The sequence below is a fragment of the Ochotona princeps genome, chromosome 26 (assembly GCF_030435755.1).
Source record: "Ochotona princeps isolate mOchPri1 chromosome 26, mOchPri1.hap1, whole genome shotgun sequence".
Classification (NCBI taxonomy): Eukaryota; Metazoa; Chordata; class Mammalia; order Lagomorpha; family Ochotonidae; genus Ochotona; species Ochotona princeps.
The window spans coordinates 28,194,277-28,266,365 of NC_080857.1; the positions used below are offsets into that span (position 1 = coordinate 28,194,277).

The 72,089-nt window shown below is 42.1% G+C and overlaps 1 protein-coding gene and 1 non-coding gene across 3 annotated transcripts; both read right to left on the reverse strand.

The window, feature by feature from the left end:
• Window positions 1-9,703: 9,703 nt before the first annotated feature.
• Window positions 9,704-48,863, reverse strand: HIF1A (hypoxia inducible factor 1 subunit alpha). Of its 2 annotated transcripts, none has more exons than XM_004597627.4 (15): window positions 48,617-48,863; window positions 31,838-32,031; window positions 29,855-30,000; window positions 29,686-29,770; window positions 26,920-27,032; window positions 26,134-26,336; window positions 21,693-21,799; window positions 19,940-20,087; window positions 18,138-18,358; window positions 17,327-17,607; window positions 15,888-16,010; window positions 15,355-15,770; window positions 12,150-12,258; window positions 11,490-11,616; window positions 9,704-11,055 (listed from the first exon to the last, which is right to left on the reverse strand). In XM_004597627.4, the coding sequence occupies exons 1-15, from the start codon at window positions 48,649-48,651 to the stop codon at window positions 10,904-10,906; spliced, it is 2,460 nt and encodes an 819-aa protein (XP_004597684.2). In that variant the 5' UTR covers window positions 48,652-48,863; the 3' UTR covers window positions 9,704-10,903. The 2 variants fall into 2 exon arrangements, with proteins under 2 accessions (XP_004597684.2, XP_004597685.2); XM_004597628.3 differs by having other exon boundaries at window positions 31,838-32,028; window positions 48,617-48,762.
• Window positions 28,754-28,935, reverse strand: LOC118759821 (U2 spliceosomal RNA). The gene has a single exon (XR_009244290.1). It is a non-coding gene; the product is annotated as a U2 spliceosomal RNA (small nuclear RNA).
• Window positions 48,864-72,089: the final 23,226 nt, after the last annotated feature.

Here is a 72,089-nt window from a genome sequence, read left to right on the forward strand (position 1 = left end):
TCCATAATACACCTATCCTCGTCCTCAGGAGCACCAGATGGTGCTGGCATCTAGCCCAGTCTGGTACACCCAGCCCCAAGTCCACACTTGTGCTGAGAGATACTGCAGCCATATCCAGACCACAACGCAGCTCCCACTCTGGCCCCTGTGCTCACCAGTGGGAACCCCAACCCAGCCAGGATGTCCCCTTAGCTCCCCAACCAGGCCTGTTCCCAACCATAGATCCCACGCGTGCCAGTGGTTGCTCTGACCCAGCTCGGCATAATCCCTCATCTGCCTTTGGATGCTGTAGCATGGCCTGCCTCTGCCAGCCCCCAGTCCTGACTCTCGCTTGCGGGTGCTGGAACCTGGCCCTGCTCAGTCTTCTCCCAGCCTTGGCTCATACAAACCAGTAGGTGTGGCAGCCTAGGCCAGCATGACCTGTGGTGCAGCCTGGTTTCTGCTCTTGCCGGTGACTCTGCCCACTTGGTGTCCTCCTTTCTTCCTTATCAACAGGCAACATAGAGCCAGTGTAAATGATTTATGATTTTTTTTCCAAAATTTTATCACAGAGTAGACTGACTTTTCAGGTCTGGGGGTAGTTTTCCCACGATAGATGGGTGGGGACAGAATGAGTTCATTACCACAGGTAGTTTGAGGAGCACTAGCGTACCCATTGTACTCCATGTGTCACTGGTCAAAATCCAGTTGCACACACCCACCTGGGAGCAAAGGAGCCTTGGATAGACCCTTCTCCCCAGAAGCAAATGCTGTCCACTCAAGAGGGACACCAGCTTTTACTAGACAGCCAACACCTCTGCCACAATGTTCTCCCCAAAGTATTAAAAGTATCTTAAAATATTTAGTGCTTTCACTTTTGGGCTAATGATACACATCTAAAAATGAGTTCTGTGAAAATCCTGAGCTAAAAATTCCATTTCCAGGCCCAGTGCAGGAGCCTAGTGGCTAAAGTCTTTGTCTTGCGTGTACCAGGAATCCATATGGGCATTGGTTCGTATCCTGGCTGCTCTACTTCCCATCCAGCTCCCTGCTTGTGGTCTGGGAAAGCAGTTGAGGATGGCCCAAAGCCTTGGGACCCTGCACCCATGTGGAGGGAACCTGGAGGAAGCTCCTGGCTCCTGGCTTTGGATCAACACAGCACTGGCTGTTGCGGTCACTTAGGGAGTGAATTATCAGATGGGAGATCTTCCTCTCTGTCTCTCCTCCTCTCTATCTGACTTTGCAATAAAAATATTTTTTTAAAAATGGAGTAGCTGAGACTCAAATCCACACCCATATGGGATGCCATTTGCTATGTCACAATATCGGCCCCAGATTCTTTTTGTATTTTTAAAGATTTATATTTATTTTACTGGAAAGGCAGATATACAGAGAAGGAGAGATAAAGAAGAAGATCTTCCAGCCACTGGTTCAATGCCCAAGTGGCTGTAAAGGCTGGAGCTAAGCCAATCTGAAACCAGGAACCAGAAGCCAGGAGCCTCCTCTGAGTCCCCCCTGTGGGTGTAGGGTTCCAAGGCCTTGGGTCATCCTATACTGCCTTCCTAGGGTGCAAAAGCAGGGAGCCAGCCGGGACACCAACTGGCACCCACATGGGGTCCTGGTACGTGCAAGGTGAGGATTCAGCACCTGGCCCTCTCCTTTTGTATTTTTCACGATAGCTCCGAGGAGCCAGGAGCTCCCTCCAGGTCTCCCATGCAGGTGCAGGGTCCCAAGTCTTTGGGCTATCCTCTATTGCTTTCCCAGGACACAAGTAGGGAGCTTGAGGGGAAGTGAAGCAGCTGGGATACGAACCGGCACCCATATTGGATTTTGGCGTACGCAAGGTGAGGATTTTAGCAGCAGGCTACCGCACCAGGCCCCTTAACAGTCATTTTAGCACAGGCACTGACACAGCTTAAGAAAGTGACAAGGGCTATACAGGTAAGGAATACAGACACCTGTGGGCATTGCTCAGGCAGTGTGGGCCAGAAACAGAAAGGCGAAGGGAGGAAGGTTGCTACCTCAGTGTCTACACAAAGGAGGCAGGAAAGAGATTGAGTGGATGGGAGACCAAGGTGGCAAGCCCCTCCTCCACACGGGCTTTTAAGGGACCAGGGAGGGGAGCATTACACAGCGTGGCTCCCTCGGATTCCAGGTAATTATTTGACATAGAGGTGGGCAGAAAGGATTACGCACGAGGGGGAAGATTGGCTTACCCTAACCCAACTGTCTGCCTAAGTCTGGCTCGTCCCTCCCGGGTAGAGCCTGCTGGTTTTGCTTGCTTGTGCATGTAGTGAGCTGACCGGGTAAGATCCTCTTCCCCAGAACAGTGAGGTCTCGAACACGGCTCCTCCCAGGACTCTCCTGCACGCACGCACTCACCCAGGGATGATAATGATCTCGGAGGAGGCTCCTTATCCTGATTCCTCTCTGAAGCCACTTCCCAGGTTAGAGTCCACGCAGTGCTGGCTTCCCTTAAGTGCTGGCTAATTGCTCTGTTGTTTGTGACAACACCCTGGAGGCACCCAGTGTTTCATAGTCTACTCCAATTCAATTTAGAGGATTCCTCTGAGGTATTTTCCAAATTTAATCGCCTAGAGGTTTCTTCTAATCCCAAAGTGGTTGTTCTAAATTGTTTCTTCCCTGGCAGGTTGATACACTAATAGGCTTGCATTTAGCTAATTATGTAAGCCTTGTCTTACATGTTTTATGACCAAAATACTCATTGTTTTTTTTCCCCCAAGATTTGTTTTTATTGGAAAGGCAGATATACAGATAGGAGAGACAGAAAGGAAGATCTTTGGAACACCGATTCACTCCCCAAGCAACCGCAAAGGCTGGAGCTGTGCCAATCCAGGATTAGAACCTGCGCCCACATGGGGTCCCAGCGCGTGCAAGGTGAGGACTTTAGTCGCTAGGCTACCACGCTGGGCCCTGTTTTTCAAGACCACTTTCATGTTACAATTTTCCCCATAGAATTTCCTCCAGCTGAGCAGGGTTGGGTCAAGGCCCGGGAACCACTGTCTGTTGCCACCAAGAGTTAGCATTTCTGTAAGTGCTGTTCTGCCTGCAGGCGATTTCAAGAAAGCTTTCACTGGTTGTGTTTAAGTTTCCGCCAGTTAGAGCAGTGAGGTTCAGGAGCTCCACCTGCTGCCTTTTTGCTGGGGAAGCTGGAAAAGGCACAATCTGCCCCTCAAATCAATCACACCTAAGGCAGATGAGGCTGCTTCCAATGGATGGGATGGGGAGGTTAGTGCCCCAAACGCTGTGAAAGACAGAATAAGGAGCACCCAGGAGGGTCTGCTACCGCACATTCTAGAGTAGGACTGGTTGTGAAAAAAGAGGAACCGTGACAGTCAGGAAGGTCCAGCAGACTCACAAAGCCAGGACAAACGCACAGAGCCATTCAAAGCGAAGGCAGCCGGCAGCGGATCCCATGAGCTGGCAGTGGATCCCATGAGCCGGCAGCGCACCCCATGAGCTGGCAGCGGATCCCATGAGCTGGCAGCGGATCCCATGAGCTGGCAGCAGATCAAATGAGCTGGCAGTGGACCCCATGAGCTGGCAGCAGATCCCATGAGCCGGCAGCGGATCCCATGAGCCGGCAGCGGACCCCATGAGCTGGTCTGCCTCTTTATGTTTCTCAGTGATCCTGCTCATCCCAAGCCCTCTCCGGAATCATTACTGTCAGGCCTCTGAAGAGAGTTTGTGTCTGCTCCTTGAACATCAATCAAAAACAAATGAAGAGTCCCATCCCCTGTTGCAGAGAGTGAGAAAGGTCACACCAGACACAAGTGTAGGAGTCTCCTTTGTCAAGCTTAGCGACAACAGCTGCTGCTACTCCAGGAACCACTGCATGGCCAGAGTCAGGGGTTTTTAAGCTCTAATCATTAACATGCAGTAGTTGATTTCCAATCAATCCAGGCAGCGCATATTCCAAATCAATCAACTTGCATCTTCGACCAATGAGGTACAGAAGCAGACAGTTGTGGTTAGGCATGTTTGAAAGCTAGTATTACTTCGGGGTGCACCCTACCACATCCCCCTTCCTTGGGGAGACCTGTTCACCTTCCATGGCAATGCTCTGTAGCGTAGAATGGCCGGAGGTCCTCATGGCTAGCTACAAGCTTCATTCTCCTGCTTCGTGGTTTTTCTGCTGGAGTGCAAACCCCAGGCATGTACAGGGCTAGTATAGCCCCTGGGAAACCAGGACATGGAGAACAGGTGCAGAGTTAGAGAGGGAGGAGAGAGATGAGACAGGGACAATGGGACCTTTCACTGCTGGTTCATCTTCCATTGGCAGGAAGCTGGATTGGAAGTGGAGGCGGCCAGGACACAAAGTGGAGCCCATCCAAGATGCTGGTGTCCGTGATGTGCCACAGTGCCACAGTGCTAGCCCCCTGCGTGTGCATCTGTTCAAGGCTCAGTTATGAACATTGGTGGAAAGGTGTCGAGCATGTCCTGTGAGATGTGGTGGGTACAGTGGTAGTGAGGGGTGACCTCCAGGGTTTGACTCTCAGAAACCAACGATGCCATGCCTTGAGCTGCTGCAGCAGGGAAACAGGCCCTGGAGAGGCTGAGTTTTACTTTTTTCCTTTTCAATTTCAATTTGAAAGCTAGAGAGAAGCAGAGATCTTGGCTGTTTCATCCCCGCCAAATGCTTACACCAAACAGCCCAGGCACAAGTTTAGATTTCCATCCAGGATTTGCACATGGGTGGGAAGGTGGCAGGGACCAAGTGCCTGTTGCCTCGAGGGTGTGTATTGGGGAGAAGCTGGAATTGGAAGCAGAGTCGGGACTCAGGAGGCAGTTCAGGTCGGAAGCAGGCATTCCAAGAGGCACCTCCATGGGCTGCAGTACATCCCAGCCTGGAGCAGGGAGTTTCTGCCAAGCCAAATGGGAACAACACCTGCAGGCCGCAGTCTGGGACATGGAGTACTAGCCTGGAGACAACGCAGGCAAAGGAACGGCTATAGCAGCTTGGAACAACTGAAATAGCCAATAAAAAGTCTACTGGCCCTTTAACTACGCTTGCGCAGTGACATCTGAATGTGTGCGCACCTCACAGAAGGGGAAGTGACCACAGTCTCAATGAAGTCACCAGGTTCTAGAACACTCACATCATCCAGAAGTCTTTTGAGCATTACCTTGCACTCACTCCGCCTTAATTGTTGGCTGGACGAACTTCTCCAGAGGAGCCAGAGAACGGATGGTCCCCGCTTCTGTCCCTCTGACGGTCATTTTTCTCTGGTCCCTGCGTCACACACAGGATCCCTTCAAACCTTCAGTGAAGCAGAAGGTTGTCAGAACAGCCAAGCTGCATCAGGGAGCAGAGAATGTGCTGTAAAGAGGGGAGGAAGAACTACCCATAAACGATCACAGAAGACCCAAAAAGGGGCTGGTGCTGTAGGGCCACTGTGATGTTGGCAATACCAGCTCTGGTTCCTGCCCCATCTACTCCACTTCCAATCTAGTTCCGCACTCATGGCATTAGAAAGCGGCAGAGGATGGTTCAAGTCCTTGGGCCCCTGCACCCACGTGGGGGATCCCGATGAAGCGCCAGACTCCTGGCTTCTGAACAGCTCAGCTCCAGCCACTGTGGCCATCTGGGGAGTGAACCCAGCAGGTGGACAATCTACCTTTCAAATGAAAATACACAGATCTTGGAAGAAAGAGAGAGAGGAAGGAAGGGAAAAAAAATGAAGAAGTAAAAAGGGAGGAAGTTGCGGTGTTGGGTTCACAGAAGGGACACTGAGGGCTGTGTACACCTGCAGCTGCCGGACCTCGCAGGCCCGTCTGACTTCCGTGCCAAGGCTCACATCGGTTAGCATTTTAGTTCAAATGCACAACCAGCAGCCCGGCAGTGTGGCCACAGCCTGTCAAGCTCTCCCCACAGCCTGTCCAGACTCCAGTCAATGGTCTGGGACTAACAGCTGTGTGTGAGGTTATTCACTCTAAGCAACATCTGGTCACATTTTTACAGTGAAACTATGCAACCTTACACGAATCACAGGCCATTCCATTTATTCTTTTTAAATAAAGCTCTTCTTTATTTCTTAAAACTCACTTCCTGTCTGTCCATCAAGATTCTCTTCCCCAAAAAGACACTCCATAGCTGACACACAACCAATTAAAGAAAAACAAAACAAACCAAAACCAAGCAAAGAAAAAAGAATCGAGAAAAAGAAGGAAGCAAAGAGACGAGACAAGAAAAATCTACCCGTAGCAGATCCGATATGCCCAAGTGGGCAGATTTCAAAATGCTTTTAGAATCAAGAACCGTTTGCAGGCCTCACGGGAATCCATCGGTGTTTCTAGGACCCCTCTGGTTCGGCTGGACAGCTTGGGAACTTTCCAGGAGTAACAGGCCAGCTAACCAAGGCCAGGTCTCTCCGGAAGCTGCTCCTCAAGCAAGGGCGGCGCCCGCACACCTGGCGGCGCCGGGGGTCCCACGTCCGCACGCCTCAGGGCAGGGCTCGCCCAGACTTTGACCCGCCAGGCACTACAGACAAAGGCCACGACGCTGGCCGCCCACGTGCGCTCCCACACGTACGCGGGGGCCGCGGGCAGCCGGCCCCATCCGCGCACCGGCCGGCCCGGGCTGCGGTGCTGCGCCCGAGCACGTACCGGGGCGGGGCCTGGCGCGCGGCGGGCGGGGCGCGAACCCGCGTCTCCCGGAGGCTCGAGTTTCTCCCCTTCTTCTCTGGTGGCAGCCGCCGCGCCGGCCGGCCGCGGGGTGCTCCTCTCTCGGAAGGTCTCACCGCTGCCGCTCGCAGGCACCTGTCTTTCCGTCCCGGAATGGCGCCAAGACATGCGAATAAAGGAAATTCAGTAGTACACGGAGGTCGGTGTCTGGGCAGCGACTGGGATAGGATCACCCATCACAGGTAAGAATACAAATGACGTGCAGCCCCCTGGCAGGTGTGAACACAAGACCCCCGGCAGGTGTTCCCAGGAAGGTCTGTGCTGTAGTGTAGCTTTTTTTCACAGCAGCTTGTGTCCTGTCTGCAGGTTGGGCTAAATTCTCCTGTAAAGTGACCTGGGACAACAGGTTCAGCCCTATCCCAAGGGGAGAAATAGAGCAAAGTAGTGAGTGGCACAGTTAAAAGAAAATAACAGAAAGTGGCTTTTGCCTTCCCATTACTTTTGCTGCCAGCTGATGGTAACCTTAAATCCATCCGTGTCAGAGGTTTGTAGGAAGAAACCCAGATCTGGGTAACCGTGGGGGTGTAGACTTAGAATGAACGGCTCTTACGTCACTGGGAGACCCCTAATCGTAGTGAGAGACGCCTTTGCAATATCATCTCTCTCCGGCACCAGGGAGCTCATGCCGCCGTGCCCGAGAGCTGCTTCCCTGATTCAAAATCCAACCCCCCCAGCAGCCCTTAGTCCATTTCATTCCTTCATGTCCTGCCACTCTCAGGAGGTCCTCTCCGGGTTCCAGGTGATTTCACGACTTTCAAATAATGACTCCTTTCCTCCACGAGCTTCCTTGCTCTGCTGTCCCAGGTTAACGGTGGGGAGAAAAGCGCTCTCTCCCCGCACAGGGCTTCACAGACCAGCCTCTGGAATCACCGATGGCCGCCTCCCAGGCTGTCCCATCTACAAAGCCAGGCACATGCAGGAAGTCACAGGCTGTTTTTTTTTTTTTTTTAAAGAATGTTTGTTGGGAAGACAGATTTGCAGAGAGAAGAGAAAGATTCTCATCTGCTGGTTCACTCCCCAAGTGGCCACAACAGCTAAGCTAGTCCAAAGCCCAGAGCTCCCTCTGGCTATCCCAAGTGGGTGCAGAGTCCCAAAGCTTCGGACCATCCTCCACTGCTTTCCCAGGCCATAAGCAAGGAACTGGATAGGAAGTGGAGCAGCCAAGACATGAACTGGTGCCTATATGGGATCCTGGCGCTTACAGTGGGGAGGGTTAGCCAACTGAGCCATCCCACTGGCCTTTTAAAATTTCCATAGGGCCCAGCGTGGTAGCCTTGAACGTGCCAGGATCCCATATGGGCACCGGTTCTATCCCGGCAGCCCTGCTTTCCATCCAGCCCCATGCTTTGGCCTGGGAAAGCAGTCGAGGATGGCCCAAAGCCTTGGGATCCTGCACCCGCGTGGGAGACCTAGAGGAAGCTCTGGGCTCCTGGCTTCGGATTGGCTCAGCTCAGCTCCAGCCGTTGCAGCCGCTTTGGGGGGGGGGGGTGTGAACCACTGGATAGAAGATCCTCCTGTCTTATCTGACTTTGCAATAAAAATAAATATTTTGAGAGATTTCTAGAGTATGCAAAATGTACTCAGCAAATGGTAGAGTCATATCAACTTAACCTAGCAGCCATTAGCAATCTGGGTAATTAAGTCACCTGCTCTAAGCTTAAATGGGATGCTTAGAGCAATTGAACAAAAATGTTCATCGCATTGGCCATATCTTCTTCAGGTGAAAAGGTAGTCATTTACTCCTAGCAGTAGCGAAGGGGGGAGTGCAGACAGGCCTGGGCTAGGACGGGACTGCTGAGGCGAGAAAGGCTGTCAGGGCATTTCAGTTGCTAGACTCAGGTGAGATGCGCAAGTCAAGGCAGTCTAACGGGGAGGTGCCACGTGCTGGACATGAACAGCCTGTGGTACCCCGCATGGCTGGTTTTCTGATGGCTAAGCAGTGGTTACTTGGTTTCTTCCACCTCCACTGTCCTTTATTATAGTTATAGCTTTCTCTTTAAAATCCTTACTTACTCTTTAAAATTACCTGAATTTGCAGACTCCTGGCCACTGCATAATTTGCTCATTTGCCAATATTTGAAAACTCTGCATAAACTTAATTTTCAATCGAAGCAAATTTTTAAACCAACAAACAATTTTGGATGTGACCTGAGGATTTTAAGCAACTATTTAATTCTAAAGCATCACTATTACTACTCAGTAACTAAATATATTGTAACACTTCTATCTATTTGGGGTGAAGTGTACTTGTGCCACAGGAAGTGTGGAATCTTAAGGCTGGGACCTTTGAAAGCTTCCATGAAGTTGTAATCACGTGCTTGGCTAGTAACCGGCATCTAAGAGGTCTGTCGTGTTCAGGATACACACGTACCAGACCACAAGAGCTAAGGCTCTTGCTCTGCTTCTGTCATTTGTCCAGGCACATCTGTTACTCAGGGGCAGGGATTCATAGGCATTTGTCCATTTACTGTTTTCTGTCTTTTCTAGTTTTCTAGAAATTCTAATTGTAGTCATATTTGCTTTATAACCATAAAAGAAATATAACTGTGTTTTTGAAAGAATAAAACACAGGAGAAAATCTATTTTAAAATGTTTGAGAACTACAAAACCAAAGTTTGTTCTAAAGTTGATGTTTAATCTGAAGACGTTCAGTTAAATCTTTGGTCTGCCGTTTATTAGAACTTGTGCAGGGATGTCATGTATCAGTGGTGGTCCAAGATGATTCATCTGGTAATCAGAGGAACCTCTAGCCCTTACATCACATGACCATGTGTTTTATACATTAGTAGGCTCATCAATTTATGAATGACAAGTTTTTTTCTAAAAACATACTCTTTACAGTGCAAGATTATGGTTTGTTATGACTTCACATGGCACTTAGGAACACAGCACACATCAACGTGATGAGATAAGATAAATGTAGAAACGTACAATGTAATTTTCATAAAGCTTTTAAACAATTTTATAAACTGGAGTTGCTGAAGCAAATAATGGTCAATATAAAAGCTGATCAAAGGGACCTGGTCCACAGAAGATGTTTATTTGACGTAACAAAACAATACAGTTAGTGTTAGACCCAACCACAAAGAGCAAAAGGAATGAAAAATTTGCACAATGTACATAGAAAAACAAGATGTTTACTGTGACAACTATATATCCCTAAAATAATGCTTCTAAAATTACTCAATTATTGAAATCTATATGAAAAAAACAATGTTAATAGCGACAAAGTGCATAAAACCAAACATCATATTTTGAGCAATTTAACATACTAGGCAATTCTGCTAACAATGCATGATTTTTTTGTTGTTGTTGTTGTTGCTTACAGACTGCTCAAAATCATCTTTATACCAACAGAGTGGGCAGAACATTGAGGTTTAATATCAATTACACAATATTAGCATAAAATTTCACAACTACATAGGGTATGGTTTTTTTTTGAGCTGGCAAAGTGACTACAGAAACATCAGATCATTTCTCTGAACTGAGAACTTTATCCAAATAAATGCCACATACCTTCCAGATATATGCATATCGTTCTATATCATGTAAATGGCTTTACCCATTTAAATAATAAACCATACAGCACTTAAGATTCATTGTTACATGATTAACAATGTTATGTTCCAGGTTTAACGATTTCATAGGCCAAAAAAAATTTCTTCTTAAAAACTAGTTTTATAAATGCAGAATATATTGCATGAGTAACTGCTGGTTTTTCTTTTTCTTAAGAAAATATATTGTGCAATTGTGGCTACTATGTACTGCTGGCAAAGCATTACTGTTTACGTAAAACATGGTGTGAAAAACTGAGTAAAAATTTTTCAACCACCTGTGATCATGATGAAAGGTTACTGCCTTCTTTACACAATTATATTGGTTTCTTATTAAAAAATAATTCGATAAGGGACAAACTCCCTAGCCAAAAATAAATAAATAAAAAGGTGCATTTTAAAATGATGCTACTGCAATGCAATGATTAAATTCCAAAGACCTGTGAAAATATGCTGTGATCCGGCAATAAAGAATATACTTTAAAAAAAAAAAAGCATTATTGTAAATTATAAGTAGAAAGGGAGAAAGGGAATCAAAATTGAACTAACTGAGTTTGTGCAGTATTGTAGCCAGGCTTCTAAAATTAGATATAGAAAATATAAATAGACCGCTTTAGGTAATGAGCCACCAATGTCCCAGAGAAGGAATGAGATTACGAAAAAGCTCAGTTGACTTGATCCAAAGCTCTGAGTAATTCTTCACCCTGCAGGAGGTTTCTGCTTCCTTGTACAGGAGCATTAACTTCACAATCGTAACTCGTCAGCTGCGGAAGTCCACTCTCATCCACTGATTGCCCCAGCAGTCTGCATGCTAGATCTGCAACACAAACAAACCGCTAAGTGTCCCACTTACTGCACACTCACTTCTACACGCTAGCTGTTGGCAGAAACAAAGCAAAGCACCTCTGGAAAGGTTTTCGGTCGACCGGGCAGAAAGCACAGCGATGTAAAGAGACACGTACAACGGAATGTCGGATGTGTTTATGGCATCCAGTGGAGGCACATCAAGGTGACATTGCACTCAGAAAAAGGCATAAGGCTTTATGATGAAAAGTTTCATCTTGAAATATCCATTCCTGTCTTATAGCTGTTAGGTAAACCTACTTTACCTTTCAACTTTGCTAAGGAAATGAAACATCACTGTCACTTGGAATAAAGCTCTTAATAATGTTTCATACATTTTCTTCAAATGTTTTTTTAAGTTTCATATATTTTAATCGTGATGCTCAAGAGCAGAAAGAATGTACTAACCAGAGGGTATTAAGATAATTGTCTTTTGCTCCATTCCATTCTGTTCACTAGATTTGCATCCTTTTACACGTTTCCAGGAAAGTGATGTAGCAGTCGCACGATCATCTGGCTGCTGTAATAATGTCCCCTAAAAGCAGTGACGTTATTTCAGTTTTAGTATGTTGAGGTTCTTTTTTTTTTTCAAACAACCAAACACTCTGAAATCAGTTTAAGTTTAATGCCACCATATTAAAAGTTTTCTTAAATTTTAAATCTTGTCTTTGATCACTTAGGTTACACTGTCATTCATGACATCTAATCTGTCTATAGATACTTTCTTCTTAATCTTTCCAGTACGTCTGAATGTATCAGTGTCTGGTACACCAGCCTAACTTCCCCAAAACATAGTGGCTCAGTTAGTAAGGGAAAGTGACCTAAAGGCTAACGATCCTAAGGTGAAATAAAGGGAGAATCCTTGCAACATTCATCTATACTGCTTGGAATTAAGAACGTATTCATTCAATGTCTGTATTTAAAAAAAAATTGTACAATGTAAAAATTCCCACAGTATGACTTCTGAAAATATAACCTGTTCAGAAGAGATAAGAAATCACCCTCATCTAACTCAGAAATAGACTATTTAGGTCGGAGAGAAAAGCAGTCTACTGATGCCACACTCACAATTCCTACTGCTTGAAAAAGCGAGCCATCATTTTCCATTTTTCGCTTTCTTTGAGCATTCTGCAAAGCTATTATCTTTGGATTTAATTCTTCTTCAGGAGCAGCAGTTCTAGGAAAGAAATTAACCATTTTCAGTAAACAAGTTATTTTACTAGCTTTAAAAATATCCAATGAGCTCTTTCAGATATAGTACATAATGGTTTAATTTTCTAACATTAAGGACTGTTATATTACACGTTAAGAGAAATTTTGTGATTACTACAGCTTTATCAATCTTACAGCAAAAGCTCGTTTTTAAAACAGTATTTTCTAGACTATGCAATCCTTACTGTAAAATAAAATTGAACAAAACTAAATCAACATTACTAGACATTGAAAATAGTTATATATCAGCATTTCATTCTACCAATACAATAATGTTCTGACTAAAATGAAAGATTATTCACATTTGAGCATTATTTTGTTATTAAAACATTTCATCTTCATCAGTTAACTTAAACATCATTCAAGCTTCCAAGCTGGAAAGGCAAGTATATCACAACCATTTTATAAAGGAGAAACTCAGGGCTCTTTGCTCAGTTTCGCTGCTAGCTGCTTACATATGCTCATTCTCTAGACGCTCCTTCCACAGACCTTGCCACACTGTTTTACCCTCTGCATCAACTCTGAACTCTTGGTATTTAAAATATTAAATAGTGAAAAACTGTTATAATGAGTCAAAGCAATTATGTTTCGTTTGGCCTTCCTCAAGAATATCCGTCCTATCCCCAACAGGTTGTCATGACCGTGGTCTATTCTAGACAAGGCAGAAAGCCACGAGGGCGCTGGCTGCACTACCCCACTGCCTCCCTGTGTGCAGGTCTGCGTTTTTAAACTAGAAACACACACACATTTATATACATATATGTTTACTATCTATGAGATGTGAGTCAGCCTATCATGTAAATATCATCTTGGTAGTAGTATTTAATGATTCATTTTTAATTCTTGCTCTAAAGCTATGTAAATTATCCAGTTTGTACAACAGTTTGATTTTGCAATAATTATCTAGAGATGTGGGGAAAAAAGCCTGCCTACATTTTTGAAAGTCAATTTCTTGAAACTCTTTAGTGCATGCTATTCTGCAACTGAAAAGAGTCTTTTTGAAAGTTGCTGAAGTGACTTGACATTGGACTTTGATTCTGACCAGTGTAGTATAGGGAACAGCTGTTTAGAAAACTGAATATCCCATCCTCTGAAGCTAATCAACTGTGAGTTACAGGTCACTGCCATTTATGTTACTGTATTGATTGACCTGTCACTCCAACAGTCATTCACTGGGGAAATACTACATGAGTTAAGTTAGCATACCTAAGATGCCCAAGATACTGTGAACTGTGGACTATCAAGTCAGTTGGTGATACAGTAGTTTATGAAGTATTTGTGAAATGATCCTTTCCTAGTTTAGGGAAAAAGCCTCTCATGCCCTAAGTGATGGCAGTACTTCCTATGTGTTGCTGCTGACAGCTGATCCAGTCTAGGCACATTAACGAAGAAGTCATGCCTGTCCCCACACACTAAGACTAGCTCAGTGGCTAACTCCTCGCCTTGCACACACCAGATCCTACATGGGCTCTGGTTTGTATCCTGGCTGTTCCACTTCCCACCCAGCTCCCTGCTGTGGCTTGGGAAAGCAGTAAAGGATAGCTCAATGCCTTGAATGAAGTAGCTTCATTCCATAAAGTCAATGTCATAGATCACGCCCACATTTCTGGTATTTCTTATAGCTATAAATTATTTAATCTACAAAACAGCTAATATTCTATAAACATGCAGTGAAAATAAAAGCAATTTTAAGATACACAGGGCCTGGCATGATAGCTCAATTGGCTAATCTTCCCTACTGCAAGCACCATAATCCATTTGGGCACCTATTTTTGTCCCTGATGCTCCACTTCCCTTCCAGCTCTCTGCTTGTGGCCTGGGAAAGCAGTCGAGGACGGCCCAAAGCCTTGGGACCATATACCTGCATGGGAGACCCGGAGGAGGTTCCTTGCTCCTGGCTTTGGATCGGTTCAGCTCTGGCTGTTGTGGCTATTTGGGGAATGAACCAGCAGACCGAAGGTCTTTCTAACTTCAGCCTTTCCAATAAAAATAATCAAATCTTAAAATTTAAAAACTGCTTGTAAATGTTTATTTTCAGCATTAAGGATTAAAGACCATATTGTACTCAATTTGGGATGGGATGGGTTAAAAGAACTTTTCCTCAGGTGAAAAGGGCTGGGAGCATCTAGGAATTAAGGACAGCTACACTCCGATTAAGACAACTCAGGAGGGCCCGGCGGCGTGGCCTAGTGGCTAAAGTCCTCGCCTTGAATGCCCCGGGATCCCATATGGTCGCTGGTTCTAATCCCAGCAGCTCCACTTCCCATCCAGCTCCCTGCTTGTGGCCTGGGAAAGCAGTCGAGGACGGCCCAATGCATTGGGACCCTGCACCCGCGTGGGAGACCCGGAGGAGGTTCCAGGCTCCTGGCTTCGGATCGGCGCGCACTGGCCCGTTGCGGCTCACTTGGGGAGTGGATCATCGGATGGAAGATCTTCCTCTCTGTCTCTCCTCCTCTCTGTATATCTGGCTTTCCAATAATAATAAATCTTAAAAAAAAAAAAAAGACAACTCAGGAAGTGCATCTGGCCAATGCTTACACATGTGTGAGAAGACCCCCTTCACTTCCTACATTCAGTTATGTGGTGTGTTTGTGAGACAATATATAAAGAAATGTAGAAACAGTTGAATGCCTGTTTCAGATGCAGAATTTAGAGGTTAATTTTATGGGTTTTTTTGGTTTGTTTACAGATTTACTTATTTTTATTAGAAAGGCAGATCAGATTTATGGAGAGGAGAGATAGAAAAAGATCTTCATTCCACTGGTTCACTCCCCAAATAGCCACAACGGCCTGAGCTGTGGTGATCTGAAGCCAGGAGCTCCCTCCAGGTCTCCCACACAGGTGCAGGGTCCCAAGGCTTTGGGTCATCCTCCACTGCTTTCCCAAGCCATAAGCAGGGAGCTGGATGGGAAGTGGAGCAGCCAGGACACGAACCAGCAACCATATGGAACTATGGCGCTTGCATACAGATTAGAGCATTTTATGTGTGTTTAGAAGTCCTTTAGTTTTACATGCATTTCATCTAAAGTTCTTCTATAATTTTAGTGTTACATATACATACCTTTGACTCAGCGTGACAGATAATAAGTTAGGGCTTCTTGGATGCGATTTTTCTGTCTGTTCTATGACTCCCTTTCCTGCCGTGTTTGGTGAGGCTGTCCGACTTTGAGTACCACTGTATGGTGCTGATGTTGTGGCACTAGCAGTTTCTTTAGGTATGTGGGTAGGAGATGGACATGCAATCAGCACTTTAATGTCTTCCAAACTGTCTTTTGTCTCTGTTTTCACTTCCTTGGCGGTGGCGGTGTTAGTGGAAGGTTCCTGCATCGGAGTCTGCTGGAATGCTGTCACTGCGCTCACAGCCTGAGGGCTTGTAGAACTGCTTTCTAAAGGTGACAGCTGATCGAAGGACCGTAACTGGAAGTCATCATCCATCGGGATGTAGGGGGCTAACATCTCCAGGTCTAAATCGGTGTCCTTTAAGACAATACATATATGAGATTTTACAGAGGCTTCATTTAATAAAACGAGCAAGTTAAAGCCATTTCAAATTGAAAACTAACAACAAAACTTAAGATAAAGAAGTTTGTGTACCTGGGTAGAAAATGGATTCTTTGCTTCTGTGTCTTCAGCAAAAAGCTTCTCTACCAATTCCAACTTGAATACATTGACCATGTCACTGTCCACATCAAAGCAATATTCACTGGGACTGGTGGGCTGTAAGAAGAATCATATGTGTTAACTTCTAAGAACTTCCATAGGTTCTGATGGTTCTTAGAATTTTCAACCAGAACTCAGGAAATACAACAAAGTTCATCGCATTTATCAGAATTTATCAAACCTGTAAGAAGTTACGTTTTGGAGCTTACACTTGAAACTATTTGTCAGTACACTATTTTTTAGTATGTGAATCAACATCATTTATAAATTTAAGATTTAAAAGACCTACTTACCTACTTATTCTAAAAAATACAAATTAATTCCACTAGGTACTTCATGGAACCACTTCCTTGGTAACATGGTCGTGGGTCTGCTTCTCAAGCGAGCAGAACGCTGCCCAGTGGCTGACACAGAACACTCAGCTGCTCCCTGAGCGCAGACTTAACTTCTTTAACCTGCATCCCTTTTGAAAGCCATATCATTATTTTAGGAGTGCTGGGAAATAATTTAGCTGTGAACTTTTACTTCCCTCACACATTTTTGGGAGATCAAAACCAAGATGAGCCAAGTATTTTTTTGTGTTGGAAACACCAATTGGAGTCCAGAATATATTCTCTAGAAGTTTATGAGATACCAAGCCTTTTACTCCCCTACTGCCATTTTAACCATAATATATACTATTTACATAATAGATTATGTGCCACTTACTAAGGATTAATTGTGACTAATTTTTCCATGTTTGGATCTAATCTGTGAGCTACCAAGTATATTTCTGGACACAAGAAATTGTAAGAATGAATCACTCTAGATTTAGAAATATGGAGAATAACTAATAATATATCTGGTGTTGACCCAGCTTAGACTTTTAAAAACAGGTTTTACTGTGTTCATAGGACCATTAATATCAACATGGAGCTAGCGCAAAAGACCAATTATTAAGTTCTATGTAATACTCCCCATTTTCTTGCTTGGGTGTTAACCCAGATTTTCAAAACAGGGAGAGAAACTGAACTACATTGGGAGAAGACTTTTCCAATTTAAACCTTGAGGTCCCTTCCCACTTACACCTTGAGAATAAGTCTTTTGACTTGAGGGGTTATCTTGAACACACACAGGTTATCTCTCTATATGCTTATATTGATAAGACAAAAGTCCTTGAATTTAGAATCCAGAGAGAATAAACCTAAGTTTTCCCTTTTGATTACTATTCAACCAGCTGCTTCCCATGTTTGTGTCTTTGAGCTGAAAACATGTGTCTCTCTGCCCACCTCCACACAGTAATATGTTGTCCAAATTAAAATCTGAATGAAATTTACAAATACATTCCTGAATGTTAAGGTCTGAAGGTTATTCTGCTGTATCATGATCCCTACCTCAGGTGAACTTTGTCTGGTGCTTCCATCAGAAGGGCTTGCTGGCTGATCTTGAATCTGGGGCATGGTGAAAGAAAGTTCTAGTGACTCTGGATTTGGTTCTAATTTCAGTACAATTTCTTCATTGAGTACAGGGTCAGCACTACTTCGAAGCGGCTTTGGAGATTCAGAGGCAGGTAATGGAGACATTGCCAAGTTAATGTTCTGCACCTTTTCATTGGATGAGGGGAACATTACGTCATTATATAATGGGACTTCCTCCTGTTGTTCAGTTTCTGTGTCTGTTAATATAAGCACAGAGATCATGACATATGGAGCACTGTGATCTTTTCTACAAAAGCTTTATCTAATCCAAGGTTTCTTTAATCAGACTGCTTACAGACACGACATAAATCTTTACAGTGCACCAGTTTTTAATCTATATGGCAGTAAAAGACCTTGGATTTATCCCCCTATAAAGTTTAACCTAGGCTGAAATTAGACAGTTTTCATTCTCAGTGTGCGAAGGTATGTTACCACGGTTTATGCTTTAGTGCAGCTGTACCTGTAGTGAAGACAATTTGACAGCAGGATATGAAAGTAAAGTAGTTGGGAGAAATGAAAGTGAGAAGAAATACCTCAAGGACATTTTGAGGCATAAAACCCAATAACCCCTAAAGAAAAGGTTGAAACAAATACCTTCAAAATGAGTAAAAGAAATGTGTAATCATGTCCCAATGTTTACCAATAGACAGCACAACCAAGTTCACCTAAAATGGTCTTGCAGCAACATTCACAGTTTAGGTGATAACCAAGTAATTAAAACACCCACCACTGCTGCCAAAATCCAAAGATATGATTGTGTCTCCAGCAGCTGGGGCCAGGAGAGTTAGAGCATCAGGTTCCTTCTTCAGTTTATCAAAGAGGCAGCTTGCATCTGCTGATTCCACTTTGGTGAACAGCTGAGTCATTTTCATATCTGAAGATTCAACTGGTTTGAGGACACATTCTGTTTGTTGAAGGGAGAAAATCAAGTCGTGCTGAATAATACCACTGTCAAAAGAGAGATTAGTAATTCTTAAATGAGCCCTTCACAATGGGGGTGGGGGGACCTAAAGGACTTTGTCTCTTAAATTCTACTTTTATGATTCCTTGAAATGTACGACTTTACATGCACAGTTCGTCATATCTGCTGTTTGAAAATGTCAATGAAATAAAGAGCTACAGTAGGGTAGTCAAGTAGTTGATCAAATTCAACCATAATCTCTGGATGTCCTTTGAAAAGAGTGATGACAGAAAAATCTGCAAACACAAGAAGGACACGAGATTTTCTGAATTTCTCTGCTGACCTACATAATGAAGTTGGCACCAAAAGAACTCTTTGGCACTAATACGAGGCACCAACTCATGATGCTCCCAGAAATTACAAAGATGTTTTTAAGATGGGTGCCATATTTTCTTTAGTGACAGAAAAATGACAATGGTGATGTTACCTTTAGGACAGGGTGGAGGAGGGATATGACAATTCCATTTTTGTGTTTAACATAGTTAACATGGTAAAAATGTTCACTATGTGGGATGAACAAAGGATATACTGATTAAAATATTCAAACTTTGCCGTCTGGTGTTGATTATCCATTGTGAAAGGATATATGCAAACATTACAATATCCTGTGCTTACTGGTCAAATGGAGGAGGTGTGCACAGAGAAGCTAACAAGCTGAAGCCTGAGCTCAAACAGCATTTGTTAGACATGCTGGGGTCGGAGGAACAGAAAGAAGTTCCAAATGGGGGATTCCTAAAAATGGCAAAGTCACTCTTCGGCACTCATATTACAGTACTGAAGGATGTTGTCAAAAGCAAAATAAACGACCCAAATCTGGCTAAGAGGGCTGAGCACAGATTTCAGTGGATCCATCTACAAAAGCATAATCCTGGGAGCAACACAGGGGGCTTAGCAAATGAGCAGATGCACTATCACCACTGGGAGGCCCAGCAAACACGGAGGACCAGATTAGGCTGAGGTAGTGATGGGGAAGGCAGACAGGGCAGGGCAGGAGCCGACTGCATTACATGAAAATAAAGGTGAATTTAAGATGCCCATAAACAAGCCAATGAGCTAAGAGTTCATGAATAAATAAAAGCCATGTGAGATAGCATACAACCTTTCATCGTAATCTTACATAGACTTTCATTCAGGATTCTTTATAACCTTTTGAGGAATGTTTTACCACCTCATGTGTGTAGATGAAACTGAGGTAATTGAGATTTCCCTGAGCTTAGAGCCAGGAGCGGCAGGGCTGTGGTCACAAACCCCACTATTCCTACTACAAAGATGACGTAACTGCCTTGGAAGGAGAACTCTCTGACTAGAGCAAACAAATCCATAAATCTGTTTTTGTCTTTAAACAGGAGTGAAAAAATGTGGCTAGAAAACTACGGATAGTACATAGTGAACTCTGAATGGAATATCTGGCCTGAAAACCTATGATGTACTAAAAGTCAGACGCCCTAAAAATGTGAAGGTAAAATAATATTTAGTTACTATTTAGCCTTTTCTCTTCCTATCAAGGGGCAGATTATCCAAAAAGAGTTATTCTGTGGTCTCCCAAAGTGTTTATTTCCCAAGCTTACCTCACAACGTAATTGACACATACAATGCATTGTGGGTGAGAATTCTTGGTGTTATATATGACAGTTGCTTGAGTCTCAACCCAGACATATCCACCTCTTTTGGCAAGCATCCTGTACTGTCCTGTGGTCACTTGTCCTTTAGTAAACACTAGGAGTTAAAGGGAGAAAAGGGGCACATGGAGAAAAACAGATTTGAACTTGGGATCAAATGAATAGATGCTAATTACTGATCAGTTTTAACAAAGGAAAAATGTTTATCCTTCATGGAATCAGTGTGACTGTTTCTACTGATAGAAATAACAAAATATACCTATGTCCTTCTGAGCCTCTAAATAAAACGCTTCCTGCCAATTAAAGCCAAGACAAGGAACAGCAGTGATTAAAATTCTTTTAATGATTTATTTTTGAAGTGTCAAACTAGAGAATGGCCAACATTTCATTCTACAGGAAATACTAAATGATGTGACATTAGTAGTTTTTTAATCCTTGCTGGTTTCTAGATATTCAAAGATGTTTCACAAGGTTGTGCTTAGCCCATATGGACTTGATTTCATAGTCTTGTGCTAAGACTGTTTAAAACAATATCTTCACAAATGTACTGAATAAATAAAAATATGATGAGTGTCCGGGCCTGCTTTTGTTTTTTTCTTTTAAACTCATTTTTATCTGAAAGACAGATTTGAAAAGACAGAGAGAGGGAGGAGGGGTGGGGGGGAGAGATATTCCATCCGCTTGTTCACTCCCCAAACAGCCTCAGTGGCCAGAGCTAAGATGACCCATAGCCAGGAAGCAGGCGCCTCCTACATTCTGCCAGCGTTGCAGCAGTCCAAGGACTTGGGTTGTTCTCTACTGCTTTATCGGGTAATAAGCAGGGAGCTAGAGGAACAGGGAACAGCTGGGACTCGCATCAATGTTCAAATGGAAAGCCGGTACTGTAAGGCAGAGGATGAGCCTATTATGCCAGTGCCAAGGAGATAGATATATGGATTATATATTTATTTATTTTAAATTTGAAAGGCAGAGCCAGAGTTCCCTTCTGTTAGTTCACTCCCCAAGTATCCGCAACAAACCAAGTCTAGGGCAGGCAAAAAGCCAGAGGTCCTGGAACACAATCCAGGTCTCCCATATAGGTGGCAGGGACCCAATTACTTATGCCATTAACTGCTGCCTCCCCTGGTACATTTTGGTGGGAAGCCGGATCAGAAGCAGGGATTGGAACCAGGCATTCTGATGCGGGATGCAGGTGGGCCGAGTGGCATCTTAACCACAACACCAAACACCAGAAATTATCTGTTATTAAATGACTGTACTCATACAAATGCAAAACAGATGCAACGGTCAGGATTTTTAGTATAGGAGGAGTGGTTAATTTTTAAAGATTATTATTTTTACTTGAGCGGCAGATTTAGAGTGAGATCTTTCATCTACTTGCTTATTACCCAAATGGCCACAATGGCCAGAGTTGAACTGACATGAAGCCAGGAGCTTCTTCCAGGTCCCCCATGTGGGTCCAGGGCCCCGAGGACTTGAGCCATCCTCTGCTGCTCTCCCAGGCCATAAGCAGGGGGCTGAATTGGAAGTGGAGTATATGGGACTCAAAATGACACCCATATGGGACAAAAGTGCTACAGCCAGCGGATCAGCCTGCTGAGCCACTGAGCTGGCCCAGTTGGTTAATTTTAACCATGCAATTAAGGGATTGCAAGAGTTGTTCAAAATCTGAAATATGTGTTAGTTCTCCCATCATACTTACTATCGTGATGAGTTTTGGTCAGATGATCAGAGTCCAAAGCATGGTAATATTCATAAATTGAGCGGCCCAAAAGTTCTTCTGGCTCATATCCCATCAATTCAGTAATTCTGTTATTAAAAATATAAGTTTTAAAAAAGGAGAAAGACTAAATGATAATCTTCTGGCTTCTCCACTGTAAATGACATACAATAATCTTACAGAGAAGTGAGTTCTTAAAAGACAATCATTTACATCTCGCCAGTAGCGACATCATGTATTCCCTCAGTCTTCTGGGTTCACCTTTGCTATCTCCTTCACCCAAATTTGTTACCTATCACATTGATCATATTTCAATGGACAGACTTTAACAAGGTAGGGTGCAAGTTTAATACTAAAAGTTAGTTTTAAAATTGATACTCATTTTGAAAATATCAGAGCCATAATATTTTTCCCATAAAGCCGAACCCTTTACCAATTTTTAAACCCACAGATAAGGTCCCACTTTTAGAGATCAGTACAGTACCCATCACAAAATTCTAGTACTGTCAACCAGTGTCCCCACTAAACACTAATTAAGGAATGACTACTGTGATGGGTTTAGAAGCTGTTCTCTTACTTAGTTTCTGAATTTAGTGAAATTATGGGAAGTTAATTCAGATGAAATCATGGTATCAAACTGAAATTGAATTGGAAAAATAATCCAGCTATCACATCTGGTTTCCTGGCAGCTCCTAGAGAACAGAAACAAGATCTCATTTTCTGTGACCTTCATTTGAAATGGAACCCACTTCCCGACAGAGAGAAAGCCGTCTTGGCACCATTAACAATGATTCTGCTGGTGTCTTGGAATGCAGTGTGACTTAGTAAGCTTTTAGATTGCAAAAGAATTTCTTAATAAGGTGCTGGCAAAAGTTACATACCGTGTTTCATGTTAAAAAACAATCAGCTATAATTTATTCCTAAATAAATCTGATCAAATCAAAGCCTTCACTTCTTTAAACAGATGTTACTAAACATACCAACACTAGGTGGCAGTGTCATAAAGGAAAATATTTAAAAATGAACTTTTTAACTAGGCTATGCTGACTACTTGACACCTATTGCATATTTCAAAACAGCTAGATGAAAGGATTTTAAATGTTATCAATGTCAAAAAAAATTGATAAATGAGATGATGGATGTGTTAATTGCCCTGTCTTGCTGTTTAAGTATTATATACATGTATTGAAACATCACATTTTAATCAGTGTTTGCCAATCAAAATAATACAAGAAAATGTGTTTTACATAAACACGTAGTATAGAACTAGTGGTCTGCTACTGTCCTAGACATGTAAGTGTGAAGATAGAACTAAGCAATATAAGGCTTTCCTTATTTGGTACACTTAATACTTAATTAGATAATGTGGTACAAGCAGTGATGAGAATATATTCTACAAAAAAAAAGAGGAATCGCCTGTATCAATGAGAAGGCAGAGATGAGGGCGAGAAAGTTTCTTGTAGGAGACTTACAAGTCACATATATAAGATCAGGAAGAACACCAAGAACACCCAGTGTATGTAAAGATTATGATGTGGTTGGCAGGGACAGTGGAGAAATAATTGTCACTGAGATATATCTGTTAATAAGGGAGGCCAAGAAGTCAAAAACATAAGTAAGTAATGTGTGTATATATATATATATTTTTTTTTTTTCAAAGATTTATTATTATCGGAAAGCTGGATATACAGAGAGGAGGAGAGACAGAGAGGAAGATCTTCCATCCGATGATTCACTCCCCAAGTGAGCCGCAATGGGCCGGTGCCAATCCAATGCCGGGAACCAGGAACCTCTTCCGGGTCTCCCACGCGGGTGCAGGGTCCCAAAGCCTTGGGCCGTCCTCGACTGCTTTCCCAGGCCACAAGCAGGGAGCTGGATGGGAAGTGGAGCTGCCGGGATTAGAACCAGCGCCCACATGGGATCCCGGGGCGTTCAAGTCGAGGACTTTAGCCTCTAGGCCACCCCGCCGGGCCCAGTAATGTATATTTTTGAGGAGAGTCAATTTTATGTATATTGGAAGTAAAGTTGCAGTGGCCATGCAGGGTTCCATTAGTTCATTAACTCTTCATTTTTAGTTTATTGCTGTGAACATGTAACGAGAAACAAAAGAACGATCCGTCTCCCATCTGCTGTTCACTTCCCAAAGCTTGGAGCTGGGAATCGCACCTGAGTCTCCCATGTGGGTGGCAGGGACCCAACTGCTGAGGCACCATCCACTTCCTCCCAGAGCACGTTACTAGGAAGCTGGCATGGGAGGTGAGGCTGGGACTCAAAACTGGGCACCCTGATGAGGAATTCCAGTGCCCCAAGCAGTTCCCCAAGTGCTGTGCCAGAAGTCTGCCCCTTTTTGGGATAATGTGGATGTTTGGAAGCTTGACAGGCTGAAATGTTCCTAACACTGCACAAAATTTTTCCATCTTTGTTCTCAGGTGTTAGATATCTGAGAGAATACTGGAACCAACTCTAGAAAGTAACAGTTTATTGCTTTAAACCTTTTCTTAATTGCTCTCAGGCTGCTTTGTCTTTTCCTGTCATGTTCAATTTGCTAATTTTCTGCTGATGCAGAAGGAAATGCTTCTTTTTTTCTCCCTCACATTTGGTTCATCACTTTCCTTTCTCAAAATATTTCAAAATTCTGGGATGGGAAGCATAGTCAAGCTTTTGAAAAATGAGAAGTAATTCCTTAAAACAGAATAGTGGCCTCGGTCCCACTGTACTCAAGAATCCTGGCAGCGGATATCATAAGAATCCTAGCTTTTCTGTGTTTCCTCTAAGTTGACACTGGTAGTGAATCATTCACCATATGTAGCAGAGATTCAACACACTCCTTCTATCCTGATGTGAACTTACAAAAATTGTCAACACTACATTATATTATACTAGACTACAAGCTAAGAATGAATCAAGACTGTGATTCCAAATTCAGTGCTCTGAGCTATTCCCTTGTTCAATGGGGTCGGGGGACACATGTCTGACTGAGAGCTTAAAACTGCTTTGCCTATATAGTTGTCAGGTAAACCTTATGACACAGATATTATAAAGGATGAAGAAAGTGATGTTTAAGAGAAGAAATAACATGCCTAAGACAATCTGTATACACACAGATTGTATCCATGCAGAATAAGGATTTAGTAGCCTGGCTATACAATCTATGACTTTATCCACTACATTATTCAACTTTATAAGGCCAAAAAACAGAAAAAACAAAACAAAACCCAAAGCAATGCAATGATACGATAAATGCTGTAACAGGCGTGTCTGAGGAGAAGGAAAGCTTCACAAAGGAGTAGAGAGTAGGTGTTAGAGAGTGAAAGGGAAAAACTGCTACAACAGGAAAGCGTGTAAGACACCAGTGTATTGAAGCAGCCTATAGGCCTCTGGCTAGTGCCGGCTCTACCCCACCCCCCGCCAACCTGGTTCAGCTGAAGATGGCAGGCCGGACCCAAGATCTTTGTTCTGCTAAGAACTCAGATTTTATCATGTAGGTCTATTTTTCTTTCAGCCTTTTAAAAAGCACATCTTTATCTAATAAACAGAAATCATACATAACACAAGTTTCCTGTGTGTGCGGATGAAGGAAACAACAGCCATTTTCAATAGAATGGCAATGCTGATTTTCCCATTAAGAAACCCATTTCCTGGCAATGTGATGAGAGATTTAAAGGGCATAAATATGTTGGAAGAAAGCAGTTCATGACAGGTGACAACAGTTCAAGCGAAAGTCATAATGAAGAATCCAGTGTCAACTGGGAGGATGAGTAGGAAGGACTAAGAGGTGTATCTAAAGCTACAGGATTCAGGAATCAGAGTAGACAACGAAGACAAGAACTGCTAGGAATAGCCTCCCAAGTTTTGTCAGTCCAGCCCAGTGGTGTTCTAACCACCACAGACAGTCAGGAGGAAAAGCAGTTTGTTAGGGCATTCTGAAGGCAGCAGTGGTGCAGCTCAGTTACAGAAATCATAAATTTGTGATTTGGGAATGCATCAGGTACACCATGCTGGCAAGGAACTCAACGTACTATGAAAGGTAAGTTTAGGAGATGGGGTAGAAACCATGGGCAGAGTTGAAGTTGCTCAGAGAAAATACGTAGGAGGAGGTGAACAAGACTCTGCTTACTAGTTTATAACCAAAAGTAACCTGTCTTTGCTCCAAACAAGCTCGGTATGTCCTTGAAGTATGCTCACATTCTCTACCTGAATAGAGCTCCTCAAAGAGAAAGATTCCAGCTTAATTTCTGTACAGTACCTAGTGAAGCAAGCATTCGGAGTACAAAGTATTAATATATGTGGCTGTTCATTTACAAAGTCAACCTACTGGGTTCTAGGGTATATTATGAGAACATACAACCTATCATGGAATCTTTACTATTGTGAGCGTTAGTGAAGAATAAGGTTTTCACGTATGATTTTATGTCTAATTTACCTTTCATCACAGTAAGAAAACTTCATATCCAGGCTGTGTCGACTGAGAAATGTCTTGCTATCTAAAGGAATTTCAATATTTGACGGATGAGGAATGGGTTCACAAATGAGCACCAAGCATGTCATGGGCGGTTTCTTGTAACCACACTGAGACTGGTTACTGTTGGTATCGTACACGTGAATATGGCCTGTACAGTGAAGCACCTATGGATGAAGAAGAAAACAAAGCATTCATTTCCAATTTCAATGCTGGGGGAGAAAAAAAGAGTGAAGCAGCTGAGTGTGACATGGCAAATAAACTTTGAAATAGAAGTCATTAGTGATTGAGCATGCTTTATTCAAATACATAAATGTGTTCTCCATAACACCACCCTGGAGTATAAATCTGAGGTGCTTTTTCATCTGGTCATCTTAGATATTTGATGATTATTTCTAGTTTTGATGATTGTTTCAACATTAAGCAACAACAACAACAACAAAGACACACCACTTGGCAGAAAACTTTCAGGAGCCCAACACTAGGCAGCAGGCAGTCAAATAAGTGTGTTAGGTTGGTATACCAAGGTCACAATTCACACTCCTCAAGTTTGGGACTCAAAGTGGCAACTACTACACTGGTTAAGGTTGGAGCGATGACATACACACTAGATGAAACTGTAAATGTTAAATCTGCAGGCGATCAGGAACAATGGTAAATTCTGCCATAGAATTCCCGAGTGATCTTTGTGTAAACGTCTGAGTATCCACAGATCAAGCATGTTAGAACTCGCACCTCATTTCTCCTTACCTTCCACGTTGCAGATTTTATGTTCATGGTCCTCCCCCGGCTAGTTAGTGTACACTTCATTCTGAGAAAGAAGCTTCGCTGTGTGTTTTGCTCTTTGCCCTTTTTAACAGGACCTAATGAAAACATGAAATAAAGTTCCACAAGGTAATGAAATATGCAGATTTGTTGCACTGAGATAAGGAAGTGTCCAGCATTTAGATGCTGCTCAACTGAAAGTCTCAGCACGAACACAGTGCACAAGGATGTCCCAAAATAGGAACTTTCAGTAAGCTCTTCTATTATTAAATGTTAGTTCAATTATTAATATGTACTCTAGATATTTATAGAGCTTTCAAAATGGCAACCTCCTTTTCAATGTCAACATTGCTATATTTTCCCCCTTAAATCATTCTGTGAAGGCAAGAAATTTTTTCAAAATTAAAAAAATCGAAAAAAATCACACAAACCAGATTGACTGAATTTGTCAAAGGCTATAGGGAAAAAAAAAGAATTCAATAAATTCAAACCTTTTAATTTCTACTCCAAACTTTTCAAAACTAAAAAATGAGATTATACTCTACTGACTAAAGTAAAAAGCACCTTGATCTTAATTAGTTTCACTCAAAACTTGGATCATGTGTTGCGGATGCTACACAGAAGATAATGCAGTGAAGTCAACAAAGCAAACAGTACAGGGTGAATGCTTACGACTTACACAGAGGCAGCAAATCAGCAAGTGTTTAAAGGAATAGTCGACAATGCTATTTATCTGCGGTAAGGTAAAAGGAGAAGGGAAGGTGTGGACGGTGACTACGGAGGATCTTAAATATCCAACTGAATTCAATTTCTTTAGTGACCATGTTTCATGTTTCATGGTCACTGGAAGAAATTCTGGGATGGAAAGCACAGTCAGGAACACAGGGACAGTGAACTCAGCAGCAGTGTACGTGTCAGATGTGGTAATGAGGGGTGACCCAGCACCAGCGGGAGGCATAAAAAGAAGGGTGCTGGCAGCCAGGTGAAAAACACTGCTCTGCAGGGGAAAAATAGGGATTAATTTTGATCTTAATTTTGATTTGAAAACAATCAAGTGGAAATACTGGATTCTTAACATTTAAAGGGAATGGAGAGTTAACATAGTCCTGGTGCTAATGCCAAGTTTTTCAGGCTTATTTAAATAAGGACTGGATTTGTACTCCCTTAAAAAGATGCCACAAGAAGCCTATTGGCTTAGGTGAAAGTGCACCTGTACATGTGGGGAGGGGTACTGGTCGTGACAGTTGTGGAGGTGGCAGAGAGCCACAGGCATGTTCTAAGACATTTTCAGCCCTTTATAACCTAAACTTGAATGAAACTGACTTTTGAAAACACAAGGCCATCGAACGGGAGAGTGCAGATACATTCCATGACCAAAGTAACTGAACAATACTCATTTTCCTAACAGAAAAAATATTTTATGAATGCTAAATTTTCAGCTCTAAAAATAAGTCATAGTTTGTGATTTATTAATCCTAAAGCACTCTTTCAGAATCTAAGTGCAAGAAAAATAGTGCTATTTGTGCAAATACATCTTTACTAACCAAGTACCTGGCTGGCCAATTATTTGCTAATTGTGCCTTTGTTTCCTTGTCAACAGAAACTGTAACAGTATCTTCACAGGACAGCAGAGAAGCATGAAGGATTTAGTGCACATAAAACAGAGAACCAGAGCCTGGGGGGGGGAATATTCTCTCAGTAAAGACTAACTGAAATTATTATAAAGAGGTAAGAGACTTTAACATTATTCAAAAAGGTACTATAATTTGAGAGCTTTTTAACAGAAGAAAACAAATATCACTTAATTCAAAGAGCAGCAAAGAACTCCCACAGAGTACAAAAACAAATTTTTATGGTTATAACTTTTAGTCAGCAAAAAGTCTATTACAGTTGGTATATTCTTAAGACAGCACAAAATATGGGGAAACTTCGTTAGGTTTCGGGCAATTCTGATAAGAACAGATACTACGCTTGATCTTAGCCAAAAGGCCGGGAAGCAATGGTTTTGGTTAATTCAAGAGGTATTTTCCAAAAACTCTTGAAACATTTGATTATTTTTAACAATTTATTCCCAAGTTAGAAACCTTGCTTCTTTTTGTGTTAATATGTGGGCATCTATAATGTAACACTTTGCAATCTAACTACATAGGATCAAATCCTTGGGAGCATCCTGAAAAGAAGCCAGCAGTTATACTATTAAAACTCGTCAGGTTCCCTGGACACTGAGAAAGCTGGGACCCAAACTGGCACCTCCACTTGAAACTGATTCATCCTTGTCATTTTCCTTTCTTTATTTGAAAGGCAGAGTTAGGAAGAGATCATTCACCTGCTGGCCCATTCCCCAAACTGCCTCAATGGCCAGGCCAGCACCAGGGGCCCAAGCACTTAGGCCATTGTCTGCTGCTTTTCCAGGTACACAAGAAAACACTGCATCAGAAATGGAGCAGCTGGGATTTGAACCAGCACCAGTTTGGCGCGTCACTTTCTCTTTGCCTTAAAGCTGTCTTTCAAGTTAGAAATCTCTTGGGTCATATGACCCATTTTATCTCTATAAGTGTAATTATTTAGAATTACGTTGGCTTCATTTTTATGAAATTTCTAAAGTAACAATTAACAAAGAATTGGTAGCAGTTTATTCAATATGAAATAACATTTTACTTTAGATTAAAAACAAAATTAAAAACTTATTAACAATATCTCAGTAAGTAAAACCACCTGCCATATTAAGTCAAACAATAGACTTCTTCTCACCATTTCTGTGTGTAAGCATTTCTCTCATTTCCTCATGGTCACACGGATGAGTAAAATCAAACACACTGTGTCCAGTTAGTTCAAACTGTAAACACATTTTGAAAAATTAGATCTACATCATAAAATCATAAAAACATACAGAAGGGCTCTTACTATGTGAGTATTTTACCTGAGTTAATCCCATGTATTTGTTCACATTATCAGAAATGTAAATCATGTCACCATCATCTGTCAGAACCATAACGAAACCATCCAGGGCTTTCAGATAAAAGCAGTTCATCTGCGCCTTCATCTCATCCTCAACGTCCAGATCACCTGAGCAGGCACAAGAAAAGGAAAGGAGTTAAAAGTTACACTTCATCCAAGTTTTCTCCTAGGTACTTTATTTAATGTATACAGCATCATTTGTTTTATATTTAATTTCCCCCCAACCTCTCTCTTTTCACTCCCATTAACAAAAAAGGGGGCCAGAGGCTAGGAGGACTATGATTAGACCTGCCAGCTGCTTTTCTCGACAATTTGAAATAATGAAGCAAGATGAACACTGACAAAGAAGGATTGTGTTTTAAGAGGAAGGTAAATGAAAATGAAAGCAGGCAACTGTTAGGGAAGAGGAATGGAAGGGGAAAAAGCCAGCATAAACCTTTCTGTATAAAGCTTTAAATAAACAATATCACAAGCAAAGAATAGTGTTTAAAAGGATAAAATACTATGAAGAGCAAAAAGCACAATGGTGGTGGGCATTTGCTCACGAGGTGGGACAACTGCCCCCACATCACAGTGTCTGGTTCAAGTCCCAGCTCCACTTTCAATCCAGCTTCCTGCTGTTGTGCACTCTGGGAGGCAGCAGGTGATGGCTCAAGTATGTGGATTCCTGTTACCCACGTGGGAGTCCCAGAATGGTTTCGTCCTGTCCTGGCTGTTGCAGAATTTGGGGAATCAACTAGTGGACATAATGTGTCTGTGTTCCTTTCTCAGATTCTATGCCTTTCAAGTAACACAGGGAGCAAAGACATTAAGAGTGGTGCCTCCAGTGTGTGTGTAGGATGATGTGGGTGACGAACTGAGCTGGACTCCACATATACACCCCACCTCCCAGACACTAACTGGACCATGGGGAAAATTGCAGGATAAGTGGTCTAAGTAGAGTGCATATGTTGGAAGATGGTGCAGTGGCCAGCATACCAGACCACATGGGCAATATGGCAGTGCACTGGGGCCTGCAGAGGACATCTAACACCACAGCGGAAGATGGAGGGCAGAACAAATTGGACAGCTCTCCCAACCAGGCTTTGACAGCAAGTCTCTGAGCGAGTGGAGACTTTAAGATGAACTATGTCAACCAATAGTCCTGGGAAGGATTTGCTCATCCATGGAGCAACAAATTCAACAGCGTTTCAGAACCATCAAAACCACTTGACCAGAACCCTTGGAGCATGCTCCACATCAGGGACTCTGGGATGACACTGGTGGCTGTCCCCCATTTTTGGGTACTGATGCACTTGGGATGCTGGGTGCAGCTTCTCCCCTTCTCTCTCCCCTTCCCCCAGATGCAGGAAGCGGAAAAAGAAAATTGGAAACAATGGTCTTGTCCACTTTCCCCTATTTCTCAACCCTTCCTGCTCTGGTCATTTATCCACACAGACTTATACCTTTCTTGGCTATGTAAACATCAAAAACAAAATTGAAAGAGATGGTGCCTGTGCAACAGCTCCACCGGCTAATACTCCACCTTGCAGTGCCAAGCTGGTTCATGTCCTAGCTGCTCCACTTTCCATCCAGCTCCTGCTTAACGCCCTGGGAAAGCAGTGCAGAGTGGCCCAAAAGCCTCAACCCTGCACCCACATGGGAACCCCAGAAGAAGCTCCTGGCTCCTAGCTTTGGATCAGCTCAGCTCCGGCTGATGCAGCCATTTGGGGAGTGAACCAGTAGATGCAAAATCTTTCTGTCTGCTTCTCTTGATAAATCTGCCTTTACCAGGAAAACAAAACAAAACAAAACAAAAACCCCTGGAGCCTGGAAAAACAGTAAGAATTGCCAGCATTTTAAAAAATATGATAAGGTTTAAGAAGCGAACACCTTATGACCATTTTAAATGCAATGTCTAATTACTTCTAATTTGTAATTTTCAGACCCTCATGAAACAACTCACCAGCATCCAGAAGTTTCCTCACACGCAGATAGCTGATGGTAAGCCTCATAACAGAAGCCTTGTCAAGATGCGAGCTCACATTATGGGGGAGTGGCAGCTGATGAGCAAGCTCATAGAAAACTTCAGACTCTTTGCTCCGCCGAGATCGGGCTGCATCTCTAGACTTCTCTTTTCGACGTTCAGAACTGATCCTACTTAAAAGGGGGGATGGGAGGAAAAGAAAGCATGTAAGTTAGGCTGCTTTGCTTGGATAGGACTGATTTCATATTTTCCTGTTTGCCACAGGATTAGAAAGTGCCACATACTTAAACTGTGAGAAACTGGCCTAGTACATGAACACCTTTTTAAAGACAACTACATTACAGATATAAGGAACTCTCTCAAGAAGTCCGTTCTCATGCTTTAAACCTGTCCAAAGCAGGCATTTCCTCTCTGACGCATCAAATTGGAAAGGATAGTCTTATAATCAGTTTAAAGCCTAAAGCAGTCTGTACATTTAAGACTGTTTGTTTTAAGCCATTCAAAAAAATTGTCTAAATATAGAAATCATCTAAATCTAGAGAAATCACCTGAAGTTGGACATAACTGGAAAACGTTCATAAAACAGAGGGAATAGTAATTATTTCAGGCTGAGGTTTCACTTGGTTCTTGGATGCCAATACTTCCTCATCCTCTGTATTCAACTACATGAGCCATACTGACTCAAAGCTATGGGAATTTATCCTAGCAGTTAAAATAAACTACTGTTTTCAGGATGCCTAAGCAATCCTTGTCTATTTCCAGTTTAACAAGCACTAAATAAATGCAAAGATACAATACCAAAATTTTACAGGGCCATGCTAACAAACATCAAGACTAAATCTGCCGGGCCACGCAGGAGGCAGGAGCCTCTCAAGTGGGTGCAGGGACCCAGGGACTTGGGCCATCCTCCTCCTCAAGGTAGCAGCACAATGATAAATGTATAGGGAACTATTCCAAGAACAGTCACAAAGGTGGTTCTGAGCCTTAGCAAAGTTGTTTTTCTTAATTGCTTAGCAACATCAACTCCTCCTGACTCACTGCAAAACCTGGGTCTGTCATTAGCTACTATTTTTTCAAATATTTATTTAAGAGTTAGGGCTACAGAGAGTTTTCCATCACTATGGCCACAAAAAGGTTCACCCAGGGCTGGACCAGGCTGAAGCCAGGGAGCTTAGTAAGGTCTTCCACACAGGTGCAGGAACCTGAAGGCACTCGGGCCGTTCTCCCCTGCTTTCCCAGGCACATTAGTAGGGAGCTGGGTCAGAAATCATGTTGTAGGGATTCAAACTGGCACCCATATGGAATGTGAGTGTCACAGGGGATGGCTTTACCCACTTTACTTCAACGCTGGCCCAAGCTACGACTTTGATGGCTATTGTTCATCAAAGCTGCTCTGTGCCAAACACTACCTTGTACTAGGTACACCTAGTGTCACCCAAGAGTTTATAAACAGGCTAAATAATATCCAAATTTTATGTAACAAGGAAATTGATATCTCACAGCATACAAACAGTCATTTTGGAGCAGGTGCTGTGGTGTAGCACTTTGGGCCTCAGCCTGTGATGTCAGCATCCCATCTGGGCACTGATTTGGGTCCAAGCCGCCTCATTTCTGATTCAGCTCCTTGCTAATGGCCCGGCAAGGTAGAGGAGGATGGCCAAAGTCCCTGGGTTCCTGCACCCACTTGGGAGGCTCCTGGCTCCTGCTTGGCCCGGCAGATCCAGCCTTCTGGGGAGTGAACCTATGCATCCCCTTCTCTCCCTGTAAATCTGCATTTCAAATGAAAAACAAGTATTTATAGGATTTGTTCTTGTATTCCAGAGTGAGTTCTTCCGCAGTGTTCCTTCTGTATTATATATTCTGCTGATCTTCCATGGCACTCAACTCAGTCTTCTTAAATACTGGAAGCAGCTATAACGATTTGTTGAGCATTCATCATTATGCTATGTTACCAGCCTCACTCTTTTTTTTTTTACCAGCTTAATTCTAAGGATGTTATTTCACTTAATTATTACATCCCATGAATGAAGCTGATTTTCTTCCCTTCAAAATCTCTCCTCCCTCCAAATGCTCCACAGGCTGGAAGGCAGTTACTGGAACAATGTTCCAAGGAGCAGGCAGGGTGCTCGGTATGTGCTTCTAGCCGCTGTATCATGACAACAGCAATACTCCAGCTTTTGCATTTAATCAATTCATGTGCCTAGTTTTTAATACAGAATGTAAACTGTACAGAGTGTAAACTGCTACACTAACTGAAGTTTAATACAAAAATCTCAAGCATCTGGAACAATTCAACCTCAGTACATTAAGACCTAAGGTAAGCTATTAAAAGCGGCACTTGTAACTATGTGAATCAGGATTTCCAGTACCATAAACAGAGAAGTCAAATAAATTACAGGCTGAGGCTACATGAAAATGCAATAAAATGTCACCTGTGTACAATTTTATTTTCAGCTACATTAGAATTGCCTCAGTACTGACTGAGAATTATTGCTGCTAGACTACAGGGTCTAGGTCCCACAGCGATGCATCCATATGGTCTGTGGGCGCCACAGGTTTAGGATTAACCTGCTGTATACCACCACTCTGGCCCCTTGCCATTAGTATTTTTACAGGACAGATATGCTCTGATGGAAATTTAATGATGTACTCAGTAAGATGTTATTAAATTTTTAAATAATAAACAGTAACTTTACAGAAAAAGTTTATGCCCAGTTTTAACTCTGACAATCCAAGATTTTATACATACATTTTTCTATGCACTCTGCAATATTTTCTATCAGAAACTTTATTATCTTGCCAAACTGTTAAGAACTAAATCATTGGGCCTGGCACAATGATCCAGTGGCTAAACCTTCGCCTTGCACTTGCCAGAATCCCAGTTGGGCGTCGGTGCATGTCCCCGTGGCCCCGCTTCCCATCCAGCTCCCTGCTTGTGGCCTGGGGAAGCAGTCGTGGATGGTCCAAAGCCTTGGGACTCTGCACCTGCGTGGGAGACCCAGAACAGGCTTCCAGCTCCTGGCTTTGGATCGCCTTAGCTCCAGCTGTTGCGGCTGCTTCGGGAGTGAACCATCGGATGGAAGATCTTTCTCTCTGTTTCTCCTTCTCTCTGTGTATCTATCTGCCCTTCCAATAAAAATAAATATATTTTAAAAAAATTAGTTTGTGTGTTAAGAGTAGTTCCTTTCTCATTTCCATCTCTGCATACTGTGTTTTACTGTTTTGTACTAAGGTAAAACTAGGTCTCTAAAACACATGAATTAAAAAAACACAGTGATAGTGTGGGCAAAGTTTATCAATTCTAACATTAAGGCTTTAAGATACTAGTTACAGTTTTGTATTTCAAGAAAAAAACCAAGGCCAGCATTGTGGTGCAGCTCATTAAACTTCTGGTTGCAATCCTGGCATAGCAGAGTGCTGGTTTGATCTTGACTGCTCCATTTCTAATACAGCTCCCCGCTAATGTAGCTGAGAAAGCTGAGGAGGACGGTCGAAGGAATTAGGCCCTCCACACCATGTGCTAGACCCAGATGGAGGTTCTGCCTCCTGGATTCAGCCTATCTAGCCTAGACTGTTATGGCCATTTTGGGGGTGAACCAGCAGATGGAAGATCTCTGTCATATGCTTTTCAAGTAATCTTTTCCTTAATGCCCCAAACTGTTTTTTAAATACCCCCGGTCCCCAAAAGCCAGAACTGAAGAAATAAATATTACCATATATGTAGAAATTAGCAAGGACTAAGGTCTTACTGTGGTTGAGCTCTGATACACTTTATAATCACTAATTAAAATTGGTTTCCTAGAAGTTTTATTATGTTGCAATTTTTTTTCCATATACATCACACTTTTGATGAGTTTTCTGAAGACCCTCTTGTACATGCCCATACTCCTACCTGAAGATTCAAATTACAGGCTTTAAAAAAAGCCACCTCATAGACAAATTCTGGCAAACATTCTTAGCTGGTTAAAGTCTGTGTTTCAGCTATGGGTGTTTACAAAGAAACAAAGATTTCCATCTCCTTATTTTCTCACAAGGGCTGGGCCAGGGTCAGGCCAAGCCATGTGCCCATCACTCCATCCGGGCATCCACGGAGGTGATGAGCATTAAAGAAGCTGGAGCAGAAGCTGGGGAGCCAGGACTTGACCCAGACATTCCAACATGGGACACTGGTGTCGGAAGCAGCATCTTAGCTGCCGTGCCACACATCTGCCCCTGAGGTCATGGTGGGGCTCATCGGCAAGTGTTACAGCAGAAGCTGAACCAGACATTCATGGTCAAAGTCAAAGTCAAGGCCAAGGAATGCCTACTCATTATTCGCTGCTGTCGGCTCACTGGAGGCTCAGCCCAAACGATACTAGTTTGTCAGGTTATGCTGAAGTAGGCCTGCAGGATTCTAAATATTAGTATGTGCTTTCAGAGTGAAACTCCTTCTGAAAACCAACATAAGGACAGTGTATGTGTAATGAAGTCCTTACTTGGTGCCAAGAGCTGTTGTGAGCATTTCTCATGGGTAATGTCTCATTCTACCCTCACAATCCTGTAAGGCAGTTTATTACTGCAAAGCAGAAGGAAACAGAACTGGATATAAGGCCACTTGTGCAAATCACACAGCTGATAGAGCCCGATTTCCTAGTTATTACTATCTATTTCTTAAGATGAAAGGAAGGCCTTGATATCTAGTAGAACAGTCTTTAAACTTCTCAAAAGTCAGGGCAAGAACAGGTCATCACGGATCAAGAGTCCTGTGTCTGAGACGTAATCATTATAATCTACAGTAACATGTTTGATTCACATAATCACAGGACTACAGTGACATGGTTACTAATAGTCGAAACACACAGCAAACTGGGGTTTTCCCAGGAAACTGACACATGGACACTCAAAAAGAGTTTCTTTTCAGCTTTTACCAGAAACATCACTACAGATACCGATTGCTATTTATCATCTTCCGTAATACCCACAGCCTGCCAGCCCGTCAGTGGCAGATTAAGGTCAGCTTACAAATAGAACAAAGTCCATAAGTTAAGTAATGTTCAAGAAAGAGTCAGGAGTTACGGTCCTAGCTGAGATTCTTTGATAAATCAAAGCTAAACTCTAAGCCAGTGACTGCATCTCCACCCTGTAACACCTTACCTAGCGTCATTTTGTCTCCTGGAATAAAAAGAATCCAAATATACTTCTCAAAATGCCAGCGTAGGGCCCGGCGGCATGGCCTAGCGGCTAAAGTCCTCGCCTTGAACGCCCCGGGATCCCATATGGGCGCCGGTTCTAATCCCGGCTGCTCCACTTCCCATCCAGCTCCCTGCTTGTGGCCTGGGAAAGCAGTTGAGGACAGCCCAAAGCTTTGGGACCCTGCACCCACATGGGAGACCTGGAGGAAGTTCCTGGCTCCTGGCTCTGGATCGGCACAGCACTGACTGTTGCACTCACTTGGGGAGTGAATCATCGGATGGAAGATCTTCCTCTCTATCTCTCCTCCTCTCTGTAATAAAATAAATATTAAAAAAATACCAGTGTAACAAAGCAAAAACAAACTTTAATGGTGGTATGGCTCAAGAAAATGACTGACTCAAATACCACACCCGAGTATAGACTAGCTCCAACTGCCCAGCAGCTCAACAGACAGCACTGAGCACTCCCACTTTAGGCTTGTCCCAGTTAGTTCAGCTTAGAATAAAGGCTACTAATCACAATATTTTTTTAACAGGGAAACATTAGATTCAATCCAAGTATCCCAAATAGAGGAATCACAGGACATTTATAAGGCCACATAATCTAACTTTAAAATTATTATATTAAAATTCAATAGCATTCCACTAACAGATGTTTACTAAATACAACAAAGTATACATGTTGATGTAACCATTTTCAAATCCATGAAAGCAATTTCCTTAAGCATATTCTTTATTTCGTCAATAAATTACAAAAATATCTAAGAAAAATATTAGAAATATGCTTAGAACACATCTGTCTCTTCCAACGCATGTATTCATCGCATCCCTCTGAGGCGGGGGAAACGGGTTTTAGTGTAAGAGAAAGGCAAGTTAGACTATTAAAAGCCATCTACTGTGCTAAGCACTCAACACTAATATCAAATTTAATACTCATTACCATCCCACAAAATCCTAACAGCAGTCTGAAAACACAGCAGGTGTATCTAATCCTAAATATAGTAACACACACATGTATACCACATGCCAGACAGAAGCAGTCACACTACAATGCAGACAGTTGTCTCTAGACAGTAAAATGGTGAATAGTACTTGTTTAAGCATGTCTGCAGGCTCTCAATTTTTTTCTGCCAACATTTTTTCTATGATTCTTAAAAAGATTTATTTTATTCTATTTTTATTGGAAAGTCAGATATATGAAGAGGAGGAGAGACAGAGAGGAAGATCTTCTGCCCACTGATTTACTCAAGTGACCACAACGAATGCAGCTGATCCGATCTGAAGCCAGGAGCCAGGAACTTCTTCCAGGCTTCCCACGTGTATGCAGGATCCCAAGGCTCTGAGCCATCCTCGACTGCTTTCCCAGGCCACAGTCAGGGAGCTGGATGGGAAGCTAGATGGGAAGCTAGATGGGATTAGAACCGGTGCCCATGTGGAATCCCAGCATGTGCAAAGTGAGGACTTCAGCCGCTGGCTATTGCGCTGGGCCCCTGCCAACATTTTTAAATTTTCACGATATTTAAAAAATTAGTTTTGCTGAGTCAAATGATTTAGAACATATTCAGGGAACTTCTATTCAAATCCACTGAGTAAACTGAAACAGTTCGAACTGTGGAATGATCAAATTAACAAAAGTTCTCTTAAAAACAGAATTCACATGAATCTGATGTCAACTTTTAAAATATATATTATACATACATATAAATTATTAGTCAGATTTCATTTTCGGACCAATTAAAAGGCTGGTAGAATTGCCTGGATTACTTCATTGAACAAAATCCTAAATTTAAGCATAGTTTCACTGGGAAGATAGCAGTGGCAAGGCTGCTCATGTTCTCAACTCACTAAAGCTTAAGTAAATTTTGTGGAAAAATTATGAAGCAATGGAATTTAAAAATCAATGGAGAAAACCCATAACTTTCTTCTTCGCAATCAGTAAATCTCAGAAAAAGAAGAAAAGACAATGGAATTATTAGCAGATACAAGAGAAGTGAAATACGAAAAAGAGAAAAAAACGAGGAACAAGACTCAGACGCAGGAGTGAGGTGATTCAAGCTAACAGATAGGTGAGCCTCAGCAAGACGACACAGAGGTACCAGAAACACCGAGCTAGGCTCGTGCTCAGAGGGCCCCTACCTCCTGGCGCCTGGCTTCAGATCGGCTCAGCTCCAGACACTGCAACCACTGGGGAGTGAACCAGTGGAGGGAAGACATTTCTGTCTCTCCTTCTATATATCTATATATCTATGTATCTATGTATCTATATATCTATATATCTATATATCTATGCGCCAAGAATCCAATCTCACGCAGTCTGCCTGGTTTCACATGATCAAAAAGCAGTTACTGAGGGCATTCTGTCTCATCTAAAATGACAGTTACCTATATATTAGGTCTGAAAATATATTTCTCATGTTTTCAAGCAATAATATGGCATCTTCATAGCATTTAAAGTAACATTAACATGCACACTTAATAGGTTTTTTTATAAATACATTCCAGAGATTCTTAAGCTTATTACTATCTTGGAGCACCTTCACAAATTGATCCAAAGCCAAGAGCCAGGAGCCCCTCCAGGTCTCCCATACTGGTGCAGGGTCCTAAACTTTGGGCCATCCTTCACTGCTTTCTAAGGTCACAAGCAGGGAGCTGGAAAGGAAATGGGGCAGCTGAGATGCAAACCTGAGCCCATACGGGATCCTGGCACTTAGCCGCCGAGCCACGAGCTGGGCCCACAAATTCTAATTTCCAGTCACTGTCATTAAGGAACTTGATCTCCAGCTAATGATCATCAATTATGCTTCAAGTTACAACTTGAGCAGAATTGCAGGACATGTAAATTCAACATTAAAAAGAACTATAATTCCAAACTATCAAATATATTCAATTGCATTACTTAAAAAAGGACTCACATATCATTCAAAAATATTGAATTTATTCAAGAGAAGGAAGAAGATTCAGTAGATAAAGATACTGAATATTAACAAAGGCAGTGTAAATTTTAGGATAATATATAATACTGATTGCTAAATTAGCTTCTATTAAGTAGTTTATGAGAATGTTTCCAGGGGCTGCTGTGGTGGTTGAACAAGCTAATCTTCTGTTTGAACATGCCAGTGTCCATATGGTTCATGCGGCTCCACTTTACATCCAACTCCCTGCTTATGGCCTGGGAAAGTAGCAAAGAATGGCTCAGGTCCTTGGGCCCCTGAACCCACAGGGGAGACCCATAGGACGCTCCTTGTTCTAGGATTCAGATGGGCTCAGCTCCGGCTGCTGCAACCATTTGTGGAGTGAACCAGTGGATGTAAGATCTTCTGTCAATCTGCCTTTCCAATAAAAATAAATACATAAATCTTAAAGTCAAACGTAGTCACTATACTTCCTTGCTTTTAAACACAAAGAAATACTGCCTCAATGGAATAGTATGTAATTAAAATACTATTTTAAAGCATTTCAATAAGGAAATGTTCCTTAGTTAAAAAAGGAAAAAAAAAATAAGCAGTGTAACTTCAGCTAATGAAGATACATACATGTACACATATGAAAATAATATGTAAGAAAATACATTAAAATGTTATACATAGCTATCTCTAAGTGGTGGAAACATGAGAACTTTTTTTGTATTTTTCTAATGAATAAGCATGATCTTCGAACATGTTTTACATTATGTTTATATACTTAGGAACATTCATTTTGTTTGTCTGTGAAGTACATTAGAAGCATTGGAAATCTCCAACAATTGGGAACTATTAAATAAATTACAGAACATCCATACTAACGAATATTGGACAGCAATTAAAAGAGATAAAGTAGCTCTCACACTAACATTGCAAGATATCCAAGATAGAAAAAGCTAAAGAAAAAAGGAATACATGAAAGAATGTACCTAAAATACTTAGCATCATACTGAACAAATACAGTCCCAACTCTGCCACGGCCGATGCGCGTCTCAGAGGCACAGCGAGCGTTGCGTTAGGATTACTGCAGCAAGCTGGAGCTGGTGCTGTGGTGGCCAAGTAGGGATTTTGGGCTTTTACACTTAATGTACAGTTTACCCTGTACTACTAAGGCAATCTTTAATTCTATGCACATTAAAAACAGGAATTTGCAATTATTATTTCAAAGTTTTTCTTAGCTTTCCATTTTATTTCTAAGAACTTTCTTGCAGTCCTCTACCTAATCACTCATGTGTAAATGACATTCTCTGAAAAGAGCTGGAGGATAGTCAGTCGTTGGACACCTGAAGGCCAAATCTGAAGCGTATCTAAATTCCCCGAGATTCCTGAATGCTTTAGTGCTCTACAACAGATTTAAAGCTCTAGATACCTTTGCTAAGCATGGACAACAGTCAAAACACTCAGGTGGTAAACATATCTGTGCTGAGCAGACCCTGCCCTGTGTGAAGTTTCTGGATTTTGTGAAAGATAAAACAAGGGCAGACACACTTTCCAACAATTTATCTGGCTGATTTTCCACAACCAGACACAGAAGTTTCTTTTAGTAGACTATATTTATAAACAAATATGATTTCTGGTCTGGTTCTAACAGAAACCACAGATTCACTAAAATTCAAAATTCAAGAAAGTTCTAGAGCAGCAAAAGCGAGTCCCAAGTCTAAGAAGCAGGAATAACCGTGATGTTTTCCAAAAAAAAAACCTCCAAATTTTTTGTCTGGATTCTTTTGTCCACCCAACTCTTCATTTATTATTTTTACTCTAGAGCTCTTTGTGTGCCAGTAATCCTTTTTATAACACAAATTTCAATTTCAGTGTATTTGGTTTTATTTTTCCATTGAAACATGTATTGAATTTTATAGTGGCAAAAAGGAAGAAGGATCGCCTTAGAAATTTGTGCTCAGCATCTGAATTTACCAAACAGACTCAGAAGAACCAAAGTACACACTAATCCTCAAAAAATTTCAGCTTTCTGCCTGTAATCCTTATGTTTATTTTTATCACAGTAGTTTTCATTTGGAAAACAAATCCACATACTAGAAGAGGAGACTTGTCACAGGGTGCAAAATTATATTAACAAATAGGTATCTTTTAATTCATTTATGTAAATGCATGGTTATTTTCAAAATAACTATGTGAAGAACTATGGTAAGTATGCTGGGTTCCATTACTAGTTTTCCCATTTAACCAGAAAATATTAAAAATTACACCTTGAATAATTTTTGTTTAGTATCATAACCAAATGAACTTTTTTTTTTTAAAGATTTATTTTTATTACAAAGTCAGATATACAGAGAGGAGGAGAGACAGAGAGGAAGATCTTCCATCCAATGATTCACTTCCCAAGTGACCGCAAAGGCTGGTGCTTTGCCGATCCAATGCCGGGAACCAGGAACCTCTTCCGGGTCTCCCACACGGGTGCAGGGTCCCAAAGCCTTGGGCTGTCCTCGACTGCTTTCCCAGGCCACAAGCAGGGAGCTGGATGGGAGGTGGAGCTGCCGGGATAAGAACCGGCCCCCATATGGGATCCCAGAACATTCAAGGCGAGGACTTTAGCCGCTAGGCCATCCCGCTGGGCCCCCAAATGAACTTTTAAAATGAGGAAGCACTATAAATGACAGTTGAGATCACCAGAACTGCCAAAAGGAAACATCGTGGGGACAATTTTTTAAAATAAAAATATATCATTTATTTATTGTTTAGATGCTTGAGAACCAAGTTACTAATTAGATGGAATCTTATCAATAATAGAACAGGTATGAGTTATCTTACACAATAAATATTTTTTTCTGAAATAGAACTGGCAGACTTCCTAAGTCATTCAAAAATTTCAATTCTCCTTCTAGCAGCGCTTACCCTCATTTCTGTTGAAGCTCCCACTCCGCTTCAACAACCCCATTAGGACAGCACCTATCAAAAACCCAGCAATGGGAGGAGGACGCGGAGATACAGGAAACCTTGGGCTCGGCTGATGGAAATGTTACACGGTACAAATACTATGGAAAACAGTGTGGCAATTTCTGAAAAACAAACCAACAAACAAATAATTTTATTTAAACAGAGAAGGGGCCAGTGCTGTGGCACAGAGGGTTAGCCAGTGCTGTGGCACAGAGGAATATAGCCACATTCCAGACTGGAGTGTAAGTTCCAGTCTCTGCTCCCTGGCTTCTGATCCAGCTCCCTGGTAATGCTCCTGGGAAGTAGCAAAGGATGGATCAACTACTTGAGTTCTGCCACCACTGTGAGTTGGGGCTGGAGTCCCTACCTGCTGGCTTCAGCTCTAGTGGGCACTTGGCCAGCGAGCCAGCAGATGAAGATCCCTGTCACTCAAATAATAAATGAAATCTTACAGAGTTACCAATGATCATCTATGTATACATATCCAAAAGAACTGAATGTACGATCTCAGAGGTATTTTCACACTTTGTTCATAGCAATACAAGAGCAAAGAGATGGAAGCATTCCACAAGATTAGAGAGATGAGCAACATGAGATGTACATAAAATGGAGCATTAATCAGCTTTTAAAAGGAAGGTCTGAAAGATGAAACAGCACGGGAGAACTGTGAGGATAGTATGTTAATTAGAAAAAAGCAAAAACTGATCATTGTATTTATATGAGGTATCTGGAATAGTCAAATTATTAAAACTGAAAAATAACATGGGCCCAGCATGATAGCTCAACGGGTATATCCTCACCTTGCATGCACCAGGATCCCATATGGGTGCCAATTCATATCATGTCTGCTTCACTTCCCTTGCACCTTCCTGCCTGTGGCCTGGGAAAGCAGTCAAGGATGGCCCAAAGCCTTGGAACCCTGTACCAGCATGGAAGACCCGGAGGAGACCCGTTTCCTGGCTCCTGTCTCAGCCACAGCCAATGAGGACACTTGAGGAGTGAGCCAGTAGATGAGAGATCTATCTATGTCTCTCCTTCTCTAAGTCTGATCTGCCTTTTCCATTAAAAAAAGAAAAATAACATGATGTTGCCAGAGTCTGAGCAGAGGAACAAAATGGGAGTGTTTAATACTTCAGTTTTGCAGGCTGAAAACATTCTAGAGTTTGGTCATACAAAAATGTAAGTACATGTAAACCTAATAACTGTATACTCAGAAATGGTTAAGCTGGAAAATTTTACATTAATGTGTCTTCCACAATAATTAAAAAAAAAACACACTTCAAAAGCAATGGGGAGTGAGAAATCATGAGGAAATATTTTCATTTTTATTTTTAAAAACATCCTATATATTAGATTTATCTTTTTAAAAAAATATTTATTTTTATTGGAAAGGCAGATTTACAAAGAGAAGGAGAAACTAGTAAAAGACCTTGCATCCACTGGTTCACTTCCCAAGTAGCCACAAAGGCCAGAGCGAAGCTAATTCAAAGCCAGGAGCCAGGAGCTTCTTCCTGGTCTCCCATGTGGGTGCCGGAGCCCAAGGTTTTGAACCATCCTCCACCACTTTCCCTGGCCACAAGCAGGGAGCTGGAAGGGAACTGGAACAGCCAGGACACGAACCAGCACTTGAAAGGGGAGGATTAGCCAACTTAGCCACTGCACAGGGCTCTGTATAGTAGACTTTCTAAAAGAACTATCTCAAGTAAATAGATAGGGGTTTCTGAATATCTACAGTAGAATACATAAAGTAATACAGTGCATACACACAGTTCATTCTTCATTTATGAAGAGATGGGGGACGTAATTATTTTTTAAATTCTGAGACCTATAATTCAAAAATTTCCACTTTGTTTTTTACCAAAAATACTGAGCACTAAGATTAGCTTGTCTTAGTCCCAAATTCTTTTTCTAGCACTCCAGAGTTAAGCAGAAAGCACACCACACATACACCATAATACACACATAGCAGAAGGCTAAGTAAAATCCACCAACCGCCCAAGAAGTCAAAAAGCAGAATCTTTTCTTGTGAATTCAAATAAACTTCTTGATAGGACTCAACCCAACATACTCAAAATTAGATTATTCTCTCCTGACTAAGGAACAGAACTATGATAAGGATCATAGATAAGAAAGGGACACAGTATTCCAAGGAGCCAAAAATTTTTCAGCTATGGACAAGTTAAAATATTTTAACTGAAATCTTTAACATCTGTTCATGGCAGATTTATTATTGCTAAACATCATATACTATTTTGAGTTCTTCAGAAAGTAAATCATTCAAGAGATCAATTCTCCTCAGCCTTCTACAGAGTATTCTTGACATACAACAACAAAATGTTAGCCTCAAAATCTAAATCCCAAGCCCAGAAACCATCATAGCTGGACACAAGGGAGGTTAGCCAGGTAGGAAGACTGGACCATCTCCAAACTGGACAAGGAACTTTTCAGTGGATTGTAGGAGTGAACCACAACATTTTTATTGTGTAAAACATGTTCAATAAACACATGCTCATGGAAGTGTGCACTAATATACACTTCATACAAATCAAACCACAAAAACAGGATGAAAAAAATACAGCTCTGAAGTCTTGCCTTGAAATGGAGGCCGACAGACTTAACTCCAGAGAAATTCATAAGGACAGTTTCCCACCACATAGGTGCTTTACTGCAGAGTATTTTATTCACTTATCATTTTTAACAAGGATTAATATTTATAAAGAACATATGTTCTAAATGTTGGCATCCAGACAATAATGTTTTTAAGTTTCTGCCAATCCTAAAATTGCAGTGCTTTATGGAAATGAACAGCATGACTTGTTTAATTTGTCTTGACTGCAGAATCCAGAGTAAATTCAAAATGGCGCATTTGGGGAGAATACACAGAGCGAGAAACTGCAGAGTAGGTGAGATGTTCAGGAAAAAGAACTGACACCAAAGGGCAACATGACCCAGGATATAACTGCAACCCTTTGCAAGACCCAAATCCAATGTGGGTCTTTCCATTTTGTAGCAGATATAAGAAATGGCCAAAAAGAAACAAAAAGACATATTCAAAAGGACTTAGGAAAAAAGTTCCTTAAGTGTGGTAGAAGTTCAAACTAGAACCTAAACAGGTACCATCTGCTCTTAAGAACACACAGTTACCAAGACTCCCGCTCCAGAGCTGGCTGGTGTTTTACATGCATCATCTCACTTAACCTTCACAGTCAACCATTAAGACAGTTGCTATTCTTGTCATCTAAAGGAAAAGCTAGGCTTAGAAGCATCTAGTACTTGCCCAGGCTCTCGAGTGGAAAGGCTGGCACGCCGACTCAGGGATTTGGGCCTGGAAGATTCTACAATCTTAACCTTAAGACATGTTGCAGTTTGTGAAGAGTCAAACTGTAGCAACAAGTTCACTAACACATGAGATAGCTTCCCGACTCCCAATGTCCCAAGTGGAAGAAGGACATTTAGAAACGCTTATTCTAAGAGACTTTGCTATAATGTCCCAATAATTGTGTTTTCGAAAACTCTGAAGGATCCTGAAGCCTGAAAGAGAAATCCTTAACATTCCTCGTCAGTCTAAAATCCTGTATCACAGGCTGTGCTTTCAGCAAGTCCGGCCCCTGCATGAGACGCCCAGTTCAATCTATTAGGACCAGGCTATTCTCTACTCTGATTTTGAGCTTCTCCATCATCCCTTAAAATGGAAAAATTCCAAGAAAATCCCCACCTCCACCTCAGCTACCTTTCAAAAAACTTCTAGAAATACTGGTTAGGTAAGGATACTTTAAATGAACAGCCTCTTGGTGTTGCTGAGTAATCACTATTTATTGTTTAGCTTAATTTTTCTGTTATATTAAGAATCCCAATACTATGTATTATGACTATATGTGATCCCAACTGATTAAGTGAATTCAAATGAACTTTTGGTTAGGAGAAAATTCTGGAAATAACAGGTGGGGGTGAGGAAAAGCTAGCAACCCATTTAGTATTGGACCAATGCACAGTAGCTGCCAATTCATTCGTTCATTTTTAGTGGCTTCTGACATTCTTAACTGATGAACAACAAAGAAGAAGTGAGCACAATATTACATATAAAAGGAAGTGACTGGTACATAATTTAATGCATTTGTTAATATGCTTCAGTGTATAATAAGGACGGAAATTGGCACTACACAGAGGTAATCTGTCCTGGGTTTACAATACAGCAGCCTCTTCATTTCATCAAAAGCACTGTAATCACATCTGCAGAATTAATTGCAATTAATTCCTGGTTAACTCTTGGAATTCAGTCTAGACGTGTGCGCTCCTGTTTTGAATTCTGTTAAGTGTTTTCTTTTGGTGTATACAAACTGAAAATTTTGCGTTCACTGAATAGGGACCAAGAAAAGGAGCCTACAAAACAGCAAAAAATATAAGCAAGTTTATCTTCTGCTGATGCTGATTAGAGAAGTTAATCTCTCCCTAAGAGTGGAAAGACTTAACAGTAAAGCCAGTCTATAAACCAGTGCTCACCTACTGTAAATCCTCAATTCCTTAAAATCGTTTCCTCAATGCTTATAACACCAAAGTGGATAAAAAATGAAGGGGTGAAGGAGATAACAGATTATCTATCACTTGGTCCACTGGCCATTCTGAATCATTTGCTAAGGTACCCCCTTACACTCAACGCTAATACACTTGCTTTCAGTTCCAACACATTCTGTATACACGATGATGGTTTCCTTTAAATATGGTTCAATTTCAAGAAAATGGAGCGTTCTAAAAAACTGCAACATTTTGGTGCTGCATTTCCTTCGCTCGCTGAAACTGTATGTCCAAATCGAGTCTGCCGCTACATTGTCACTAAAGATATTTTCGGGAATGAATGAGGCACACATTCCTTTTCAACCGCTGCGCTCTCATAGCCAGCCACGGGAACCCAAGCATCCAATTCCAAAGTTCCCCCTACAAGGTCGCTATTCCCCCCCCCCCCCCGCCCCCGATTCCCGTTACTCCTATTTCTCAAGTCTAGGCAAGTTCTTCTTTTCCAAGGCGATTAAAAGCAAACCCAACAAAACGAAACGAAATCTGCACGTGCAAACTAAAAAAAGTTAACATCCGAAGGCTGCCGTGCCACACAACCCTCCCAAGGCACAAAGGCAAGCGACCCCCGCCGCAGCGGGACTCCCGAAGGACACGATCGCGCGGGCCACGCGAGCCCACCCCGGGACCCGGGCACCCCGTGCCCGCCGGGGAGCCGCTGCCCGACGCGGGGCCGCCCGCTGCCCGGGACTGGGGAGGACGGGGGCGGGAGGGAGCGGAAGCGCTGGGTGCGAGCGGCGGCGCCGAGCTGCGGCTCGCGCCCGTTCCCGGGGCTTTTTTTTTTTTTTTTCCAGGCTGCGGAGTGTCCCCGTGGAATCCGGGCCCGGTGCGAGGCCGGGTCCCCGAGGCCGGCGGGGTGGGCGGTGCAAGGCCTCGCTCCCCGGACGGCCGGGCTGGAGGGCGGCGGGACGCAGACCCCGGCCCCTGCAAGCACTTTCGAGGCGTCTCCCACCCCCCACGACAAGATGGCGACGTGGGCAGCGGGGGAGCACGGCCGGCGAGGTTGGGGGGGGGGTGGGAAGAGAGAGAGAGAGAGGAGAGAGAGAGAGAGAGGAGCAGAGAAGAGGCAGAGACACAAAAAGGCCGACCCTCCGAGAACACCGCGGCCGGCTCCGCGATCCCGAGCGGGCGACGAGGGCGGCCGGCCGAGCCAAGGGGCTTACTTTTTCTTGTCGTTCGCGCCGCCGGCGTCCTCCATGGCGACTCGCTCCCCTCGAAGCCTTCCCGGCCGGCGGCCCCCAGGCTCGCTCTGGCCTAAGCGCTGGCTCCCTCCACACGCGGGTAGAGAGAGAGAGAGAGAGAGAGAGCGCGAGCGAGCAAGTCCAGCCGTGGGGCGGGGACGAGGGCTGCTGGTGCGAGGCGGGAAGCTGCTCGCCAAGAACAGACGTGGGAGCAGCGGGCGACGGTCGCAGGGGGGGGGTCCGTCTCGACCCCCGCCCCCCCTCGGCTAAGCTGCCTGTCACAAGACCCGGCCCGAAGTGCTGGCCCGCTCGGCGGGGAGGACGATCCTTGCGTCCCCTCCGACGAGGCGCCTCTGTGTGCTCGGAGGAGCTGAGGCAGCGGCTGGGGGGACGGGCAAGGGCGGAGGCGCGCCCCGGCGCGCGAGGAGGGGGAGGACGGCGCGGGAGCGCGCGCGCCCGCCCGCTCGCCCGCCAGCCTTGCCCGGCGCGCGCTCGCGGGCCCGCCTCACCTGAGGGGGAGGCAGGCTCTTCGAGAACCAATGGCGAGCGACGCAGGCGGCCAGTCCCCACCCCAGCCCACGTTGCTCTGGGCCAATCGGGAGGCGCTCAGCTGAGGCCCAGCTGGGCCGGGCCGCGGCGCTCACGTGCTCGTCTGTGTGCTGCCGGGGGGCGGGTGGAGAGAAAGGAGTCGGGAGTGGGGGGCGGTGCGGCTGGGCCGGGACTGGGGACCCCGAGCCTTGCCGGCGAGGGAAGGCGGGCGGCTGGCTTTGGGAGGCGCTGCTGAGAGGAGTCGCGGGTTGCCGGGGCCTAAGCTTGCGTCCGGATTTCCTGCTCGCGGTGCAGTCACTCGAGTCTCCTGCTGTAGTGCTGGGCCCCCGCTGAATTCCAAGCTGGAAAAGGAGGACTTGGCGTCGAGGCCGCGAACCCTGGGGCCTCTTGGCCGCGCCGTCCTTCTCTGCCCGGTCACCCCGGCCTCGGGTCGGCCACACGGCGCGAGGGAACGCACGGGGTCCTTCAGTTCTTTCTGTAGCGGAGTTGCATTATTACGTAAACACAAGGAAAAACAAAACAAAAAAAAAAAACCGTCACCAAAGCTGCGCTAACTTCCCGAAGGAAGTCCATGACACATAGGGTAGGCACGGCTTTCTTCTAAGTGAGAATCTAAACTTGAATTTCAGGGCAAGTAGGAAACATGACTTTAGGCTCACGTTTATGGCTGCGTTCTTGACGCTTTTGAGAAAGCCAGCACCAATTTTGGGGGGTGTGGGGCAGGGGAGCAATCAGAAGATCCGTAGTTTGACCGTCTGAAGTTGAGTAGACTTGGGGTGAGGAGGATTCCGCGGCCAGGGCTGCCTGTTGGCAGACAGGACTGCCAGCTATGGAGTGAAGATTGAATCACTTTTTGTCTTTAGAGGCATACGTTTCAAGCCTTGTCAGTCTTTGAAAAGAAAAGCGTATTGTGAGCTCCACAAAGCCGGCACACACCTCTCCAGTGGACGCGGGGCTGTTTCACCGCGTCTGTGCCTGGCGCTGTTGTTTCAGGGCACCTGTCTTAGGCGGGTATCTGCCTGAAGAGGGTTTCAGTTATGTCCCAACAGCAGCCCGCAGAACGGGGCGTCTGATTGCCTACAGCAAGCCGTACTGGCTGGTCAGTGGACCGTAAGGATGTGATTACACGTGGATCTTAATGCTATTTTTGGTTTTCAGATTGGCAACACTAAATGCTACCTATACTCCAGAACAACCATGGGAAACGCCTGGCGGAAGAAAAAAAAAATCATGGCTACTCATGATTTCCTTTTTTAAGTTTTATGGAGAACAACTGTAAATGACAAACATTTTCACATTCTGCAAACTGCAATGTTAAGCACGCTGGCCACAGGATCAAGAACGAATTTGAATACAGCTCTGCCACTGCCTAGCAAGCTATTTAACCTTTTTACCTCAGCTTACTCATTTGCAAGATGGGGTTAATAGCGTCTGTGCTAGAAAATTCCAAAAGAGAGACAGAAGACATAAACAGTAACTTGTACATAGTGATTGATGGGCAACTCTTACTATTGGCAGTCTTATTGCCATTATTTCTGTCAGTACACCCCAAATTTATCCTGCCCATAGTAACAATAACTTAGACTTCTACTAGGATTTAACCAATTTTGAATATATGAATGCCAATTATGTTCATGCAAATGTACTACATTCTGTTGTCCATGATTCCCCTCACCTCACCCCCACCCCGTGCATGGGCTTGGTTGCAAATATTTTTAATCATTTCCCTTCTCACCGTACTTGCACGCAGTTCTCTGGTGAGTGGTGATAGCCAAACCTATGATGTTTGGGAACCTGAAGTATGAGCATTTTTGTAGTAACAAATGTGAGTCATTTAAAAGCATTTTGATATATTCTGAAGCTTCTAGCAGAATAATTCTTTCGACAAAATGTTTTGAATATTCACTAAATTTGCCCCAAAGTTCAAATTCTCCCCGAAAGTGTGTGAAATAGGACTTTTTATGTATTTCAACTAGATGTCACAGAATTACAGATGTGCCAAACAATATCCCTATTTTGAGCAATCCTGTTAAACAACAGAATTCTTGAAAGTTACATTTCCTGTAAAAAAATTTTAAGTTTTAAATTTTCATTTTTACAACTGCACTAACAAATACATGAACATTATTATCTTATAGGTGCATCTTGATAAAGTCTTATTTTATAGTTTTCCAATCATTCTACGTGTCCATGATTCATTCCAATTAACTTTACCAAACTTTCTACAGAAACAAGATTATATGCAAATGAATCCATTGACCTTTAATCGGTATATAATGGAAAATTAAGCATTCAAGAGACAGCAAAGAAACTTAAAATTTGGGTCATTGCTACATAATACAGAGCACTGAGCTTTTACAGTGTGAAGCATTTCAAACTGTCGATCATTTAAATGATATTAAATGCTAAAAGGAAATTTAATGTTCAGTAGTCATTTTTATCATTTTTATTCATAACAAGAACAAAGCAGCACGTGCCATTTGGAAGGAAAGTTGTTAGAAGGCATTGAAAAATTTTTTCTTCCAAGAATCAAAACACATACATATATTTGAGTCTATGAATAATGTAAGTAGACATAAAATTTGATCCTGGCAGTTTTCAATTGTGATAGACATTGCTAACATGAATTTACAAAGGAATGCTGAGGAATTTGCACTTTCTTTTCCAAGTTATAAAGAGCTTAGAAATTGTCGCTCTCGGGCTTTACGATAAGGACAAAAAAAAACCAACTGCACAAATGGAAAACCACAGCTCTTCTGCTGTTACTAGGGTCATCAGAAATTGAGGTCATGAAGAACATTGTTGCCCCCCGCCCCCACAGCAAGAGCAACAGAGATACAGAGAATCACTGCTTGCCAGAGGAGCACAGTTTATGGAACTGACTAGTATCACGGCTGGATCCAACCTTGAGAGAACCACTGTAAACTGTAATTGAGGAATTGCTGGAGGCTCAGCGTAGACTGGATTGGCAGCTGAAAATCCCAAGGAGGCTCAGCCTCCCAGCTCCCAACAACTTTCAATAGTTTACCTCTAGGAACCTTATCAGATTCTCACTGTGAAGATCTAAGGGAAAATCTCTTGCTTATGGCAGGGCAAAGTAACCATTCCAAATACCCCTGGAGCTCTGTGTCCTCAAGGAAGACTATCAGATCCTAACCCACTACCTTCATTCAGAAGGGAAAAAATTACCCAACTCTAGCCAGCTTCCACGTGGGGTTGTGGAAATGCTCAAATTAGTCTCACTGAAACAACCAAGACCTAATCTTAGGGCTGTGGAAGACTTCTCTGCTCCCTCACCTTACCACCACATCAGAAGGATTCTTGCATAATGAAAGAGCATTAAACTAAAACAAAATTCAGACCCTATTTTAAGAGTCTCTAAGGAACTGGCTGATGTAGGAACCGAGTGGGTGCTGGGCAGAACCAACCTGGTCTGCAATACCCACTGGTTCCAGTGCAACTCAAGTCTGAAAACAAAACCAGCCCAGGAATTGCAACTACAAGCTGAAGGTGGCGATGAACAGCTGGACTCAGAGCCCTGGCCAAGAGAAGACAGAAGACAGAACGGGTTAATCAACCACCTCAGATATATGTTGGCAGCGAAAGATGGGCGAATGAAGTCTCTATGATGGACTGTGTCAACCAGTGAACTCTGCGACGACCTCATCGAGCTGGGACTGGCTAGACTGGCAGTGATTCATAACTAGAGAAATATTAAAACCACTAGGGGTTGATCGCAGCTAAATAGTCTCCCAAAGAAGCTGTTCAATCCATCTGGACGATGATTAGCTGGACTATATGCTTAATATCTGTTTGTAAGGGAAGACTCTTGATTGAATTTGAACTGTAATGCTGCAACGGGGTGGGAGGGTCCACTGTGGGGGAGGGACATGGGGCGGAGTGGGGGGGAACCCCAGAGCCTATGAAACTGTCACAGTGCAAAATAATTAATTAAAAAAAAAGAAAAAAAAAAAAGAGTCTCTAAGGACATCCAGAGAAGACAACATGACTCGCAAAAGCAAGGACACTAGTGGAAGTGTTAGCCTTTTACACCATAGCTGCAGCAAACAGTAACACAGTTCAACTCTTAGCGTCATAAACCTGGACCCACACACTCAAGGTTTATCTACCTAAATTCCACTTATCTGATATATAATGTCTGGCTTAAAACAAAACAAAACAAAACAAAACATTTCACAAGATGTCCTGAAGGGCAAAGTAGACAATCAGAGGAGACAAACCAAACACCAGAACCCAGACAAAATTCGGAATTATCAGAACAAAAATGAAAACTGGTTAACATACTAAGATTGCTAACAGAAAAAGTGGACAAAAAGCAAGAATGGGTGGTTAATGTAAGCATGGACATGGAAACTCCTAACAATAAAGAGAAGCAAATAACAATGCAATAGAAATAAAGAATGCCTAAAATGTGCCCAGCAGTAGACTAAATGCAAGCTAGGAGAGAATAAGTAGTTAAAGATATGTCAAAATAAACTTCTAAAATGGAAATGCAAAGAAAAAATAATAAAAAGGTGTATTTAACTATAATGCGAAACCAGAGAAGAAGGAAGATGAGTAAGAGACTCTGACCTTCTCACAAGTTTCCCAAGAAAATCAACTCAAAAGGATTCTAGGCTTAAATGTACAATAGAAAACTAAGAAGTTACTGGAAAGTAATACAGAAAAAAATTCTATGTGGCTTTAGGCTTTATCTAACAAATGTAAAACATTTTTTCCTCTGGAAATGACATTATAAAGAGAACGAAAATAGGGAGAAGGTATTTATATAAGATATTTATTTGGTAAAGATGAAGTATCCAAAACATACAGAGAATTCTTTAAACTCAACAATAAAAACATACAAGACCTAATTGAAAAATGACGTGAGATCTGAACAAACCTCATTAACAAAGATGCATCATTAGCAAATAGGCATGTGAAAAGATGCTGAAGCATCGTAGCATTGGGAAATTGAAATTTTGAATAACAGAAAACATTACATTCTTAAAATAGATAAACTCAAGAATTCTTTTAAGTGTAGATGTTGGTGAGGATGTAGAGAAACAACGAAATCTCATTCACTGCTGATAGGAATGCAAAATGATACAGCTACTTCGGAAGACAGTTTCCTAATTTATTGGAAAGCTAAACATAGTCTTACCATAGGTTTTTATCTAGGTATTTACCTGAGTAACTTGTAAACTTTGTTCACACAAAACCTGCATACAGCTATTTGTGGCAACTTTAATCACAATTACTAAAAATTGGAAGCAACCGCAGTTCACCCAAAGGTGAATAAACAAACTGTGGTATATCCATACAATGAACTGTTATGCAACGATAAAAAGAAAGCAATTGTCGAGCCACCAAAAGACAAGCAAAAGATTTAAATGCCTGTTACTAAATAAAAAGAGCCAATCTGAAAAGCCCACATATTACATGATCCAGTGATACATTATTTTGGAGTAAGTAAAGCTCAGTGATTTCCAGGGGTTGAGGAGAGGGAGGAAGATGCACAGATTAAGCCTGGATAGGTTTTAGGGCAGAGAAACAGTTGTATGAGACTCTGTGGGTAAGCACATGGCTTCATGCCTTGGATGGAGCCCACACAATACCGATATTGTTCATTAATTGTAACAAATATGCCAAACAATTGCAAGGTGTTAATAATAGGCGAATTGTTGCATTTGGAGAGGAGAAATGAAAAAGAGTATATATGAGGATTGTGTACTTTCTTTAAAAAGTGATTTTTTTTTTATTTGAAAGAGTGACAAAGGGAGAGGGACACACACACACACACACACACACACAGAGTTTTCTCCCATCTGGTGTTTTCAGGCCAAACCCAGGAGCCAGCAAGGCTGTCTAGGTTTCCCACATGTGTTGGCAGAGACCCATGCATGTAGACCGTTTTCTCGTTTCCCAGGTAAATTACCAGAGCTGGATTGTACTCAGAGCATCCGTGTTCTGATATGGGATACTGGTGTAGCAAGCAGCATTTAACCTGCAGCATCATAATGCCAAACCTGGAATTGTACTTTCTATTCAATGTTTCTACAAACCCCAAACTGTATTAATAAATAAAATAGGACAATTAAATGAAAAAGAAAACTCTATCTTGCTAAAGTCAATTTTAATAGAAATTAAACTAAAGTCTTACTTTCTTGTAGGCATGAAACTTTAAAGAAATATCTCTTGGACTATACATTGACTAAAAGGGAAATACTGTTTGGATGTTTTTCCAACATCAAAATCAGTTGGAAGACTCTGAAAAGCCACAGCTCCACTGAATCTTACATTTCCAGAAAGGAAAATAATAAAACAGAATTTCATCTTCAAAAATCATGGTTTAATACTCCTTCATAATCTAGATACTTAGTAGATTTCAACATCTTTCTTCACCTATAGGATCAATGTTAAAGGTAGTGTTCTATATCGTCAAACAGAGGAAAAATGTTCAAAAATCTGCCTTCCGTACTTCTCATGCCAGTTTCAGACCACACTAAATTGTTAGCTTACTTAGAATGTGTCACCATAGGGGCCAGTGCTGTGATACAATAGGTAAAACTACTGCCTGAAGTGCTGGCATCCCATTTGGGGTTCCAGTTTGAGCCCTGTCTGGTACAGTTCCAACACAACTCCCTACTAATGTGCCTGAGAAAACAACAGAGAATAACCCAAGTCCTTGGGCCTCTGCACCCGTAAGCCATACCCAGAAAGAACTGTTGGCTCTTGGCTTGGAACCATTCCAGCTCTGACCATTATGGCCATCTGAGGAGTGAACCAGCAGATGGAAGTCAGTCAGTCTCTCTCTCTCTCGCTCTCCCTAACTCTGCCTTTGAAGTATATAAATAATTATTTAAGCATATGTAATTACATTAATCATTCATTCAGTAAATGTTTAGTGTAGATTCTCTTGTTGTGAGATGATGAGGGTATACTTGGTTCCTGCTTCACAATGAAGAAGGATTTCCACATAGAGACGGGCAATGAGTCAAGCAAAATTTATTGAAAGCAAGACACCTGCTACTGCAGCAGCTAGGAGGGCATCCCAAGGAAGGCTATAACAGTAAGGCTTGCAAGTGCTGGCTCATTTACACGCAAAGTGGCTCTTTCTGATCGACCCTTTCTGAAATATGAGTACAGATATAACTAATCAGGGGAGGAGCAAAATAACAGCCAATCAGGGAGCCAGAATAGTATCGAATCAGAAGGCAGGCATAACATCCAAACAGGAACCTAAAAGCGGATGCCAATGAGACATGCCGCATGAACTAAAAAGAAAGCTGGGACTGGAGCGACTTGTTTTTCATGGAAGTGTGTGTACTGCTCAGTTAGGTTGGTGGGCAGACCCAACAACATCTGAAGCTTACACTGCATGTTTCTGTGGTCTCCTATCCTGTCCTCCCTTAGAGCTAGAGAGTCGCATCACCTAGTTTTTCTTTCTTGTATTTTTCTTTTCTTTTTGGTTGCTTCTGGTTCCTATCACCATTATGGATCTGATACGTAATTTTTGCCTTATCAGTCGGTTTATGTGCCACTGTAGAGTATGACCTCCTTAGCGACAGGGAACACTTGTATCTTGGCAGCCCCATAATCTCTTATTGATGTCCAGAACACATGAACAATAATTTGTTGAGCATCTGCTGGATTTTAAGCTCTCTGATAAGTGTTTATGATATGCTTTTTCATTTAAGTACTATGACAACCCTATGAGGGTAAATGGCTAAGAAAATCAACAGATAAAGTCAGAAATCCAGGAGGTAAGCATAAAAAGAGCATTGGGAAATGGTGAAAATACGATTACTCTTTTGTGCATTCCAAACTGTGATAACTGTGTGTGGATATACTCACAGATATGGAATGTGGGAACGGAGGGGAGGAAAAACCAGTTTATCTTCCTGATTTGTCAATTTTTGAACAAGACCAAGTTGAGTGGTATATGCGTATTTGTGGGTATTCTATGCATTTACTTAAAGACATTTCAAAAGCAGCCAATGAGCAAATGCAGAAAGTTGTCCTGATGTTTCTTTTCTCATCCCTCTCTCAAGGTACCTGTTATTACCAATTACCATTGACCCTTGCCTAAGCAGGGTTTAGGGACGACAACCTTACACAGCTGAATTCTGAGTATAGCTTTCAGCCTACCAAAAACATACAGTATGCTGTTGGACTGATAAAATAAACATTAGATTAAAACATTTGTTACATGTTATATAGAGTGAAAATATGAGTCACAAAAGATTTTTAAAATTGTAACAGAGAATTTACTAGAAACTGCTTATGGGTGATGAACAGAGACATAGGTGTTATGCTGTCATAACAGCAACAAAGGTAGCTATACAAAATTAGTACAGTGGAACAGTACCTAGTGCAGCAAATTTTATACCTTTATCACTCAATACTGCTTCTTTCCGTTTGTTTACAGGAGAAACAAATCTGTAAATGGTGACATGTAGGGTAGGATTTATATGCATGTTTTCATAAATTTTAGCTTTTTATCACAATATTTACGGTTTTTGGTAATAAGTTATAAAATATGCTGTTTTAAAAGTTCATGACATACGTAGCTTCTCCTTTACTTTTAAAATATGCCTAAGCAGTTTATCAGTAAAATTTCAAAAAACTGTCATAATCTGAAAAAAAAAAGTGGATCTGCACATTTCAACCCATGTTGTGTAAGGGCAAACTGCGTGGATATTCATAATTGTAAAAAGATTTTTGTTTCATTTTTTTTCTGTCTGTACAAATGATAAGAATAGGATACACTTTGTTCATTTCCTCAATTTATTTCATATAACAATACTGTTGTAGATTATCTAAGTTCAAATGCTCATACAGCTAATATTTTAAGCTTTTAATGAATATAATAAAGTAGATTTTAATAAAGTAGATGATGATGACATAAAATGCAAAATTATCATCCTTTTTAAGTTAATGCCATATTGATAATCATAAATAAGAATCTTCTGAATTCAACCGCAAGTAAAATTATTAGTGTTGGCAAGATAGATAAAAGACAGCAACAGAAAGGAGAAACTTTTACAGAAAGAGAAATCTTCAGTATTATATTTACCCTGGGAAAGCCATGACATATCCATTTCTCTACTCATCTGTGAAAGTTATCCTTAAGTGAATTACAAACAAAATTGTTTTCTACCTATATTCACCAGTCTAACCAATTCAAAACCTTTTTCTTTCCTTCATTCTCATTCTTGTCACCTGTGACATGGCTTTTTTTTTTAACAACACTGAATTTCTTCATCATAAATGATAATTAATTTCAAAATAAGTTTAAATAAGTTTAGATTTGCCTGATTTCTATGAAAGTGAGAGGCCAAATAAAGGCACACTCTTCACTTAAGAATTCTACTCTGCTGTGGGAGTTTTAAATTTACCTGCTGAATTCTGAACATGTCTTAAGACTTGGCCATGTTTGTAATGTGATTTAATATTATGTAATTATTCTTTCTTTGGATCAAAGTTCAAATTTGCTTATCTCTCCAGATAAGAAACATCTTCAGACAGCTGAACTCCTGCCAAGCAATGTTAAGTAATAAGCTTTTGCTAAATGGTAAACCTTCTAGCATTTCCATCCTCCTGTGTTTCAAAAGTATAAGGAAAACATTTTTCATATGGTCAAATGGGCAGCCAGGCTGGTGAAGGGCAGGAGAGAGAATTTCAAGGTAAATCTTGGAATAGAGGTGCTTACTTGTTATGTTTCTGTGTCTTCCCAAACAAACATGATTTTCATCAGGAAGAAATACTACCAACACATTAAGAAAGCCATGAACACTGCATTCACGGGGTATTTTTCCTCTTGATGTTAATTTCTACAATAACTTGCATCTTTTTTACCCAGTGATTTTTAAGACAGCCAATTTCAAATCGACAACGGTAACAGAAGCAGTAAAGTAGTTTGCACATTGCTCAATATTTATCCTCACTTGGGTTTCTTCCCATGTGCCCTAAGCCACAGGCAAGTCATATTTTCCAAATTTATCCAGATTGGGTGGATAATGTATTCCCTTTGATTTTTTGTGGGTCATGCAGAAACATTAGCTGTTTGGCTCTTATATTGGAAATGTATAAAGTTTTGTAAGGTTATGTATGTCAGAACTCGCTGATGAAGCACCAGAGGCAGTCACAAGAAGTTGATTAATTTTATAACCTGGACTTGCAAAAACAGGTTAGCTACCCTCCTGTGTTAGAGTAAATTACATGGCAACATCGAGTAATACAAAGCTTCACAAGATCATCTTATTATCAGGAACCACAACACTGCACATTTACTGTGTCTGAAGGTTTAGGGGGTAGATCTTGGGCACTACAGACATTTTCTGCTGTTACCACAAGGAACACTTTCTGATTCTGATACATTCTCACTTTTGGGCTATTCCTCTGGGATCATAACGGACAAAAGGAGGACTTTCCAGAAAGTTGTTTTTGTATGGACCCTTTTACTGACAGTTCCTTCCACCCCACCATGGGTCCATACCACAGGCATCTCTGATTATTGCTGCATGAGCATTCTCTAACCTCCGCCTCTCCCCCTGTCAGAGACAGCAAGACTGGGGGCAACAAGAATTTGCCTCCAGCTCTTTTTGATACTGGCACTTGATTGATATTTTTCTGCAGGAGCAAAGACAAATCATGGAGCTTGCTATCCTAGGACACATAAGAGGAAATAGCTAAGAAAAGTAGTTGGTGGGAAAACAGAGAGCCATCTAAAATGCTGTCACATTAACGTAATGGTAAGTATCATTATATATATCTCAAAAGACACCAAATTCTGGGACCAATGTGGTGGTTACTCAGCGAATCCTCCATTGGTGGTGTCAGAATCCCTTGTGGACACCAGTTCATTTCCCAGCTGCTTCATGTCTGACCCAGTGCCCTGCTAATGGCCTGGGAAAGCAGCAGAGAATGGTCTGAGTTCTTGGCCCCCTACAGGCACTTGTGAGACCTGGAAGAAGCTCCTGGTTCCCAGTTTCGAACTGGCCCAGCTCTGGCCGTAATGGCCACTTAAGGAGTGAACCAATGGGAGGAAGATCTATTTCTCTGTCTCTCTCTCCTTCTCTGTACCTTTCAAATATAAATGAATCTTTAAAAAGACATCAAACTCACATAAAATGATTATTGCATGTAAAGTTGATTAGAAAAAACTGTAGAAGTAAAGAGGTTCTCCATGTATCATGCTTTTGATTCCTTCCCCTTTTCTTGGTGTGAGCCCTGCCACGCTATACCTCAACGGCCCGTTGTTGACCACTTAGATTTTGCCTCCATTCTAGATTTCAGTTGTTTCTCTTGGTGTTATCCATGGCCCTTTGGCTCCTAGGATTCAGCTCCATTTATCAGAGCAGTACCTGTTCCACTGTGGCAAAACTATGCCTGTGTCTCACACCTGACAGCAGGCCTAAGGGATGAGAAAGAGGAAGATCAAATGGCTGAAAGAATTTCCTCTGTTCCCAGATGTGGAGTGGGCATTCAGAGGCGGTGAAGGCTCGCTCCTCACTCTCCCTTCTTGGTGAAGGGAGGCTCCAGGTGGATGTGGAGTGGGCATTCAGAGGCGGTGAAAGCTCGCTCCTCACTCTCCCTTCTTGGTGAAGGGAGGCTCCAGGTGAAGGAACTGAATGCCAACAAGCTTATCAGCAAAACACACATGAGTACCAGGCACATGTGCAGGATCTTCAAAATATTCCTGGTAAACTCGCATTATTTTTAATTCCATTTTTCTGAGAATATTTTGGAATAATCTTGGACCTGAATACATACAAATGGTTCTCATATTTTATGTGGTCTTTAATATATATTTTCATTAGTATAAAACCTTCATTTATTGATTCATAGCTTGTGACAGAGAGAGCAAGAAACTGGGGGTGGGAAGAAATCAGAGAGGGAGAGAAAGAGGGAGTAAGAGAGAGAGGGAGAGACAGCATTCTTAGCTGCTGTTCTACTCCCCACATGTTCACAATGTCCAGGGCTGGGCCATGCCAAAGTCAGGAGCAGGGAACTCAACCCAGGTCTCAAAGATGGATGGCAGGAACCCAAATGACTTCACGGCTACTTTCCAGGGTCTCCATTAGCAAGGAACTGGAGAGAGGAGCTCAAGATGGGCATGGAACCCAGGTAGTATAGTATGGGCTGCAGGCATCTAAGCACATATGATGTGGGCTTAACACACATCATATTTTTCATGTCTTATATTTCAGTGGACTCCAGCTCTATCACAGCACCTATTTGTCTATCTTGTTACATGCTGTATTTTTAGTACCTTGAATAGTGCCCAGCAAGGAAATGGAGCTCAATAAATAGCATTATTGTTGCTGTCCTCAAACTAAACTTCATGAGCAATGATTGGTACATAGAAATTCCACATACAAAGACTGGGCTCAGCAAATGTCACATGGCTTAAAACCCATTTCAAAACCTTGGTGGACAACTGTGTGTGGGGCATGATCTCTACAGAGAGAGAAGTGATGTCCGTGAGAATACCCCTCTGTAACAAGCAGAAATGAGCACAAGGTATGGATCGACCTTGGGTGCCTGGTCCATTTCACTCTCTACACTCTAAATAGTCCTTGGCTGTTTTGACGTCCGTTTCTTCATCTGAAAAGCAATGTGAGATCTGAGCCATAAAATCTCCAAGTCCAATCTAATGCTCAGGATCCTCTAAAATAGTTTCTGTCACCTACTCCTTAGAGAAATAAAACTATGAAATGTAGAAGGAATGTCATAGCTAAATGGGTGAAAATTTATACCCCAATCTCTAATTCTGTTTAACATTACCTAAACAAGACTTTCACATTTGAACAGAACATTTAATATTTTCAGAGAACTTTAACATCTGTAGGTCTATTTGCTTTTCAAAACCACCTTGCAAATTAATATATTACACCCAGAAATAAATGATGGAATGAGCTCACACAAAAATTTAATGACAGAGATAACACCAAAATTAAAACCTTCAGATTCTTAGTTTCAAGAGGTTTCCCCCAGAAATATATAGGATTTTTTTAAATTTGGAATTTTTTGACATGCATTTATTTGGAAGAGAGTGACAGAGCTCCCATCTGCCAGTTCACTCCTCAAATGCTTCTAACAGCCATGAGCTGGGAACTCAATCGGCTCACACATGGGAGAGAGGAGCCTAATGCTTTGACCTATCATTACTCTTCCCAGGACCCACAGCAGAAGGAAGCTGGAAGAGTGGGCATTGAACCCAGATATCCCTTATGTAAGACACATGAGTCTTAACCACTAGCAAGAAGCCTGTCAGAGACACATATATTTTTTTAAGTTGCACAGTAAAAATTTTGACACTTACCTGGTGGTTGTAATCACTGGATCATAACTGACATTCAAATACAGTTCTGTACAGAATTAGGAAATTTCCTTCCAACCTCCAACTACTTACATTAGATTTGATTTATGCAGATGCTGATAAAGCTTTCTGGGAAACAATTGGAAGAGTGTCAATTCTTGGATCTCTGGCAGATATTGGCACCTACTGGGAACAAATTACAATAAAAGGACAGTAGAATCTCAAAGGCAATTTATACTGTTGGGAAAAGGGCCAGTGTGAATTGGATTTAGCAACAAAAGTTTATAGGAACTATAGCTATAGAAAGAGAGCAGTTATGTTTGGTTCAGATGGATTTTTTTTCTTTCAACACTATGCAGTTCAAGAAATGTTATTGCCAGATCCTGCGGGGGAGGGGGGTGGGAGGGAGACTGTTTTTGATTCTCACTTCCAAGGTCATTGCTGAACTGTGACAATGTTTCCAGAGTTGGAAGGACTGGAAGCTGAACTGACTGGCAAGGGGTCTATGCCTGGTGCAACATTTTAGCAGTTCTACACCCACTTAACTGCAACAGAGACCCAGCCTGGCAGAGGCCAGCCATAGTCAGGGAAGTGAATTACCTGCACTAATTAATTAATAAATGTGAGACAACGCTCTGGGATTCTCAGAAACACTTTGGGGGAATGAGGGCTCCTGAGTAAGCAGGTGGCATTTATACTATTGGAATGTCATTCAGAATTACAAGGCAAATACTCTGCTCTGAATTTTGGCCCTGCTTAAGCCACACTGATTACTGTAGCTTACTTTCTGGTTAGAAGTTTTATTTTCTAAATTATTTTAGTGATTGTTAGGCTCATTCTCATCCAGTGAGTAATCTATTGATTTTAGCTAGCTCCTGTATTTCATGAAATCATTTTTTCAGTAAGTTTCCATTAAACTGAAAAGATTCTCATTTGCCAGTGAAAGTCTTTAACATGCACCTTTTTAAAAATTAATTTCTCAATAAGTTGAACTGACACTACATTTAGTTTCCAAGAAATGGAACCCATAAACAAAAGCTGTATTTTGTTTGCTACCTCTCTTGCTAAATCTTTGTTTACTTTTATTTTTTGAAAAAGGAAGAAGTATTTGGGAAAGGTTGACAAAGTTTGTTGACAATTTTTTCAAAAAGTCATTTGCTGTAAATAGAAGAAGCATTATATACCATTCCTATCAACACTAAATTTTTTTGGAAAGGCAGTTGAATTTATTATGTGGCTTTATTTTATTGAAGCATGAATTGTGACGGTGAGAGAATGATGAAGAAATGGAATAGATCGATATTTTCTGGCAACTCATCGATATGGATACACAACAGAATTTACTGACAGAATTTGGTGGCCTGTTTCCTTAAGGAGAATTGCAGATTTTTAGAGCCTGAGTAATTAAACCACGGAATTCTATCCCTCAGGAATACAAGACATCCCTTCTGTTTTCACCAAACCAAAATTAATACGACATCAAAAGTAGTTGCCAAAGTGGAGTCAGCTTAAGGAATTTATAAGCATTCTTTCTTAGAAATAACAGTCATCATTTAATTGCAGTTGCCTCTGAAGGGTTTTGTCAATAACTAGATTTTAAAGATATTTCTAATAAGCCAGTTGACTGATTTTTAATGTTATTTGTCAACTCACAGACACATCTTTGATTGACTCATTGCCCTGTGGTAATTTTGTAAAAATATTGGATTTTGCTTCATCATGATTTTAGTCTCCATGTTCATGTGACAGGCTGAACAATGACCAAGTTTTGCAATGATTTGTATAACTTTGTAAAAGTTAGCAATTCAATTGTCACTTTGGTACTGTTAGTGAAGCAATTAGCATTGCACAAAATTTTAAATTTGAATTCTCTGGAATATTATATACGTTTACCTATGTATCAGGAAATTTCTATTTGAAATAATCCAAGGACCCGGCACAATAGCATAGTGGTGAAGGTCCTTGCCTTGCACACGCTGGGATCCCATATGGTCGCCAGTTCTAATCCCAGCGGCCTTGCTTCCCATCCAGCTGCCTGCTTGTGGCCTGGGGAAGCAGTCAAGAATGGCCCAAACCCTTGGGACCCTGCACCCGTGTGGGAGACCCGAAAGAGCTCCTGGCTCCTGACTTCAATTTGGCTCAGCTCCAAGCTGTTGAAGTCACTTGGGGAGTAAATCATTGGATGAAGATCTTCCTCTCTGTCTCTCCTCCTCTCTGTATATCTGCCTTTGCAATAAAAATAAGTAAATATTAAAAAAAAAGAAATAATCCAAGCATTTAAAAAAGATTTATTTATTTATTCCTTTAAATATTTAAAAGAAATAATCCAAGCATTTTAAAAAAGATTTATTTATTTATTTATTTATTTATTTATTTATTTATTTATTTTTATTGCAAGGTCAGATATAAGAGAGGAGGAGAGACAAAGAGAAAGAACTTCCGTCCGATGATTCACTCCACAAGCGGCCACAACAGCTAGACCTGAGCCAATCAAAAGCCAGGAGCCTCTTCTGGGTCTCCCACAGGGGTGCAGGGTCCCAAGGGTTTGGGCCATTCTTGACTGCTTTCCCAGCCCACAAGCAGGGAGCTGGATGGGAAGTGGAGCCACCGGGACTAGAACCTGAGCCCACGTGAGATCCCAGTGCATTCAAGGCAAGGATTCCAGCCGCTAGGCTACTGCACCAGGCCCTGGTCCAAGCATTTTAATGGTTTCATGTCTTTGGCTGAAAAGGAAGTGACAAAACACCAGCTGTATGAGCTGTCTTGAGTTAGATAAGACTTCAAACCGTAGGCCAATGCTCTGTAGACACTCTTCATATTTTTTAGCACTTGACACAATTAATTGTGAGCTAAATGACTGTAGAATTAAGCTATAACATATTTTTTATTTCTTGATTTAATTTTAATTAACTTATTTAATGCTTTCATTTTTGATTTTATTTAGTTACTTAATTTACTGGTTACGTCCAGGTGACCTACAAAAGCACTGATCCAAGCACAATACTCCTTGGATAGCCAATGGTAGCCAATCCATCTCTCCTGTTTAACTTCAAAACAAAACAGTGGATCAAGAGAAAGTCTGTGGGGCAGCTCTGAGGTGTGGCAGGTCACAGCTGCCTCCTGCAAAGTGAACGTCCCCTATGGGCTCTCATTTGATTCTCAACTGCTCCTCTGCCAGTGCAGCTCCCTGCTAATTCTCTAGGGAAAGCAGCAGAAGATGGCCCAAGTGCTCTGACCTCTGCTGCTCAGACCTCACGGAAGCTCCTGGCTCCTGGTTTCCACGTGGCCCAGCCCCAGCCAATACAGCCATTTCAGGAGTGTACCATTTGATGGATGATCTCTCTGTGTCTCTCCCGCTCTCTCTCTGTAACTCAGTGAAATAATTTTTAAGAAACTTCAAAAAATAATTTTGTAGCATTGATCTTTCATAACTTTAAGAATTCATTTATTTTCATTTTATTTGAAGCAGGCGGAGGGAGAGGGGTGGGAAGAGAGCTGTCGCCCATCTGCTGATTCATTTCCCAAATGTTCATAACAGCCAGCACTGGCCCCAGCTGAAACCAGGATCCCAGAGCTTAATCCAGGGATCCGTGTACTTGTACCACCATGGTTACTTCCCAGGATGCGTATTAGGAAGCTAGATTAGGAGCGGGGCATGGACTGAAATCCAACCACTGCTACAAAATGCAGGTGTCCCAAAGCATACCATAACTGCTGCACCAAATACGCTATCCCTAATATTGCTTATATTTTATGTTTTTTTCATGAAAATGATGTCAATGTTGCTCATGTGATAACCAAGAAAACACAATAAGACAAATGAAATATGAATAAATAAGACTTGGTCTTGGCACAATAGCGTAGCAAGCAGCTAAAGTCCTTGTCTTGATCGCGCCCGGGATCACATATGGTCGACGGTTCTAATTCTGGCAGCTCCACTTCCCATCCAGCAACCTGCTTGTGGCCTGGGAAAGCAGTCGAGTACGGCCCAAAGCCTTGAGACCCTGCACCTGTGTGGGAGACCCAGAAGTAGCTCCTGGCTCCTGGCTCTGGATTGGCTCAGCTCCAGCCATTGTGGTCACTTGGGGAGTGAATCATCAGAGGGAAGATCTTCCTCTCTGTCTCTCCTCCTCTCTGTATATCTGACTTTCCAATAAAAATAAATGAATCTTTAAAAAAAAGAAAGATGTATCTGGGATTCCATCATGGAGATGATACCCTGTGAATTTGGTGCCATCTCCTAAAATGGGCGTTCTGCATTCTTAATAGAATACAAAGGCGTAGGAATTAAGGAACAGAATAGAAATGTCTTTTTATATCACTAGTCCCAGTGACTCATGCGAGAAATCTGAACTTGTCATTTCTGCTTTGGATTCAGTGGGTCTTGAGACCCTAGTACCCAAAGAGCTGGAGCTGGGTCTTGAACATATCTGATTTGGAACATGATTGTCATAGCTAGTGTCTTAACTGTAGGTCAAGTGCTTACCCCCTCCCCCACCGTCTTGCATTTTAAACTTTAACTGCCATCCAATCACTTTGGGCTCCACCCGCCAAGACACTGGCAAGCAAGAAAATGAATCATATCCTGGCAAGAATTGCCCCAGTCATTAGGAGGTGGTAACAGTACTTCTCCACCATGGGTGTGGGGAGGAATGTGGTATCACTCGGTTGATTTGTTGGAGCCTGTCTTGTCTTCCCCAAGCCTCACGGTCACAAGTAAATGGACACAGCAACTATGGAGGAAAATGGTGACTGGAGGCTAAGATCTCCCTGGAGATCGGGTGACCTGACTAGGTAAGCTGCCTAGACCACTAGAAACGCTAAATGGGGTTGGATAGTGGAGGAATCTGACGGGTATTAGATACGGCCCTGAGCTTAATTGAAGCAGCTCAGACTATTTTCATTCAGCAAAAAAACACTTTCTGTGTGGTTTAGAAAGCATGTTTTTTTTTGTGTGTGTTTTTTTTTCCCATAACCAAACTCCTAGCTGCTTCTAGATGGTACAAATCATAAGAAACAAGGAGACTTGGGAAGTACAGTACTGGACTCCAATGCACCCCACCCAGCCTGGCTAGGCTTGCACATCCAACCTCAGCTGCTGAAAATGTCAGCTGACAACTTGCAGCTCTGTTTTTCTCCATGCACCGCTCTCAGAGAATGCACTTGGCAAAGGCTATGCCCTGTGCAATGGAGTAGTCAACAATTAACCCTTAACTTATATGTAGGTGCTAAGGCATGGCCCAGTCCAACCACTTACACTTCAGACAAGTAAGAAGAACCATCCCAGCTCCTTGCTACATTAACTGCAACTTCAGTTACAAACACATTGCGTACTAGCTTCTCCCCTTCACAATTATGCTTGCCTATCTTCTTTCCAAGTAAAGTCCTTTAGAAGTTCCCAAAACAAATCTGCATTCAACTTTTAGCTCCACAATGCATTTCTAGGCAAGTCAATCTCAGATGTGATTCTACGACATAAGCCAGAATGTCCCAACAAACCCAAATCAACCCTAGCAACCCGGAAGTCAAAATTGCGGAATTGAATTATGAAGTAATTATTGCCAATTTCAGGTTAAACAAATTGATTCATTCATGTTTTAGGACATTTTCTAAAAATGTACTTAAATACATTCTGTAAAAATTTAAAGAACTGGAGTACAGCCATACGGAAAAGTAAAAGGCTAGAAAACGTTTACGAAGAAATCAGGGAGCAGTGGAGGTTAGAGAACATAAAGACACATTCTCCCTTTCAACACTTATTTTGTGTTAGTTTTTAAATAAAGGATTTGGTTGTTTGTTACTGGAAGAACTGTTTCTCATTTTGAATTCCAAAAATAGTAAGATCTTCGGAACATCAAAATAAATTTAATAGAATAAACTCTTGATTCTGTTCTTCAAGTTACTTTTGGAAGAACCTACATAGTGAGACTTCTTTCTGGGGTATAATGGAATATCTTAACACAGGCATACAGGAGGTTATGACTGACTCCAGTAGTTGGCATTTTCTTATCATTCTTACTTTTGAGAGCCTCCAGGGTCCTTTTGTCTGTACAAAATCGAATATCTTATATATAATCCCGAGTTCTACTCCATTATGCTTGTTCTTTGTATCTAAGCGTATTTTGGTACCCACTGTCCAGCATCTTTCTCTTTCCCCTTCCTTTCCTTTCTCGGCTGCTACTAATCTTTATTCTAAGTTCACATTAATTTTTTTAAAGCTTCTATACATGGAAGGGAACACGTGGCATTTTTATTTCTGTGTCTGACATAATGTCCTGCAATTCTATCTATTTTCCTGTAAATGTAAGAATTTCACCTTTTTATTCTAGTGCTCAGCACATCTATAGCTGCCATTTAAGACCGCTTTCCCTCTGTGGCAAAAAAAAAAAAAAAAAAAAAAAAAAAAAAAAAGTTTTAAGGAGTAATATAGACTCATTGTCTCTAATTCTTGACATTCTAATCAAAATTTATCAGAAAGGCAGAGAAACAGGCAGAGATTTCTTATTTGCTAGTTCACTCCCCAAATGCCTGCAATAGCCAAGGCTGGGCCAGGCCAAACCCAGAAACCTGGAATTCAATCCATGTCTCCTGCATCGGTAACAGGGAATCAACTAATTGAGCTGTCACTGCTGCTTCCCAGGGCTTTGCATTAGCAAAAAGCCAGAACTGGACCGGAAGTCTGAGCGCAAAGCCAGGCACTCCAATATGTGATGTGAGTGTCCAAGCAGTATCCTAACACTGCACCAAACTCCCACCCTTTCCTCCTCTCCAAGCACCCACCTTGGTTTGCTGATTTTTCATCTGCCTTTTGAGGTGCTTATTTTCTTCCAGGTTAGGTTACTTATAATTTTATCTTCAGAATATTATCACTTCTTATCCTTAACAGATTATTGGGAAATTTTTCAAATTTGGCAAAAAGTTGTAAAAATTATGAGGGAGTGTCTGTATATTTATCTCTTTCCCACTTCACCTACCACTCTCACAGCCATGCTGTCCCATTCATCCAGCTTAGAATATTTCTGAGTCTGGACCTGTCTAGACCAAATGAGTACTTTTACTTTGAAGGCCCAGAGGGATCACAAACTCTACACAGTAGAACTGAATTTGTCATTCTGGGTTCACCCTTTAATGCTCCTTTTACCTTTGCACTAAATCTTGTCAGTTCTATTTAGCATCTTTTCACTCTTTGTGCAAGATCAGGCCCTGGTCATTTCTTGTTTCAACTACCCCTCCGGCAAGTAAGCTTGATTATCTTGACTTCACCACCACAACATACCCTATGTCATTGATAAATACAAGTGTGATGCTTGTGATTCCTTGTTTCCTATCTTTTGACACTTACTGCATAAGCTCCTAATTGTTCAGTGTGGTCCTTCATGCTCCCTAGTTGGCCTCATCTTCTGACATCTTTCTTCTCAAGCTTTAGGAAATGCCTCTGTCTTTGGACCATGATCATTCATCTCACTGGATGCTTTCCCTTATTTTTCTGACTACTGTCCTCCCAGCTTCCAATAACTTTTCAAAGTTGTCCTTTAAAATCCGCTTGGGATACTTCTTTCCCTGGGAATACTCTCCAACTTTCGATTTCTACCATGCTACCACACCCAGGTCTGGATGACAGGTCACTCATTGGGTACCTCTTCAGAGCCCCTCAATAGCATCTTATGCCTATTAGTAACTACATTGATTATTGAACAAAGTTATGAAGGCCGACAATCCTACCAGCACTGTGTTGGGTGAGGAGAGCAAAACAATGAAGAAAAGAGAACTCCCACTGCCAAGAAATGTTCACCTTATTTGGTTGTTAGAGCAGTAAACGACATAATTGTAATAAAAGTAAAATATATTTAGTTCACAAATGAAATATGTGCGAGGCACCTTGGAGATAGTTACAGAAACTCAAATTCACATTGAAAGTGCAGGATGCGTGCTTGGAGGGAGAAACATCGGAGAAACATCCGAGAAATGAATGAAGAACAAGACTAAGCCAGGGGACAGGAACAAGTTAAGGAGGAAGCAGCTGAGGAAGAGAGAAGTGTGGCTGAGGTTGCTGTGAGACCCAACCCAGATAGGGGGGCCCTGGTGCTTGTTGCAGGGTCTGACACTGGTAGGCACTCAAGGGGCATTTCCTTAATGAATAGACGAGCAAACAGCTGAGACTGAAGAAGGAGTGAGAATACAAGAGTGTCGGAGTGGCATGTCTTCAGATGTAGCTGGAGTCTTGAAACGCTGAGCACTTTGCTACCTCAGGCGGCATTGAGCGCAGACTTTCCCACAGCCCCACTCCTCTGGATAGACTTGTCCCAGACTCCTCCAGAAATACATCCTTGTCCCTCCTTCCTAACATGACAGTGGCTTCCTAGTTGGCTTCTCCGCTTCCTCAGAGTCTTCTGTAGGACCTCTCAACCCTTCTCTTCCTGTGACACATTAAGCTCTTTCTGCTTTAAATTATTTACTGTTTTGTGTGCTTGAAAGACAAAGACGCAGAGACAGGCAGTTTATTCCCCAAATCTTTGCAACAGCCAGAGTTGGGCCAGACCCAAGCCAGGAGCCAGGGTCTTGTCAATCCAGGTCTCCCCCATGGGCAGTAGAGATCCAAGGAATTGAGTCATCTCCAGCTGTCTCTCAAGGTGCACATTAGCTAGAAACTGGAATGGGCAACACAGCCGGGACTCAAAGCCAAACCTTCCTTTATGCGATGCAGGAGTTCCAAGCACCAGATACCACCCTTCTTTCTGTTTTATTTTATTATTTTTTTAAAAAAATATTTTCCCACTTTCCTCTTTTCAAAATTTTATTTTTTCATTGGAAAGTCAGATTTATAGAGTGGAGGAGAGACAAAGAGAAAGAACTTCCATCCAATGGTTCACGCCCCCAAGTGGCCACAGCAGCTAGACCTGAGCCAATCCAAAGCTAGGAGCCAGGAGCTTCTTCTGGGTCTCCCATGTGGGTGCAGGGTCCCAAGGCTTTAGGACGTCCTCGACTGCTTTCCCAGGGCACAAGCAGGGAGCTGGATGGGAAGTGGAGCAGCCGGGATAAAAACTGGCTCCTTTTCGGGATCCTGGCACATGCCAGGCGAGGACTTTAGCCACTAGGCTAGTATGCTGGGCCTCTTCTTTTTGTTTCAAATCTACAAAGGATGTGTCTTTTTTTCCCCCGAGGCATATCTAAATGGGGATATCCAAAAAGCAGCTGAATATGTGGCAGAAAGTTGTGGGTTGAGTGTCTTCCACACTTACGAGAAAGGACCTCAAAAGGTGCATGCAAAGTGAAATAAAAAGGTAAGTGTTTTTGTGTGTGTGTGTGTGTGTGTGTGTGCAGAACAATTTGATAGCTAGAATTTCTAACATGGTGGTTACCTTCCCTGCAGGCAAATTGTCACCTGCTTATGTCCCACACCAACCTGACAGATCCTTCAGTACACAACCCAAATTCAGTACCTGGCATGGAGTGGGTGATGGATACTGCTTGTTAATTTAACTCATAAGTAAAGTATTACATGTTATTACCAATACCTATTTATTTTAAAAATCTTTTATAAATAATGTATTTATATTTGTTAAATAATAAAACATTATT

Excerpts from the sequence above, each read along its gene's own strand:
- HIF1A (XM_004597627.4), bottom strand. The coding sequence starts at position 48,651 with ATGGAGGACGCCGGCGGCGCGAACGACAAGAAAAA. Across the intron at positions 18,359-19,939 it reads TGTGTCAATTACGTTGTGAG|TGGTATTATTCAGCACGACT; the intron begins GTAAGCTTGGGA and ends CTCTTTTGACAG. Across the intron at positions 12,259-15,354 it reads TCTGTCACGCTGAGTCAAAG|AACTGCTGCTCCTGAAGAAG; the intron begins GTATGTATATGT and ends TTTCTTTCCTAG.